The sequence below is a fragment of the Gossypium arboreum genome, chromosome 9 (assembly GCF_025698485.1).
Source record: "Gossypium arboreum isolate Shixiya-1 chromosome 9, ASM2569848v2, whole genome shotgun sequence".
NCBI lineage: Eukaryota > Viridiplantae > Streptophyta > Magnoliopsida > Malvales > Malvaceae > Gossypium > Gossypium arboreum.
The window spans coordinates 33,081,851-33,153,939 of record NC_069078.1 but is presented as its reverse complement, the minus strand read 5'-3'; the positions used below and the strand labels follow the sequence as shown (position 1 = coordinate 33,153,939).

Genomic DNA, 72,089 nt, shown 5'->3' with positions numbered 1-72,089 from the left:
CCTAATGAGTCTATTTTCAAGATAAATCAACAAGAACATTATCCGAGTTTTGTACTGTGAGATAATTAATTTTTAGTGAAGAGAGGTTAGAACTGTCAGAAAGTGAAACAGTGGAAATTTTAATGAATAAACTGTACTAATTGGCTAAACCAAAAATTATGAAAATTTATGGTGGAAAGATATGTGAGTCCAGTTTTAGGGGAAATTTACGGATCTTAATTTGGAGCTCTTTAGATCGAATTATAAATAAGTAAGTGACTATGACTCGTGTGGACAGTTTAATGTGAGCATTTATTAGTAAATTGTGAAATCATACTTACAAGAATGCTATATACATTAAGGATGTGGAATGGAGAGGAGGAGGAGGAAAATAAATATATGTGGAATACATGGAAACTATGGTATATGAAATATTGATATAATGAAATAAATGATATGTGTTTATAAGAAAATAGAAAGAGAATGATATGTATCATGACATATATATATATATATATATATGACTAGTCTCAATGTAATGCTTGTTAGGTATGGAGTTGAATTGATATGTTTCGAGCAAACATGTTATTTTTATATCTGAATTGTGGTATTTTATAAAGATATGATCTAGTTTTAAATATGAATGCTTGATGATTAAGTGAAGATATTTTGTAAGATGATAATCTTGGTATAAATGTATAAGTGGTACTATAATAAACAAGGTAAAATGAGTATGAGAGACACATGTATGATGACATACAAATGCTATGTTTGTGGTTTAATTGAGAATATTTAATCATTAAATGAATACCATGTTATATGTTTTTGATTTTGTATAAGTGTGTAAGAGATTAAGGTTGACCAAAGCTTGGAAAATAGCCTAGGTATATTCCACACAGGTAAAGACACGACCATGTGTCTCAGCCGTGTATGGAACACGACTTTGGGACACGGTCGTGTGAGCCTTAAAGCATGAAATTTCCAAGATTTTTGTAGGTTCTCGGTTTAGTCCCGAACCCTTTCTAAAGTATGTTTTGGGCTTCGTAGACTCAAATAAGGGACTATATGTAAGTGAATGAACGTTTTGAAATATGAATGAAATTTTATCGCCCGTATTTTAGTTTAATGTTTGTATGTTTGTCCAAGAATACCGTACCTTATCCCGGCCTCGTGTACGGGTAAGGGTGTTACTTTTGTAGTCTCGAAACCACTGTTTCGATTTCATTAAAAAACAGGTAGTTACAAAATTTGCCAACGCTAACCAGTCTAAATCTCACGACTTAAGTGGTTTCACTAGTACAACCTTCCAAACGTATCAATTCACCAAAAGAGGGTGTGACTGGGGGTGTTCAATTAGTTCACTGACCCAAACTACCATTAACCGAATTAACCAACCCTTTTAAACCCTTGACCGCTAATTGGACTGAAATGTTTTCAAAAAAAATTAACTGAACCTAACTTTTTCGGTTAAGTCAGTTGGTTAACCGAATTAATCAAAATTTATATGTTCTTTTTTTATTTTTGGTTGAAACAAGTATAAAACATATCAAAAATTAACCAAATTATTTGAATTTAATATATGTAAAATGTCTATAAAAAATATAAATTTTCGGTTAATTCAGTTTATTCGATTAATTAACCGATTTCGAACCGAATTAACTATTAACCAAACTTCCAAAATGTTATTCATCAACCTCGACCGAATTAATTCAGTTAACCAGTCGTTTAACTAAAATCGGTCGGTTAATCGAATAAATTTAGTTTTACCTGAAATTTGTATACCCTTAGGTGTGACATAATTACAACCATTGAAATGAGTTAATCTTCTTCTTGTTATTCTGATTTGGTTGTTTGTGTGTTTTTGTTATTTAATTCAGTTAATTTATTTTATGCCTATTATCTATTTTATTGTTTATCATAATATAATTTTTAATTATTACTGTTTAGACTTATTATTATAGAGGTAGATCTCTGGTTCAATTTGTCCTCCTTCGCGTACGATCCTCAGAATACTTCCCTGTGTTTCGTTGTTCACATCTATATTACAATTTGACTCATATTTATCTAATTTAATATATTTTTGGTATGATATTTTCTAGTCAAATATTCGCACATTTTGTGGCACACATTTGGCGGCAGTCATTGTCACTTTGATTTCTTAGACTTTCTTAACTTTCTCTAACCTTCATCCATGAACTCATGAATTCCAACATGAAAACTAAAATTTTGGTGTTGTTAGGGACTTGATTTCACTTAAAAATTCATTCAAAAATCAAAGGTTTTGGGTGGATTCTTGTCATTTGAATGAAGGACCAAATTGAAAGAAAACTAAAGTTTCTCTCTTTCTCCATTGTATGGACCTGTGAATGCATGGAAATATAAATAAAATTATTCATTTTCTTCCTTTTATAATTATCAAATAAAATAATATAAAATATCTTAACATCATAAATTTAATCCAAAGGTTATGATTTCATCTCACATTTTATCAAGATCCAATAATTAATATGTTGCCAAAATTCCATAATTTAATAAATATAATTATCTATAATCCATCAACCAATATTAATTCCATCTTCATCAAGTAAAACCAATGGCTCAAATTCAATACACATGTATAAGGTCATTTTGATAATGTTGTCAAAAATATTTGTACTTGAAAAATGGTCATTTTTCTCCTAATATTTTTTTATATTTATGTTTGAGCCATCCTCACTTTTGGTACAACTAAAACTTTAGTTTTTCAAATTTTTCAAATTCTCAATTTAACACTTTAACTTTTGAATATTTATGATTTTACCCTTCAATTTTCACACCTTTAAAATTTAGTATATACCTCAAGTTAATATCTCAGAACATACCATTTGTTTCAACTTTCTTTGGTATCCAAAAACCTTCTTTGTTAACACTAATGTATCATGTTTCATTTACCAAGGAAATTTACTATGCATGTTCTTGGATTAATACCACTTATATATCGTAGTGGTTTTAGAGGCATTACAAATATCCATGTGAACTTGATGATTTGAAGAAAAAAAATTACATGTCAAATTTTCATTGGTTGGTTTAGCGATTTGCTAATGGTGTTAACACAACACCAAATACCATAATAAATAAAAAAATCATATTGATAGTTCAAGTACTACATTAGGCATTTTCAAAGTACATGTACCACATTAGGCATTTTATAAAAGTACAGGTACTGTAATAAGACACATATTGATAGTTCAAGTACCATATTGGACATTTTTAATGTATGATACCTCATTGGACATATTATGAAAGTACATGTATTAAATGTGACATTATCCCAAAAATATATAATATATATCGATGAATATTTTTAAATTATAATATTAAAATTCTCTGCACATCAATTTTTATTAAAAATATTTTTAGTAATTTATTTTTATAGTTTTTAAGTATAATTAATTTAAAATCAGTCTAGCCAATCAAATACAAACCTATTTAATTCAACCAACTAAATTAGGTAATACTTATTATTTAATGTTTGGAAAGCCGCCTAGTAATTGGATTTTGGTGTAATTACTTGTAATTACATAGGGGTGGCATGTTTGGGTAACCATTATAGTTGGTGGGTTGCTCGAATTTGGTGTAATTAGAGCATCCCAATTATACTGTAACACCTTATACCCGGTCTAGGCGTCCAAACCAAGTTTGGGGAGTTACATCTCTCGTACTAAAATTTCATAAATTCAAACATAGTCGAATTAAACCATATAATACATAACATTCATCACAACGAAATAACACCTACTCATCATAAATTCCATAACATAATATAACATCAATCCCTATTATTAAAGCTTATTAAAAATATAATAGTTTGATCGAGCTTCCACGACCCTGGCCCCGATCAAGACTGGGGTCTACCTAAAACCAGATCAATGAAAGTGTGAGTTGTGAACTCTGTGTGAAAAAGGAGTCTATTCTATTAGCATTCATTCACGATGAAATTCCAGTTTTAGTTATTCAGTTCATTTCAGAAACATTTGCAACTCAAATTCGAATAAACCAACTACGTATATACAGATATTCCATTCAGTTCATATGCGGTACCAATCAAGTTTAGATGTAATTTTCTATTCCCACCAGCTACACACCATCTCCTGCCATCCCAACACACCATTAAGGACACTCAGTGTCCAACCAACCCTGCACACCATCAAGTGTTCATTGACACTTTTACAGAAACGCAGCTTAGCTACTAAATTAGTACATAACAAGTGCCAAAATCAGATATAATTTTAGTGGTAAAGCCACGATATCATAATAGATTTCTTCTTCCTTCACAGCATCTCACCCCATACCAATGCAGAATGCATTATTGTAAGACATGTTTAGTCATCCCAATACTTTACAGATTTAGCCCAAACAGTTCAATGACAAAGTGATATTATAGTATATATTTAATTGTGCGAACTACATATCAGTCTCAGTGAAACAGACAGTCCTTGTATATACAATTTCAGTCATTCATACATTGGGGAGACCAATATCAAAGTTTAGCATCGTTCTCGGCCTCAGAAACAATTTCTGGGCCCAACATGCTTCCATACAGCCTGGGCACACGCCCATGTACCTTGGTCGTGTGGTTTTCAAGCACAAATAGTAAGTGACACGGCCTGGGCACACGCCCGTGTCCCTGGCCGTATGGTTCTTAAGTACAAATAGTGAGTTATACAGCCTAGGCACACACCTGTGTCCCTAGACGTGTGGTTCTTAAGTAAAAACAGTGAGTTACACGATCTGGGCACATGCACGTGTCCCTTGCCATGTGGTTCTTTCCCAGGCCATGTGAACCCTACACTAGTATTGGCCACACATGTCCTAGCCACACGCCCGTGTGGTCGCCCGTGTGGCCTTAATTCAGTAAACAGTAAGTTACATGGTCATTCGTACGGCCTGCCACACGTCCATGTGGCCCACACGACCTAGTCACACGCTCGTGTGCTTGGCCATGTGGTGTCGACAGCCACCATTTTTGGCGATCCGAATCTTGAAAGTAGAGTTTCCAATACGCACCTAATTTTTTTTTTTGACGAGAAAATAATACGGAGACTACTCGGAACCTAGTTAATCATTCCACAACCAATTACACAATCAATTTCAACATTTAGCAAAAATAACCTATCGCTAAAAACATGTCGAAAGATTTGACGTTATTTTCTTTCAATTCGCACACTTACCTCGTACGAAATAGAAGAAATCAAGCTAATACGATGGATTAACATCTTCTTCCCTCTCTTTGCCTAACAAAGTAACCAAATGAAGGTTTAACAGAATTCAAATAAATGAGTAAAGACCTGTTTAGGCAGAGAATATTAACAAAACAGAAATTTCAAATGAAAGGAAGTCACAGTAAAACTTACGCAAAATCGACCTTTTAGGCAACCAGACTTCATAATTCAGATAACAATCAAATGCCGAAAAAAAAGAAAAATAAAGGAAGAAACAAGGCTACACAAGAACTAAGATTTTAAGAAAAAAATGAAAAGAACGATAGCATTCTTTTAAGTTAACCACCACCCCTTCCGGCATTTGCAAAAAAAAAAAATCCCTAATGTGTACTACAAGATTCGAACCTAGAACCAGACAGATGCTTAACCAGTGAACCAGCAGGCTCATTCTTGTCACCGATTTACCTAGAATTGCACTTAACCACCTAACACATGGATAGGGGTTGTTTTAAAATAACAAAACTTTAGCAGCGCAATTCAAACTTTAGACCTTAAACATACAAGCAAAGCATAGAACCAAAAATACAGAACTTAATTACTACAGATTCCCACAATTAGACTCTTAAACTTTCGGGGCGTTACAACTCTCTACCCCTAAAAGAAATTTTGGCCTCAAAATTTTACCTGAATTGAACAGATACGGATACAATCGTCGAATAGATTCTTCCGGTTCCCACGTGGCTTCCTCAGTACCGTGGTTTCGCCATAGAACTTTCACTAGAGGAATAGTTTTTCTCCTCAGCATCTTAATGTCACGTTCCAAGATCTGGATAGGCTCTTCTTCATATGTCAAGTTCGATCATAACTTGATCTCATCAACAGTAACAACGTGTGATGGATCCGATTGATACCGTCTCAGCATCAATACATGAAACACATCGTGAATCCGATCCAGCTCTGGTGATAACTCTAACTAATAAGCAACAGGCCCAACCAGTTTCAAGATACGGTAAGGTCCGATAAATCTCGGGCTTAACTTGCTCTTGCGTCCAAATCGGAGGACTTTTTTCCACGGTGACACTCTCAAGAAAACTCGATCACCAATAGAAAACTCAATATCTTTCCTTTTTAAATCAACGTAAGATTTTGTCGATCAGACGTGGCTTTCAGTCGGTCTCTAATTACTCTCACTATGTTCTCCATTTTCGAAACCAATTCAGGACCCAGTATCCGGCACTCACCTAATTCTGTCCAACATAGCGGGGTACGACACTTACAACTATATAAAGCCTTGTATGGTGCCTCTGAATACTAGACTAAAAGCTATTGTTATAAGCGAACTCTGCCAATGGTAGGTACTCCTTCCAACTACCCCCGAAGTCTATCACACAACCTCGAAGCATATATTTTAGGATCTGGATGACTCAATCTGACTGTCCGTCAGTCTGAGGGTGGTACGCAGTATTGAAATTAAGTCGGGTGCCTGACGCCTTATAGAGTTTCTTCTAAAATCGAGACGTAAATCGTGAATCTCTATTAGAAATGACCGAGACCAATTCCGTGAAGTCTCACAAATTTAGCGATGTACGATTTAGCTAGTTTCTGTAAAGAATAATCTATTCGGGTAGGAATGAAATGGGCTGACTTGGTCAACCGATAAACGATGACCCAAACTAAATCTTTTTTTATCGGAGTTAAAGGAAAACCCATAACAAAATCCATGGTTATTCGCTCCCACTTCCACTGGGGAATCTTGACCGGTTGAAGTAACTCAGACGGCAGTTGATGTTCTGCCTTAGCATTTTGACAGTCAAACAATGGGACACAAAATTGACTACCTCCCATTTCAGTCCAGGCCACCAGTAGAGTTCTTGGATATCTCAGTACATTTTATTCCCACCAGGATGCATGGCATAGGGACTGTCATGCGCCTCCCGCAGAATCGAAAGCCTTAATTCATTATCGTTGGGTACACAAATCCACCCTTTTAAGCATAACACATTATTGCTATTCAAGCTAAAATCAAAATTCTCGTTTGAACCCACATGTCACAACCGCTATACTAAGGTCTCATCATTCAGCTGTTTCGCTCGAATCTATTCTACCCAACTCAGTCTAAGTTGTAATTCTGCCAACAATCCTCCATCTTCAATCAAATTCAAATAAGCGAACCTCACTCTCAGGTTAATCCTAACTTTATGACTAAGGGCGTCAGCCACTATATTAGCTTTACCGGATGGTATTCTATCGAGCAATCATAATCTTTTAATAACTCAACCCATCATCGCTGCCGGAGGTTTAACTCTTTTTGGGTTAACAAATATTTGAGACTCCTGTGATCGGTATAAATAATACACCTTTCACCATACAAATAATGTATCCAAATCTTCAGAGCAAACATAACTATAGCTAGTTCAAGGTCGTGGGTGGGGTAGTTAAGCGACCACCTTACCGTATTGCATAAGCACACACCCCAACCCAACATGCGAAGCATCACTATATACCATAAAGTCTCGACCCGATTTCGGTTGAACTAAAACTGAAGCTTATGTCAAAACAGACTTAAGCTTATTGAAACTGGACTATTGTGCCTAAGACCACATGAACAGGGCATTCTTATATAACAATTTTGTCAAAGGTAACGCAATAAGAGAAAACCCCTCGACAAACCTCTGGTAGTAACCGGCTAAACCCAGGAAGCTACGAAGCTCAGATACATTTTTTGGCTATTTCCATCCAACAACAGCTTCAATTTTCTTGGGATCGACTCGGATCCCTTCCGCTGTCACCACATGCCCTAGAAAAGTGACTTCCTGCAACTAAAACTCGCACTTACTGAACTGGGCATATAATTGTTTTTCTCGGAGTACCTGAAGTACAATGCGAAGATGACCATCATGTTCCGTCTTAGTTTTAGAGTAAATTAAGATATCGTCAATGAAAGCCACCACAAACTGATCCAAGTATGGTTGAAATACCCGATTCATCAAATCCCTAAATGCTGCCAGGGCATTCGTTAATCGAAAGGCATCACTAAAAACTCGTAGGGTCCATAACGAGTCTTGAATGCAGTTTTGTACACAGTATTCTCTTTGACTTTGAGCTGATGGTAACTAGATCGTAGGTCAATTTTTGAAAAGACGGACGCTCCTCTAAATTGGTTGAACAAATCATCAATCCTTGGTAATGGATACTTGTTCTTGATTGTTAACTTGTTCAACTATCTATAATCAATGCACATTCTCATCGATCCATCTTTTTTCTTAACAAACAATACTGGTGCCCCCATGGAGACACACTCGGTCAAATGAATCCTCTGTCGAGGAGTTCCTAAAGTTGCGCTTTTAGTTCGGTCATCTCTTTCAGTGCCATGCGATAGGGTGCAATAGACACTAGAGTAGTACCTGGTAACAGATCAATTTCAAACTCCACCTTTCTATCAAGAGGTACTCTTGGTAATTCCTCAGGAAAGACGTCTGAAAATTCCCTAATAATACGGATATCTCCCATGGATATCTTTTTAGAAGCAGAATCGGATACATAAGTTAGGTATGTTTCACATCCCTTTTGGGCTAATTTGTTTGCTGTAAGAGCGGAGATTACGTTAGAGAGATAATCTCGACGCTCACCAATCATAACCACCTCATCATTTTCAGTCAGTTTCAGGGTAACCCTCTTAGTTGCACAATCTAGACTAACCCGATACTCACTGAGCCAATCCATTTCCAAAATTAAGTCAAACTCATTAAAGGGTAATTCCATTAGGTCAGCTGGAAATACCAAACCCTGGAGTTCTAGAGGTACTTGTCTGTATACTCTATCAATTTAGATTGATTGACTTAACGGACTAATTATAAAAAACTCTCAGCAGTATGCCTAGCAGTTAAACCCAGATTTACAGAAACTACACTAGGTATGTATGAGTATGTAGAGCCTATATCTATGAGAGCATAATACAAGACAGAATGAATAAAGAAGGTACCTGTAATGACATCATCATCATTGCTCACTTTACAGCGTTTCGCCGCATAAACCAATGCCGACTGACGAGCCTCAGTCTAACAGCACCTCTACCTAATGTTTGCTGCCCTCTCCCAGTTCCATTACCACCACCCCTACTAGCACCATGACCTTTAAAAGGTTGTTGAGTCTCTCTCGGAGGTCGAACAAAATTTGGGGTCAAAGTCTGAACCATACCAGACACTGAATCAGGTCGACAGGGGCAATCCCTAACTTGATGCTCCATCGAACCACAATAGAGGTGCACTCCTAGTTTTGTCCAGCACTCGCCTGGGTGGCACTTCCCACAATCAGTACACTACTAAATCTCAGTTACTACGGCTGGTGCCTCGACCCTCGGGGGCCTATCAAACCTCGCTCGCTTCTTAGGGCGCTAAACAAAACCAGAGGAACCCAAATCTCTCTTAACTTTATTTTGATCCTTCTCACAATCCCGCCGTTCACGCTCAATGCACTTCAGTTTTTCTACTATTTTTGCTTTATCAACCAAAACTGTGAAAACTCACTCCCTTTGAGGAGCTATCAAAACTCGCAGATCATATCTCAAACCTTCTTCGAACCTCACACACTTGTTGTAGTTAGATGCTACCAATGTCCGTGCATATCTGCTCAATAGCAGAAACTCAGCTTCATACTCAACCACAGATCGGTCACCCTAAACTAGACTCATAAACTTACGTCGGCGAGCCTCAACATAACTCACTTCCACATACTTACTCTAGAAGGTGTTCTTGAAATAATCCCAATTCACTTGTTCAGGCCGAGCACCTTACTCAACGGTTAACAACCACTGGTAAACTTCGTCTCAAAGTAGAGACACTGTGCCCTTGAATTTTGAGTAGGAGTGCAATCAAGATCTTTCATAATACATTCGGTAGCCTCTAGCCAATATTCAGCAACAGTAGGAGAGACTCTTATGATACCCCTAAACAGTTCAGCACTATTCGACTGAAGTTGTCCAGTAACTGACCCTCGGCCTCCCGATCCTGAGTGGATCCCAGCGACCCTTTTTAATGCCTGGATCATGGCTTAGGACAACACGTCATCTCTAACCGTCGGAGTCTAAGACTTCGTCTTAACAGTGGGAGTACCAACTGTCTCGCTGGTCTCTAGATTAGGCATGCCACCCATAGAGGATGACTCAACTCGAGCTCTTTCTCCCTGATGTCTTCGACGCCCCCGTATACCACGTCCACGACTACCACGTGAACTCATTTTGGCAATTTAGCTATAATGGCAGAATACACAGATCAGTTCAAACATTCAACAAGAGAATTCCACCAGTTCACGTCCTAAGCACTTGTTACCAGTAACAATTTAAGTATCACAATCTATATAACAAAAAAGAAATACTCACAAGGCCAGCATTGGAGGCTCGGTCGTCGCTAAAGTTTTAGTGCTTCCTTACTAGCTCAAATACCAAACTATCATTAACTACTTTTCTCCTACATTATAAGCCTAAACACAGTCCGAGTGTTGTCAAACCTGGCTCTGATACCATTAAATATAACACCTTATACCCGGTTTAGGGGTCCAGACCAAATTTGGGAAGTTACATCACTCATACTAGAATTTCATAAATTCAAACACAGTCGAATTAAACCATATAATGCATAACATTCATCATAATGAAATAACACCTATTCATCATAAATTCTATAACATAATATAACATCAATCCCTATTATTAAAGCTTATTAAAAAGATAAAAGTTTGGCCAAGCTTCCGCGACCTTGGCCCCGATTAAGACTGGGATCCACTTGAAACTAGATCAATGAAAGTGTGAGTTATGAACTCAGTGCAAAAAAATATTCTATTAGCATTCATTCAAGATAAAATTTCAGTTTCAGTCATTCAGTTCATTTCAGAAATATTTGCAACTCAGATTTGAATAAACCAACTACGTATATACAGATATGCCATTTCAGTTCATATGCAATACCAATCAAGTTCAGATGTAATTTTCTATTCCCACCCGCTACACACCATCTCCTACCGTCCCAACAAACCATTAAAGACACTCAGCGTCCAACCAACCTTATACACCATCAAGTGTTCATTGACACTTTTACAGAAACGTAGCCAAGTTACTAAATTAATACGCAACAAACACCAAAATCAGATATAATTTTAGTGGAAAAGCCATGATTTCAAAACAGATTTCTTCTTCCTTCACAGCATCTCACCCCATACCAATGCAGAATGTATTATTGTAAAACATGTTTAGCCATCCCAATACATTACAAATTTAGCCCAAACAGTTAAATGACAGAGTGATATTACAGTATATATTCAATTGTGCGAACCACAGATCAGTCTCAGTGAAACAAACAGTCCTCGTATATACAATTTCAGTCATTTGTACATGGGGGAGACCAATATCAAAGTTTATTATCGCTCTCAGCCTCAGAAACAATTTTCGGGCCCAACATCCTGCCACACGGCCTGGGCACATGCCCATGTGCCTTGGTCGTGTTTTTTCAAGCACAAATAGTGAGTTACACGGCTTGGGCACACGCCCTTATCCCTAGCTGTGTGGTTCTTAAGTATAAACAGTGAGTTACACGGGTTGGGCACATGCCCGTGTCCCTGGCCGTGTGGTTCTTGCCCAAGCCGTGTGAACCCTGCACTAGCATTGGCCATACATGGCCTAGCCACACGCTTACGTGGCCTTTATTCTGTAAATAGTGAGTTACACGACCATTCGCATGGCCTACCACACGGCCTAGTCAGATGCCCGTGTGCTTAGCCGTGTGGCGTTTACAACCACCACTTTTGGCAATCCAAAACTTGAAAAGTAGAGTTTTCGGTACGCACCTGATTTTGTTTTGATGAGGAAATAATACGGAGACTACCCGGAACCTAATTAATCATTCCACAACCAATTATACAATCAATTTCAACATTTAGCGAAAATAACCTATCGCTAAAAACATGTCGAAAGATTCAACGTTATTCTCTTTCAATTCACACACTCATCTTGTACGAAATAGAAGAAATCAAGCTAATACGGTGGATTAACGTCTTCTGCTCTATCCTTGCCTAACAAAGTAACCAAATGAAGGTTTAACAAAATTCAAATAAACGAGCAAAGACCCGTTTAGATAGAAAATGTTAACAAAATGGAAATCATATGTAAAAGGAAGCCACAGTAAAACTTACGCAAAATCGACCTCTCAGGAAACCAGACTTCATAATTCAGATAACAATCAAATGCTGGGAAAAAAAGAAAAATAAAGGAAGAAAGAAGGAGACATAAGAACTAAGATTTTAGGAAAAAAATGAAAAGAATGATAACATTCTTTTAAGTTAACCACCACCCCTTCCGGCATTTGTAAAAAAAATATTCCCTAATGCATATTATGGGATTTGAACCTGAAACCAGACAGAATATAGATAAATGTTTAACCAGTGAACCAGCAGGCTCATTCTTGTCATCAATTTACTCAGAATTGCACTTAACCACCTAACACATGGATAGGGGTTGTTTTAAACAAACAAAACTTTAGCAACGTAGTTCGAACTTCAGACCTTAAACACAAAAGCAAAACACAGTACCACAAATACAGAACTTAATTACTATAGATTTCCACAATTAGACTCTTAAACTTTTGGGGCGTCACATATACATTCCAATTCTTAGGGTTTGAGAATTAGAGTAATTACACCCAGATTCAATTTTAAAAGTTTATTTTATACATGCTATAAAATTATATTATAAGCATAACATGTATGAGTGTTTGGGTTGGATATAGTAAAAATATATATATTATAAAATCTAAAACTTATATTATAAAAAATTGTGTCTTTTATAAAATTATAACAAAAGATATATTATTTCAATTCTAAAAATTTCTATAGTTATAGCCAAAATTTTATTATAAAAATTAATTTAAATGTTATAAAAGTTTTATTATTTATAAAATTTATGGCTATGGACAAAACTTATTAATGTCCGCGTCCTATATATTATAAAAATAATATATTTATTCATAAAAATGTTATAACTTTTTATTATGATAACTTATTTATAAAATAATTTTTAAAAGTAATCGTAAAAAATATATTATTTATAAGAAGTGTTATGAAAGTTTGAACAATTTATATTTTTTATAAATGTTAAATATCACAAATTTTATATTATTTTGACCTAATTTACGTATTATAATAAAGGGATATAACCTAGCATAAGGCTTTCTCCAATTTAAGTTTATATAAGTTTTATAATTAAAATTGCATACTATTTGAACTATGAACCTATATATTATAAGGTCGATGTTAATTATGAAAATAGAAAAGGTTTTCTTACACCATATCGTGAAGTATGTTACCATTTAAGAGAATAGTACTAAACACAAGCACAATAGACAACTCACAAACTATTTAATTTGATACATTTAAGGCTTCGAAATGTGATTTAGAAGGAATTTGTTGTTCTAAATAAATATTTCTCATATTAACATCACCTTAATATAGCATAAAAAAATGGTGGATCATACTATAGCATGTTACATATTTTATAACTTCAAACATAGGTGAAATTGAGATGATCCATATACTTTGAAGAGTATATGAAAGAAGGAAATATTGATAATCTTAATGCTACATATTCAAATTCAAATGATAATGAACTTGGTCAATGACTAACAGATGACAATGAGAAGCATATGTTAAATATTAAACATGGAATAACCAAACAAATATGCATATGATGTTTATTTTTCTCGCTATTTTTATTAGTAATAGTATTATTATATACTTCTTTATACTAACATAATATAGATGATGGTTTGATTTTAATTTTGTTAGTTGTTTAGAAATTATTTTATCATACTAATATTTTTATAACAATTAATATTTATTTTAAATATAAACTATATAATTATGTAATTATAATTTATACTACTAAATATAATATACGAAATTACGATATAATTATATTCTATGAGTCAAACAAATATAAAAATTATAATTTTTATAAATATAAAAATATATAATTACTATTCTAATAATTACATTATTTTATTTTATTGCTATCAAATACTACTCATTCTCTATAAAAGAGAGGACAAATAAATAGTCATATCACTTATGCGACCTGTAAAAGTCATGCAAAGACGGTAGAGACGTCAAACTTTGACTGGATGAATTAGTCCATACACAAGCCAAGAAAGAGGTCAAGTCCCACAAATCTTGTCTTTACCCTCTTTATACCTCTGGTCAGCTTTCTCAAATTTCTGGTAAAGGATCGATGGCATTTTGAACTTTTGAACCAGATGGGGTCACTTCTTTTGTCCCATTGTGGGCAGACCAGGCAAGGCCATCAGGGCAGGCTCAAGTCCATACAATTCAGAGCTGGAAGGAAGAACTATGTAAGCAGAAAATGCAGCATATATGTCCTTTTATATGCTTCGATAAAAACAACAATCATACCCTGGAATGCCACTGTGATTAATTGTATTATTGCCTATAGATGTTTCATCAAATTCAGCCCAATGGCAATGACTCCAAATTTGAGATGGTTCCAAATGGTGTAAAGTGTACCCCAGATTTGAAACACCACAGGTCTGCTCTCATTCACTATAAAGTTGCCACAAACTCAAGCTAAGAATTTAGGTAATCTTTAACCCGAAGGTCTCATGAATATAACTTTTCTCTAACAAGGTTAAGTCCCTACTGAATAGTAAAGTCTCTTCAAATTTTGTGAACAATAAAAATAGTCGGAGAGAGCTTTCCTCGCTTTGAGGTATTGCATTTCTATAATAAAGTCTTACAAAAACAAATCCTGACAGCTACAGTGTCAATAATGATTCAAAACAAACAAAAGCTCCAGCACAAAGTTAAAGAATGAAGAGCAGTAGGGAGTAGGGCTTCCACCATAGATGTCACTCACAGACAACACTATTACATGTGAAAGAATTCTACTCAGGTTTGCTATTCTAGAGGTTCGAATCCAGTGGCAACTAAGAATCTTTGAATTTCAGGCATCTAGTCTAGGAATGGAAGTTCTGTCATTTGGAATTGGCTTGTATCTGCAGATGTTACTCGGACAGGTTTGTTACTTTGTGTTTTTTGCGGCAACTAAGATTGAGCTGAAGCTGAAGTATTATTTTAATTTTTAGTTGCAATCATCTGCATTTGCTGCTTTTTTTAATGTAATAAATGAATGAAAATATGCTCTTTTTATCTCTTGCCTGTTCAACAAATACTTTGGCCTTGTTTTGGTATTATATGTTGCAAAGACATGTACCTCTCTATCCTTTTTAGAATATTTGCATTCAACACATAAATTAAATATACTCATACAAAATATATATCCTTATTCAGCTATCATACTTAGTAGTTTAGAATCTTCAGAGAATTGAAAAGATACTCTGATTCAGGCTCCTATGTGAAGTTTTATTATTTCATTCAATAAATATTTTAAAAAAATTTTAATCCACCGTTTTTTTTTATAATATTAAGTGATAGATGATATAATATAATTTGAACTCGTGCCAAAATAAATGTCTCAAAATTTTAATCACTACTCCATACAAGCAAGTAAGTCAAGACAGAACATATTAACTTTGTCGAAATCATTTTTTTGAAAACGGAAAATCAACTTTTGAAAACGAAAAGTTGGGAGTCGCCACCAATCGTTTTTAATAGGGTATGATTGGATCACCTCAAAACACGGACGTTTTTAATAAATAAATAAATTTTTCAAAACGACGATTTTGGTCTGCGAAAATAGAAAACTGGTTCAGGAGTCAATTACGTACGAGGAAGGATTAGCACCCTCGACACGCCCAAAATTGGTACTTGATTGATTATTTAGTGTCTTAATGTTGAAAATTAAAGATTTGGACAGAGTTCAAAACACGATCCTCCTTTTATTGGCTTTTAAAACATTTAGGTAAGTCAAATGTGTATTAAAGATCATCTCACCTCAAGGTAAAACATTACATCCAGTACATTAGGACACAACATTTTTGACCCTCAATTGTGAGCTTGCCTTTAAAACTTGCGTTTTAGCCTTGAGAGGATATTCGAATATTCAAAACAAACAAAGAAAGCGAAACCCAGTACGTTAGGGCACAATTCTTCGAATTCTTTAAATACCGAACATTGCCTTTATTTTGAAAATTTTTTAGAGTGAACTGGTAAGAGGATATTCGAGTATTCAAGACAAACAAAGAAAGCAAAACCCAGTACGTTAGGGCACGATTCTTCGAATTCTTTAAATACCGAACATTGCCTTTATTTTGAAAAATTTTGAGAGAAGATCAATGGATAAATGAATTAAGGACATAGATTTTTTTCAAATGATGATAATAGACAACATGAAAATAATAATATGAGAATAATGCTAACCATATATAAATAATAAAAAATAATAATAATAGTAATTAATAGAAATAATTAATAAAAAAATACTAATAATAAATACACTACAAGAAAATAGACTTTTAGCGGCGCTTTTTTTAGCCTTTAGCTGCGCTTTTTAAAACGCCACAAAAAACGCCGCTATAGGTAACGCCACAAAAATTTGTGGCGTTTATTGAAAAAAACGCCGCTAAAAGTGCTGCCTTTTTAGTGGCGTTTGCTAAAAAAGCGCCGCTACAAGTGCTACCTTTTAGCGGCGTTTGCTAAAAATGCGCCGCTAAAAGTGCTGCCTTTTAGCGGCATTTACCAAAAAAGCGCCGCTAAAAGTCATGGCTTTTGGCGATGCTTTTCCCACAAACGCCGCTAATTTTGGCAGATTTGCAATTTTTTTTTCACCAATATCCAGCCCTTCCTGCATTAAAATCGAACCAAATACAATAAATATAGTATAAAATACAGCCAAAAACAACAAATTTAGCATAAAAAATACAACCAAAAACATTAATTCTAAATGATACTTCAAATTTAACTAAAGATATATGATATAATTAATAAATAAAGTATAATTTTAAATATTCTTACAATAATGTTAAACGTAATAAAGTGAAAAACATTCTTACAATGAGAAAACTAATGTCTAAGATGGCGGCTTTTGCGATTGCTGAAACATCTGCATCATCTGCTGAAGCTGTAGCTGGAGGTCATCGTACTTTTTGCTCTGCTCTGCTACCATCGCTCGTGCCTCTGCCTCTCTCGCTGTTGCCGCTGCCTCCCTTTCTGCTGCCTCCGCTCTAAGTTGTTGCTGGAGTTCTTCATATTTTCGTTGAACCTCGGCAATTTGCTCAACCGTGTTCGCTTGCATCTGAGCTATCTGGTCTCTTAACCTCGAACTTGACTTGAGCTTGACTTAGGAAAGCATGTATTGGGAGCCGGATCCAAAATATTGGGTCTGGGTAACACGGATCCTTGAAATCGAACCCGACCGTACCTTTCGGGACCCAAAACTTCGGTGATAATTACATTATCAATGTTCTCAAGATTAACAGAACTATCGACGAAGCAATCGCTTCATATTCCGCCTTCTTCTCCTTTAGTTTCTCCTAAAAATCAATTAAAAAGTTAGAAACGAAATATATAATAAAAGGAATGCAACATAACTTAACATTATTTAAAACTACTAATGATGAATTGAATTAAACAATTATAATTAAAGATTATAAATATTTAGAATAAATCAAATATTATTAAGTAAATATACCATAATTTCTCCAGTTTCGGATGCCGTAGGAGATCCATCTTTCTTCCTATCGTAATCTCAAAAGTCAAGGCGTCCAACTTTTGTCCGGATTTGACTTCCTACAATATAGTAGTAAAAATATTATTTAATAATAGAAAGTTATTAATATTTGAAAGAATTAATAAATTCATAATACCTCGGCCTCAGCTACAAAAGCAAAACTTCTAAACCACGGCGTGTGCGTGAATTTTTTTTTTTGCTGTTGCTGTTCCAACTCGCTCACGGTCCTACATAATAAAATTATTATTAAGTATATAGTAAACACTATATATAAGAGTTTGGAAATCATAATACCTCTCCTTTCTTTGAATTCCAAAATCTAACCGCATCTTCCCATTGATACCTCAGCATTCCCGGTGGGACATTTCTCAATTTTTCCTCGAGGCTTATGTCTTTCTTAAAATATTGTTTCTTTAAAGTGCTTTTATTGTCTCTCCATCTTTTACCTAATGCCTTCTTGATATAATCATCGGAGACTTCTAAAGCAAATCTCTCCTAACAAAACACAAGTTTAGAATGTAAATATAAATGAAACTTAAACCAAAGTATTATAAATTACATTCACATTTTGTTACCTTAATATTAGCGAGAGCCTGATTTTTGTTGCTATCAAGCATGTGATGCCATGATTCGTAGTAGATGGGCAACATATTTGCATTTCGTGCTAAAATGCCCAAATAGCCTGCTAAAAGTCGAGCTTCGGATCCAATAGGCTGACCATGAGTATTTCTACTTACTTTAACACGCTCGACAGGATCTAAGTCGTATAAATCTCTAAGCAGCGTACGTCCTCGAACTCTGCACGTCCCACCACTTTCAGCTGAAAAATGATATACTATTATTATATTAAAATTGACAAATAATTCAATAATAAAAGTCAACATATGTAAAATGAACATAACATTACTTTGAAATTCTTCAGGCTCATCAAGTGTCTCCGACACATTCGAAGATCCAACAACTGTCTGCTGTTCACTATTTCCTTCTTCTGAATTTCGAATATTTTGGACAATACTTAAATCTCGTAATCTTCTTCTACGCATTTTTCCTGCAATACACATAAAATAGTTAAAGTTTTAGTAACAAATTACAACAATAGTAGTACATATAAAATAGTTAAATTATATAACATAACAAAGATTAAAATTATAATATTACATATAATTAAAAAATCGTAAAATCTTACTACATCATTATTCGTAAATATCTTCATCCACATCATGTCGAACCCATTGATGTTGTGTACTAGTACTAGGGATATTTTCATCTAAGTTTTGTTCTGGAAAAGGTAATGTTTCTGATCTTTCGACGATGTCATCTCGACTTTCATTACCCATGTCAAACAAGTCTCTAGGGGTGTTCCGGAGTACAACATACCAACCCTCATCAGTTGGATCTTTCGAATAAAAAACTTGTTTCACTTGAGAGGAAAAGACATATGGCTCGTCCATCAATTGTTGTCCAGTGTGAATCAAGCGAGAGAAATTCAACATTGTAAAACCAAATTGATCTTCTTTAATTCCTCGAGCAATATTAACATCAGCCCAATCACACCGAAATAAGACAACTTTCCATCTGCCATAGTAATCCAACTCAATAATGTCGGTAAGAAGTCCTTAATACTCCACATTACCCTCAACCGGATTACTGTCCCTAGCACTAGCATAACTTGTAATTGAAGAATTAACAACAACTCCACAATTTTGAGTTCTCCTCATTCTCTCACAATACTTTGTATGAAATCTGTATCCATTGATGAGGAAGGCACTATATCTTTTTATTACTCTGTTCGGACCTTGGGAAAGCCATTTAACTTCGTCATTGACGTCCTTTCCACTCCAAACCTATTGAATCGAAAGTAAATTGAATAATTAACTAAATTTTGCAATTATATGTAACTTATTAACTTTAGTTACATACCGTTTGACTTAAACATTCATGAAAAGATTCCGTGAATAACTTATTAATCTCTTGATGTTGCAATCTTCGAGAGCGTGCATGAGATCTCAAAACTTGTTTGTACTCACTATGTTAAAACCAAGTGTAATTGGTTAGAAGATAAACAAATCAAAACGACGAATAAGTGAGGAAATTTTAGAACTTACTTGCGTAACGATTCAACTAAATCATGGTGAAAAAGTACATATCGATGTGCTTGTATCCACGATATATCATCTAATTCTGCAATTTCAACTTTGCCGATTGGTTCTCCATAACTTTGGAATAAATAAGTTTCGGCCAAGTTATGATCATTGAGCCCAGCATTTTTATTTGGTCTATTCAATCATGTTTCAACATCTTCTAAATATCTAGAACAGAATGTCACGCACTCCTCTGCCAAGTAGCCTTCAGCAATTGATCCTTCTTGATAATGCTTATTGCGACAATAAGATTTCAATTTGCTTAGGAACCTAAACACGATATACAATATTTATCAAAAGTTGTAACTAAATGTATATAGACGCGAATAAATAAATACTTGACAAATAAATTAGCACCTTTCTATAGGATACATCCATCGATAAAAAACCGGTCCACCAAGTATTGCTTCGTGAGGGAGATGGATTACCAAGTGCACCATAACAGTGAAGAAGGAAGGTGGAAAGATCTTCTCCAAATTGCATAAAGTCAAAGCAGCTCGATCCTGTACTTTCTTAAGTTCTTCAACATCCAAAATTTTGCCACAAATAGCTTTCATTATATTGGATAGTTCAATTATACAAGACGTCACATTTTTTGACATGTAGCACCGTAAAGCAACTGGGAGTAAATCTTGCATCAAGATGTGGTAATCATGTGATTAAGTCATAAGGACAATTTCGAATATTTTGATCCCTCGTAAAGTTCTTCGTTCATTTTATTAAGTAAATTGTAGAACTTCGCCTCTTCTTTATTTGGCTCCTCATAAGGTGCACTTGTTCCCGTTTCGCCAAAAACATTTCCACCAATATTACAATCATCAGATGCAATAAAGTCAGGTGGAAATGATTGCTCACCATGACTGTGCATATTAAATGCATCCCGCAACATACCTTCCATGTCATCTTGTCTAACATACTGATGGTAATCAGTATCAGGATAAGTCGGATTAATCATTGAAGAAATTCCACTAGATGTACACTCTCCATGGAAAATCCATTTTTTATACCCCCGAATAAAGCCATCAACAATTAGATGTTCGTAGACAACTTCACGAGTATGCCAATTGATGTTGCCTCACTTCTTACACGGGCAAAGAATCATATTCTCTTGGCTTGCTTTTTGAAATGCAAAATTCAGAAAAGTTTGTACTCCATTTCGATAGGCGTTGCTTACCTTTGACAATTTCATCCAACTCCTATCCATTTCGTAGTTCTTGAATTCTAAAGTTGACAATAAATTACACAGGTAAGTTGTTTATTATGTAAGTCTTGATATGATATATTTTTATGTTTTATGTAAGTTATGTAGATTATATAAGTTATGAAATTTGAACTTTAAACTATATGCTTTTAAGGAAATTATTAGATTACACTACATGTATTAGTTAAGTTCCGTAAGTTGTTATATACGTTATGTGAGTTATGTAAATTATGTAAGTTATGTGAGTTATGTAAGTTATTTTTTAAGATTCATCATACGTGGCGTTGTTACACCTAGGGAGGAACCATTATATCTTACAGCTCGATATAAGGCAACCCGTCAGGTTTCCAAGTTATATACTTTGAATCTTTAAAATATTTAAAAAAAGGTTGGAGAGAAGGTCAGCTATTGTTGTAATTTTAATGGACAAGCAAGCTACATGGTAATAAATATTCAATAGTAAATAAGCTCGATAGAACTTTTTTCAAGTCTTTTTGAATTTTTTAAGATTCATCATACGTGGCATTGTTACACCTAGGGAGGATCCATTATATCTTACAGCTCGATATAAGGCAACCCGTCAGGTTTCCAGCCTATATACTTTGAATCTTTAAAACATTTAAAAAAAGGCTGGAGAGAAGGTCATCTATTGTTGTAATTTTAATGGACAAGCAAGCTACTTGGTAATAAATATTCAATAGTAAATGAGCTCGATAGAACTTTTTTCAAGTCTTTTTGAATTTTTTAAGATTCATCATACGTGGCGTTGTTACACCTAGGGAGGATCCTTTATATCTTACAGCTCGATATAAGGCAACCCGTCAGGTTTTCAGCCTATATACTTTAAATCTTTAAAATATTTAAAAAAAGGTTGGAGAGAAGGTCAGCTATTGTTGTAATTTTAATGGACAAGCAAGCTACATGGTAATAAAATTAATTCATACTTATTCATACTTAAGAACATATGCATTGGAACCAGTAGCAATGAGAAGAACATACGCATTAGAACTTGTAGCAAAGAGATCCAAAGGATAAGCAGAATAAGCAAATTAAAAAAATTAAAGACAGCATAACAAGTCTCTAAGGATAAACAGCATAAGCAAATTAAAAAAAAATAATCAAAGGACAGACTTGAAATAAGTTAAAAACATGATCCATTAATGATCCATTAAAAAATAAGTTAAAAGCAGATTTAACAAATTAAATATACATACCTATTTGAAATTGTAATTACCTTGTAATTAGCTCATGGAATACATACCAAATATAATCTCCTCTAAATAAAGATTTAGCAAATTAAATATACATACCTCTTAGAAATTATAAATTGGATATTCTAGCAAATTAAATTACACACGCAAACAATAAATGACCATGAAATAAAAAATAATCTAAGGATAAACAAGAATTAAATAAGAATTAAAAACATGATCCATTAACGAATTTTCCAAAGCAAAAAGCTATAAATTATTTAATTTAAGGATAAAACCAAATTTATATTATTGTTTATGTATTATGAAATACATAAATAAATTAATGAATCCTTTGGATAATTTCTTTGTTTCTGCTTGTTTGGTTACTGTAATATTACTAAGTTGCTGCCAATTTCAAACTCATAAATTGAATTTGCACTAATTATTTAATGTGGATCATAAAGTATGTACAAAATGTACAAAATTCAACATGGAGAAAAAAGAGAAGCACTTTGTCATAGGCAAGTGAATTAATACCACTCCCATTCTTATTCTATATACAATATGTCACTGAATAGTATGACTATATCCTAGCATTATCAAATGGAAAAAGAAAAAGGTTATACAAACCCAAAGAAACTCACACATACCATAATATACATGACATCAACATCATATACAGTTATCGAATCCTGGTCCAACTTAATATATGAACTTCAAATTTTGACGTGCCCATCCACAGTTTTAAATAGTTAAACTCAAGCCTATTTAAGTTTGTTCATATTATTTTTTTAATATTTACATTATAATATATTATGTTTAATATTCATATGATATAAATTTCTTAGTGTATAAAAATAAAATAAACATAATATATTATAAAATTAAAAAATGAGGTAAACCAAACCAAATTTGAACCTTAAATATTAAATATTAAAACATCACCTAATTGGTGAGAGACATCACACCACTTTCGATTGAGGTAATGACATTTATAAAAAGGATATATTTTACTCTTTTCCCATAAGGATCAATCAGAGGATGCCACCATCCAGATAGGCATTTTATTGAATGAGCAAATGGCACACAATTATATGTTGTACTTCAATATTACAACAAAAGATATCAAATTGGTGTCGTATTGGGATGAATTAGTTGGCCGATAAATATGTAGAACACAGATGCACTTCAACAAAGTAAATGAGCTTCTAATAGTAATATTTCATTTAAAAGATATAGGGGTATCATCACTTTCTAATATTTACCAAGTTAAATCTTATACAAACCTATTATCCACTACGCTACTTCACTCCATTGTTGGGGGATCCCTAAATCAAAATGTAAAGAATTTAGCAGCAGGGAGATCTGTTTCTGTATCTGGAGTAATATTGTAAATTTAACAAATGTATTTTTAAAACTTCTGGCATTTAACTTAGTGTAAGTAATCCCCCCTCTGATAATACCCTCTGCATCTGACTCAAATATGCCTTGCAATAACATTATAGCATCAACCTAAGCTACGGTAACACCCTCAGCTTCTTAACAACACTTTTGCCAGTTCACTCTAGTTCAAAATTTATTAAAAAAAGGTAAATATTTAAAGGATCCTCACTACAGGAATGGCATCCTCCAGTCTAATTATCATCGAGATTCAAATTTAAGAAGAGCTACTAAATCACTAACATAGATCAACAATATCAGCTAGCTACAACGAAGACACAGAAGGGTCCAAGAGAATGGTGTTGGACTTTCAAGGATACGGTGCTAGTGTCGAGTACAGTGAACCAAGCACTGAATACGGTTCTAACCCTTTCGGCTCTACCAATGAAAGTTGCTCGAATCAACCAGGAAACAAAACCCTTTCTAGCTCGAGCAATGAGAGATCAGACCAGCCAAGAAACGGAAACGGTAAGGATGAAGAAGAACAGCTAAAGGTGTAGCTCAAATTTCAATCTCTTTTATAATGCCTCATTTTTTTTTTGTGAAGTTCCCATTGGCATGCTTTTGAATGAGACAACACAAATTTTCATTTAATTTGATTTTGTATTTATTAAGGAGAAACAAGAAAACAATGCAAATATTAATCAAATACAAGGCCAAAAATGCAAAGAAGATTTACATCAACATCTATATGTGTGTCTATAAAAGATGTTCACCAACTTTGTAATTGCGATAGCTGCAGTACAAGCCAACGACTAGCAACTACTTGAGGCACATCGAAATTTGCGAAAACAAGAGGTAAGTTTTATCGATCTTTGGGTTCAATATATAAAAAGAATGAATCTGTTTAGACAAAGTTTTATGCTTCTTACCTAACCCAAGTATTGAAACAAGCATTGCTAGAAGAGGCAAGCATTGGAGGAAGTGCATGTATTCTGCTGCAGTATCTAAGAAGAAAGGAGAAAGTTATGGTCATCGCAATTACCACAATGGAAGGCCCAAAGCCTTACCTAAGTCAATGTGGATTGAAGCTAAGCAAATTGGATGGCAGAAAACTAGAGAAGCAGTAGAGGGATGCCGACGGAGATGTAGAAGAGGGATGCCAATGGAGATGTAGCAGAGGGCTGCCGACGACGATGCAGAGGACTACCGAAGGCAATGCAGCAAATGTAAACCCAGAATTCTTGACCAATTGTCAACATTAACAAATATATATGAGTTCCAGATCAATTTATATATTATCATTTTAAAGAATATTATTAATATACTATACTTGTTAACTCGAAATTTAAAAATATATATCTAAAAATCAAATGTTATTATAAGTGTAACAGCAAAAATCTTGGTAAATAAATGAAACTATAAATATATTTACTGAATACAACTTTAGAGAAAATTTGTTCTTTTTAGGAAATAAAAAGTTCGAGTATTTTTTAAATTATAAATATATTTCTGAATACAAATACAATTACACTTATAAATAATACACATCTAAGTATTAATAGCTAAAATTGATTATTAACTCATAATCAAAATACATTCCAACCAAAATAAAAAATTTAAATTAACATCAAACATTACATAGAATTAAGCAATCAAGCATTAGAAGACTTTGCTCATCAATCAAGAGATAATTAATTATTATATAACACAACACTCTTTGAAAATAGTTTGTTATGGTTGTTCATTCTTTCAAGCAAAGAGGAAAGCTAGCTTATATTAACAATAAACCATATAGTAATCTTTTATTCAATTTGAATGGGAAATGGTTGAAGCTATTATTTATTTCTTTTATCCAAATAAACACTAATGGTTTAAACTCTTCTATTTTAGTGTTAGTAAAAAAGTAAAAATACCACAAGCATTAATGATTAAACCCGTACATATTCTATAAATGCATCACAAAATTATGGACTCAATAAATAATACAAACTCAAAATGCTTTCACTATTAATGACAATAATATCATGGCTCGTGAATCATTGGAGGTCGTGGTTGACCATTATATCCCCAGATGTGCCCTTAGATCTTTTACGTTAAATGGTTACATAAAACGTACATATATATTTTGATTTTTTATGTTTATTTTGCTTATCCTATATATAATACTTGAATGCTTATGTTTTTTTCCGATATTGGAATACTAATGTTTACAGAAAGAAAAATATATTTGTATGTGAATACCATATATATTATCGAGAAATTGAAAATAACCTATATACATGAAAATTTGGGGGAAAAAATTCAAATTGATAATGCAAAAACATATTATTAGCATCATATAACAATACCAAGACAAAATTAACATAACTACCGATATACTATTAATTATCCTAAAGCAATGGTTTTTGTGCATTCATTTATCAAGGATTAAATAATGAAAATGGCTGACTCTATACATATTCTTCTGAAACTGCTTGATTTTAGCAGGCTAACTGCTTTCTTTGATAATGAAAACGCTAAGAACTTATCCCCCCCCCAAAAAAAATACTGAATAAAAATTGCAGAGCAATGAAAATCAAGGGGAAAAAACGTGTTTAAAGGAAAGAAAAAGGAATCATGATGAACCAAACTATATTAATTGCCCTTGAATGCTTGATTTCTTGAAACAAGGCGTCTTGCAGTGAGCGTATCATTGATTTTAACAGAGCATTGTTAACAGCCCCAAACAGCCCTAAAACCCCGAAAAGAGAGAAAAGCACAACAATCTAAGATTACCAATGTCAGCATGCTAAAGTCTAGGGTTCAAAAGAACAAGTAAATGAGAGTACCTTGATTTGATGGACTCGCCAAAGGTAGCCTTCAATCGGGTTTGATTTCAAAATGAAATCCCTTAATCTTTTTGCTTGCTGCAAAAATAAAACAGAAGTGAAATCGAAGTCGAAATGAAATAAAAAATAAACGGCTTGCTTGCTGCAATGAAATCAAAATGAAAGAAGGAGCTTTGGGTTTGATTAGAAAATTATAAAACCTGTTGATCGAAAAGAGAGAGGGAGACGACAAATGGGTTTGATTTGGGGAAATTTTAGGGTTTAGGGGAAACTATGGTTTGGGGGAAAATGAGGGTTTTGGGTTTGCAATCGGGTGAAATGGCTTAGGCTGAGAAAGCTGAGAAAGAAAAGGGAATTGGGAAAGAAAAGGGAATCGGGGGAGAGAAATAGAAGTACAGGCTGAGAATGGCTGAGAAAGAAAGTGGAATCGGGAAAGAAGGGAATTGGGGGGGGGGGGGGAAATAAAACAGCGTCGTTTCAATCAAAACTAAAATTTAGCCGCGTATTATATCAAAACGGCACCGTTTTATTTAAAATAAATTACTTTTTTGCGACGTTTTTATCATAAACGCCGCTAATGTTTGACTTTTTTATAATTTTTATATTGAATTATTATATCTTTTATATTAATTTTAAATAATTTTTTTAAAAATTTAAGTAATATTTAAAATAATTAGATAAAATTTGAATTTTTTATATATTTTATATATCAAATTGTTTAGATTAAATATTTTTAAATATAAAAGCATTAATTGATTACATAAAATTTCATCATTTAACAAATGTCAAGTTAAATCCTAAATATATATAAAGTTTATCTATTATCTCTTAAATAAATTAAACTATAATCATAATTTTAATATCTTAAATTTAATATTATCTCTTTTACGAATATATAAGAAATTATTTAATATATAAATTAAAAATACTAATTAACTAATCTAAACCTAAACCCATAACTTTTATCCCCTAAACCCTAAATCATATAACATAACCCTTAAACCCATAACCCATAACCCCTAACCCCTAACCCCTAACACCTAACACCTAAACCTTAAACCCCAACCCTTAAACCATAAACTATAAACCATAATCCATAAACCCATAATCCATAAACCTTAAAATAGTAACTCTTAAATTTTAAACCCTAAATCATATACCCTAAGCCATAAATCTTAAACTATAATGATAATTAATTCAATATTTTAAAATTAATTAAGACTATCTCTTTTACTATTATATAAGAATTTATTTAATATATAAATTAAAAACAATAAGTCATATACCCAAAAACTTTAAAATTATTTTAAATAATAGTATTTTAATTTTTTCATTTTTAACAAATATTTTCTATAATAAAATTGAAACACAATTAACTTTATGATTATAACCAAAATAACAATTAAATTTTATATAGACTTTTAAATTAATTTTTATATAAACTTTTAATTAATATCGAGTTAAATAATATCTTCTCGCATAGGAGTGTTAAATCTTAAAAAGAAAAAGTAATTCTCTTAACATACTTTAACAAATTGAATACTAAACCACTTAATCTGTAAAAGCTAAAATATGAGATAAGTATTTGTACTTTTCAGTAAAATTAAAATTTAGTCATTATATTTCTATTCTTAAGAATTTAATTCCTCTATGTTTCAAATTTCTGAATTTAAGTTTAATTGTTAAAATTACTTTTTATTATTATTAAATTCGTTAGGGATTGATGTCGAATTTGGGAATAGGTGATAATACTTTAGGGATTTAGGATGAAGAAGAAGGGGGAAATAGAACTGGGGAAAAATGGAGAAAATGTTAAGTGTATCAGGTGTGGGTAAAAAAAAAAGACAGCTGAACGACGAAGTTTTGAACAAAATAATTTAACATTAGCGGCGTTTATAACCTAGCGCCGCTAAAAATGCACCTATTGCGGCGTTTAGGGTTTTAGGGGTTATAGTTTAGTGTTTAGGGTTTGTTAGGATTTAGGGATTTACTATTTTAGGGGTTATAAAGTAGTGCTTATGATTTTTTTGGGTTTAAGATTTTAAGAGTTATATGACTTTTAGCGGCGCTTTACCAAAAGCGCCGCTAATGCTCTGTCTTTTAGCGGCGTTTTACCAAAAGCGCCGCTAATGCTCTATCTTTTAGCGGCGTTTTACCAAAAGCGCCGCTATTTCTCTGTTTTTAGCGGTGTTTTAACAAAAAAACGTCGCTATTGCTCAGTTTTTAGCGGCGTTTCCGCTATTGCTTTGTGTTTTACAATTTTTGCGGCGTTTTCTGATAAAACGCCGCTAAAGCCCTATTTTCTGTAGTGATACAATAATGTAATAAACATTGTGCTAATAGTATTAATAATAATATTAAAAACATGATGATAATAAAAAAATATGTTGTGATAACATTAAATATGGGGATAATAGTAAAAAAAATGGAATAACAATGTTAAATTAGTAATAGTGAGAAATAGTAAATAATAATAATTTGATATAAAAATGGTAACCGATAATAAACAATGGTATAAAAAATAATATAATAAGTCTATGTATAATAGAAATTTATATTTAAAATAATTAACTTCGCTTAAAAATATATATATTTACATAATAAATATATAATAATAAATAAATAATATAATAATATGAAACATAACTCAAATTAATTAAATTAATAGAAAATAATAAAAACAAATATAAAAATAATGAGAATAAAGCTCAAATAAATTAATTTAACAGTAAAATAACAAAAATAAAAAAGAGGTTAAATTGAATTAAAAGTGAAACTTTGAGGCCAAATCAGAAAGGAAATAAAATTAGAGGTAAACTCCTTCTCTTTTCCCTTATTTCATTTGTGTAAAGAAAAAATGTGAACGCCAAAGTAAACAAAATTGAATAATATAAAAAGTTACCTTAAAAATCTAATTTGTATTCTCTTTGATTTCGTATGTGTATTCTCTAAAAAATTCCCCCTCTTACAATAGTTTTTCCATGGCTTTTATAGCCAAATTTTACAACTTATAACAAGTAGGGTGATAGAGTTAGTGGGGGTGATGGAGGTAGTGGATGGTTTAGTAGGGTGTGGGGGTGATGGAGGTAGTGGATGGTTTAGTAGGGTGATGGAGTTAATGGTTGGTTTAGTGGAGTGTTTAATTTGGGTTGGTTTGATTGAGCCCGGGCAGAAATTAGGCTTAACAAACTTCTAATCCTATAATCTATGATTTGATATAATTAATAATTTATATTATATATTATCGTATATTCATATTTAAAAAGGTAAAAAAAATTAAAATGCATATCTAAAATAAACCTGGACATATGCAAGTCTAGGTTCATCCCATCAAAATTCAAAATTCAAAAATATAAAAACTGAAAACTTTTTTAGACTTACTTTAGAATACACGTGTAGTTGCTAAAATACGTTTAGAATAAATTTCCAAATTTAGATAAATTTTGGCCCCAATTTATTCAAGTTCATTTTGTACATCTATCTTTAGTAAAAAATTATATAAAATTTATTTTTATAAAATTTTAATAAAATTTTATATCTTTATATTTATTTAATAATTTTAAAAAAATCACAACATTATTTATAAGTCATTCACTCTTTTTTTTATTTAATAATGAGGTATAATATTATTATTTATTGATGATACATAAAACTTGTAGGCATCGGTGTATCAAATATTATTTGTAAGATTAATATGAAAAAGAAAAAGAAAGTATAAGAATCGGATTGAAAATATTACCAATTAATTCAGGGTAAAGGTTATTGAAGAAAAAAACCTGAACGCAACTCATTTTTATCAAACATTGTGGGGAAGCCCTAAAAAATTGGGCTATCTTAAACATGATGTGCCAGCATTTGACTACCCAAATCAAGCCCAGAACTTGGTGATGGCTGATCATGAGAGTCAGGTGTCGACCCACATTGAAATGGCCATTTCAGCCTACAATAAGATCTCCAGAATCCGGATCAAGTGAGCTCCAAAAGTAAGCTTCTCTGTAATGTTGGTATCGTAATCTCCTCGACCATCATTTTCCACATATTGCATTTTTAGACATCTTCCCATTTCAAGATAACCTTTGGTTTGGTGTCCCCTCCCAATTCCATGTCTATGCTCGGAAAAATCTAAGCTCTCCTTAAACTCACTAAAATTATCTATCTCTTCAAATGACCACAATTATGGCCGTCTCAACTTCCGCATTCTTATTCACACCTTCCGTTAGCTCCAAGTCCACTACTTTCTCCTTCTCTCCTTTAGTTTCACATCGCAAATCCTTTCCTTTCCGTTTCTCCACGTGGTTTCCTCAGTTGGGTCCATCCTTTTTTTCTCAATGGAGTGGTCTAAAGCATCTGGGCATTTCAATCTCACCAAAATCTCTTAAATTAGGTATCTTTTTTATTTTATTTTTTATTTTGGTCTGGGTTCCTCTTTTTAAGCTGTCTATGCAATTCATTTATTTTGATTATTGAATTTCAGAAAAAAAAGGAAAATGTAAAGGAAGGGTGGTGCATGCATCTTTGTTTGGCGTTGGAGCTCCTGAGGCTCTGGTTATTGGGGTAGTTGCTTTGTTGGTGTTTGGTCCCAAGGGTCTGGCTGAGGTATGTTCTGCCTTTATATGCTAAGGGACAAGTCATTCTCATTTGCATGTTGTTTCAATTATAAGCACCAACCTGTCACTTGCTCCTTTTATGGTTTGTAACATTTGATGATTTTCCAGGCTGTTTGTGTCTATCATATGTTTGTAATGTATGTCTTTGTACAGTTCAAGTTTCTAATTTTATGCGGGTATTGGATTTAGATAGGTCCTAAGCTTTGGAAACGTAGGCTTTGTGGCAACTATTTTAAAATATTAATCTCTATTCAACGCTTCAAATATGAATTAAGCAACAAGAAGCAAAAAAAATTGGTAGAATTTCTAAGGAGTGCCTGGGAAGTTGGTATGATAAATTGTTGAAACTGAAAAATTATTGCTGGTTTAGTGTTGGATTTTATAGACAATACTTAGCTTTGCTTGAAACTGAAATTGATATGGTTTCTTGTCTTATATAAGAATTGAAATGTTGGTTTAAATTATAATCTTAGATGATAGAAAGAATCCTTTTATTGAGATGAAATATAGAAAGAATCCTTTTATTGAGATGAAATCTTATTTTATTCGTTTTTAAGCTTCTTTTAGTATATGAGTGAACAATAACTTAATTCAATTGGTAATATTTAGCCATTCCCATGACTTAATTTTGGTAAAGAGAAGGAAAATTTTTCGCTTATTTTGAAGAAATCTTATTTTTTATCAGTTTTTACTCACCTTTCTAATTTCAAGTTTAAAATTGCACTAACTATTCTTTAGTTTATATCTAACTATTGTACTACATCTGTAATAAATAAGCATTTTCCTCATATATAAGACTAGTAACCAAGCGAGGCATTAATGTAGTGTTGTTTGACAAGATAATGATTTTTTTTCCCTTGATGCAGAAACATTGTTGTCATTTAAGTCCAATTCATTCCATTGTATTACCCTATTTTAAACTCTTAAGCTCCCCTATCCTTTCAGGGCTCATTCTAATGATGCCTTGATGTATTTAGTGATCCAGATCTTTAAGAATAAGTGTTGTGTCTTTTACCTCAGATCCCTCTTGACATTTTACTAAATGGCTCGATATGACAAGAAGAATCTAACTTGTGAGGACTGGAGAGTTAAAAGAATATTTCCTTAGGTATTGTGATAAGGTCTGATAATCAATTATTAAATATGCTGTATCCATGATGTCTGATGTACCATAAAGGCATTAAAATAAAACATATAAGTGCTTGGATGCTTTGATTCTTTACAAAGTAGCTGCATTGTGATACTTATGAACTTATCAAGAATTTATTTACAAGTGCATGGCAGACATTTTGATGCCTTCCATAAATGACTATTCTCACTGTTTAGCAAAATGTGGTCGCTAATGTTTAGGCTGCATTATATTGTTACTTTTGCTACTTATTTTAAATAATAAAAAATTATAGAAAAGTCTTTCACGTACAAAATATGTCACTGTCCTTTTATGTAAGATAATTATGTTTAAATTTTGTCACAATTGATCTGCTTATTCGTTTTTTAGTTGAATACAATTATGCTTTTTACCATTCATATATTATTCTGTAGAAATTTTTGAGGAAGCGAAAACCAAGTTTTAAATATGTTGATCAAATGATCAAACAGAACCTTTATAGTTAGGATCATATTCTGTTTAAGTTAAATCCTCTCAGCCTCTCAAATGGCATATTAAAGTGCAGGTTGCTAGGAATCTGGGGAAAACATTGCGTGCGTTTCAACCCACCATTAGAGAACTTCAGGTAGGGCCTGAACCCTTTGGTTTTACTCATATCTTTACCATGTAATAACTCTGTCCTTCTGAACTCTTCGCCTTTATATCGTCTGTGAAGGAAGTTTCGAGGGAATTCAAGAGCACCCTTGAAAGGGAGATTGGTCTTGATGAAATGCCGAGTTCAACACAAAATACACTGAATAGGAACAGTCCCTATCTAAGTAATGCTCCCCTAACACCTTCACCAGTTACCAGTGCTGAGGAAACTGGTAGTGATGCTGACCCGGGTAAGCGCTTAATATTCTTATATTTTCGGCTAATTAGTGGCATGAAATTGTCTTATAAGATTTTTCCTTTGAATCTCACTTACGTTATTATGATCTCTTACCCTGAAACATGCACTAAATGCTACTGCATAGCGTTTGATCCTGCTTTTTATGGCTTAGTGGTAGGAACTTTCCTTATTCCTTATCCCATTCCCCTTGTGTATTCCAATGAAATTTAAGAAGCATGCAAATTCTGTCGCTTTACTGCAGATGGTGCTCAATCCATAAAAGCAGCATATACTAGTGAAGAATACTTAAAGATCACAGAAGAACAGCTAAAAGCTTCAGCATCCAAACAGCAGGACCAGACCGCCTCTCCCAGCGAGACCGAGTTAGGATCCCAAAATCAACATGAAGGTTGGTTCTTCTTCTTCTTTCTCTTTGTATTTCTCTGTCTATTGCCTTTCTCTTTCTCACTTTGATGTTATTTGTGCAAAATCAATAACAGCTACTCCCAAAGAAACTACCACTGCTGCTGCTGCTGCGATGCCTCCGTCTCAGAAACCAGAAAGCGAGACGAAACCAGAAAGCGAGACGGGAAATCCGTGAATGGAGATAGAATGTTTATAGTAGAGAAGCCTCTAATTAGGGTACTAGAAACTTCCTCAGAAAGGTATAAAGCAAGGAAAGAAACACCACGTTTTGCCCCTTTGTTATTCATCTAAATTTTGGTTCAAGTCATTGTATATTAGATCTTTGCAAATGTGCTACCTGTACGTAGTCACCAAGAGTAATTGTACAACTTAATTTGATCTCAAGACAATGTTTTCATTGGAGGAGTGCCATGTTTTGGATTAGTGATTGTCAAATCCTCATTTTGTTCCTCTTCACTCTGGAGATGTTTGTCTGCATTTTAACTAAAACCTTTCTGATGAAATCCCAAAATCTCAATTGACAAATATATGAACACTTTTTGGATTGCAATATTGATGATTTCTTTTAATTTCCCAAAATAAAGTTGCGGGGAAATTAATTTTTTAAAAGCACACTTTTTAATATTAAACGGACCTTCACCGTTAGGTGGTGAGGTAGAATTAAAAAGAGCAAAATTTCATCGGTTAGCAGCTTGAATTTGGCATGAACTGATCATATGCTTGTTTTTATACTTTGCTACTTGAATATTTTTGTTTCACTTAAAAAAAAAAAAATAGGAGATGCATCATATGGTGTATCCTTATGCATGTCAATCGGTAACATGACATACATAAAAATCTAAATTAAAATATTATATAAAAACATTATTAAAAATTATGTAAAATATAAATAATTCAAAAAACTAAAAGGAAAACAACAAAAATTTAAAAATATATATATATAAAAGCTATAAATATAAAAATTCTAAAGTTTCTAATAATTATATAAATGCGAAAAATATATATAATTTTTTTTAAAATATGTTTAAAATTTTAGAATATTACAAAAATGGTACATAAACATTTTTGTTGCTCAATTTGGTACTTACGTGTTTTGGGATCAATTTGGTACCGACTTGACATTTTTTCTAATTTAGTACCTAAATTTTTCTTAGGTTCAATTTGAGTAGGCTCAAATATACATTTGGCCCTTAATTTTTTCATTTTTCTCTACTTTAATGATTTTTTTTTATTACCTAAATTTTCTTTAAGTTAAGGTTTTTTTTTTTTTTTTTAATGGTGTTAAGTTTGGGATTCGTAGCACTTTCAAATAGGTACACATGAAAATGCTGATGTCATTATGACATCATAATTCAATATTTTTAAAAAAATTAGAACTATATATAAAAACATAGTGAATATTTGGAACACTAACAGTGTATTTTTATTTTACAAGAAGCCTTAAAAGATTGACACTAGATCTATCAAAATAAATGTCAATGGTGCCCGCAATCTGTCGTCTTCAGGCTTCGCAACTTTGATAGCAGTGGCAAGAGATGAATATGGTAGGTGACTTTGGAGAATTGGGAGAAATATTGGAAAATGCAGTGTTGAACAAGCTAAACTTTGGGCTATTTATAATGGTTTTCACCTTGAATAGGACTTTAACAGGAAGGAAATTATTATTGAGACTAATTGCGCTGAGACCATTAAAGATATTCATTGGGCTTTTAAAGGAAAGGCGAATAAAGATTTGATATTATGGATCCAAGAATTATGTAGATGTAATTGGCATGTAGCCATTAAGCAAATTCCAAGAGAAGCAAACTTTGCCCCCCATATCCTAACTAGTCAAATGAAAGAGTTTCTGTTTGGGCCATGTGCTTGATATTGCTCCTACTAGAGTTGTTAATCAAATTCGATTAGATAATTCTTCTCTGCTATCTATTTCTAATGTTGTTTTTGGTTGACTGTAATTGGCTCTATTTATTTTTTTTCTACAGAAAAAATTGACCTATCTTTTTTTAAATATTTTATTATACCCTTATAAGATACTTACCAATCTCCTAACATTGCTTGTGGAATCTTTGATGGTTGTATGCCAAACATTTTAAATCATAAAAATTTATAAATAAAAAATAAAAATAGAGTTAGCATTTAGTATACTGACAATATATTTTCTTTTTTTTTTCACAATCATTAACTTTGTGGAATTTAAAAACTCCACGGGCTGTATAACAATTAAAAAAAATACACTTGACATTATCTTAAATTCATTTGTAAAGTTTTTTCACGACATTGGAAAAAATAATTACTCATTAAAATATAGTAAAAGTTGTTAAAAATTACAAAGTTTAAATTAAATTAACTAGTTTTTTTTAATTCAATGAAACATCGAAGGTGCCACTTCCAGGTCGAAAATCAAGACGTTCTTCTTATCGGACCTCGATGCCTTGTCCAAGCCATACACAATCACGGCGGCCGTTGGTTCATTGATAATCGTCAAAACATTAAGCCTTGAAATGGATCCGGCATCTTTCGTACCCTGCCTATGCGAGTCGTTGAAATAAGCAGGCACGGTGATAACAACGTTTTTCATGGTTTCACCCATATAAGCCTCGGCAACCTTCTTCATCTTGACCAGTGTTAGGAATAACACTTCTTTATCATGATCTTGATAACCAGCACCATGGAAGAAATTTCTTCAGCAGCGAACTGCTTCTCTTTACCCTTGTAAGTAACGACGACCATCGGTGATAGCTTATCACCGGGGGCGGCAACGGCCATGAAAGGCTAATGCTTCATATCGCTTTGCACTGATGGGTTGGAGAATCGATGACCGATGAGGCGTTTAGCGTCCAAAATAGTATTCTGGGGATTCTTAGCGATTTGGTTTTTGGCAGCATCACCAATAAGGCGCTCGGTGTCGGTTAAAGCAACGTAAGATCGGCTGCTCAACTGTTACCATAGAAAATGAAGACTTAGAAGTCACTTTACCATGGAACCCCAAATCAAGCTCTCCAAGTACTTTTCTCTTGCTTCTCTTCCTTTTCTTTGGCTTCTGTGTTTGCTTTTCAAATTCAACACTATAATTGGTTGCATTATATGCGGTTCAAGCCCAGCAGCGATTTCTCCACACTTGGGACATCTTGCAACCAAATTCTCAGTACTTGGAGCCTCCTAAATCTTGGGTTTCGATGGATCTTCTTCTTCCTCAACTGTGTCTTCGTTAAGGGCAACGCCATGATTAATGTGGTGTTTAAGGAGTTGATAAAGTGAGCACATTGTTGAAAAGCCATTGCGAGTCTAACCTCTGCATGACTTTCTTTTAACCACCGTAAGGAGCCCAAAGGCATAAACCAAGATGTTATAAACATGAATCGAACAGAAAATTACACACGAGAAAGCTTTTTTCTTTTTTAACTACGGTTAACGTTTGGCGTGACACTCTTTTTAAGGGAAATTATAATTTTTTTAAAAGTAAATTGATTAACTCATTCATTTATTAACGAAATTATATAATTTAGGGAAAAAAAATAACAAAAACTCGTCGTAGATGGGAAATGACAAACTTCATTAACACAGTAAAAACTTTAGCCTCAACATCAATAAAATATTCTAACACGTTGACAATTGACTTTGTTACTTCTCAAATACGACATATCTGGAGTGGTTACAAGCACTTAACATAATAAAAAAATCAGCCTCAAATGGTCCAAAGCGGAGAGAAAAAATCAACAAAAGAATCGAGTAATAAAACCATCCTTAAAATCACTTGTAAAACTAAAATCACATACATAAACAAGACTGAAAATAGTGCTACAAAAGCAGATAAAAATTTTTAAAACTGAAGACTTATTAAATAATAGAAAAAAAATACAAAACTTAAGACAACACGAGTCCAAATCGACTTGTGAAATCATTTATTATTCTAAAATATTCTCAAAACAGAAAAAAATTAAGAAACTGATGAAGAGCCACTCACTTTCCAAAACAACTACTAGTAGTCAATGAAGTTTTAACGAACGACAAGCATCGTCATCTATCCATCATAACTTCTGAAGATAACAAATACACCCACAAAATAGATTTGCAAACTAAAAAAGAGAGAAAACATGTGGATTGAATGAAAAGAAGAAAGAAAGAAAGAGTTGGTGGGAGGGGAAAAAAAGCGGGCGATAGCTAGCCCGGAGGCTGGCACTGCCTCTGAATAAAACAAAAGATAATAAACAAACGGCTTGGAGAAAAAAAAGAAAAATTTTTAGGGTTTTAAGAGAAATTAAAATTAAAAATTAAACAAAAGTTAATTTATTTTAATTTTTATAAGTTTTAAAAATGGTAAATTGCACTAACAGTCACTCAATTTTGGGGTGGCTAACAAAATAATCACTCAAGTTTCAATTTAATCACTCAATTTTTGAAAAATAACAAAATAGTCACCACTAATCCTTTTCCATTACAGACGTAATGGAGCTACACTTTTCTGTTACAAACTTAATGGAACTGTCATTTTCCATCCCCTATCACTGCTCTCTCATCCCTCTCCCTTTTCCCCACCATTGTTAAATCTTTCCTTCATATTCTTATCTTTTACTTTCAAAGCCCTTAACAGAGTTACTTTGAAGATGTTGATATTCAAATTCAATGCCATTAAGAGCAACACTCTCTCTCAACTTCATAAGGTAATTATTAACATCTCTTCTCAATCCTTTTTGTTTAAGGCCTGGGTTATCCCTATCTTTGTTTTTTGAGGCTGTGAGAGGTTTACTGTTCCATTAGCATTCGTTAGGTTTAATCAGCGCATTAGTTGAATGAGTCAATGGCTGAAGCCCTTGTTTTGGGGTTTAATTTTCTTTGTTTTTGTATGATGGAGCTTCTTTTACCTTTTCACTTGCTGTTTTAGGGCCTTCCTTCCTTCCTTTGGGTATGGCCTTGCCTGAATAGAAAAAAAAATCTATTATCACTCTGCTTCAGATCTAAGAACCCTTTTTTTTTCCTTCATTTGTTTTCCCATAAACATGTTGAGAGATCTGACATTGATGACAAGACTTAGCTTAAAGAAGTTTGAAATCACCCTCGTTATCACTTGTGCCTTCCCAGATTTCGTCTAACTTTGGTGTTTACTTTATTTATTTCTCGATTTTTGCAGTCTAGACTTGCTTTGCCCAAAAAATTGAAGGGTGACAAGTTCACCAAAGCAATACTGGCTTTTGCCTTGCCCTGCTTACTGCTGATGATTCAAACAGTATAAGGGGCTGCCAAAGCCCCAACATTACAGTATGGAACATTTGAGAGGAGCTATAATGCTCATTCGACACACCCTCCACCTGTTAATGACCCGACAAGGGGTTGCAATGTCGAAAACGGTTGTCGACAGTTTACTCTGAGTCTTGAAAACCGCCAGTGGGTGAAATGAAATCCATGTTAATGCTCATTCATTTTCATTTCAATATTGTTCCCCTGATGTTGAAAGTGTTGATACAGAGGAACTCCAGTTGAAGTTGTTGCCAATGTTACGATGGCGGAAGGAACTTTGAACCATAGAGAGCCAGGTATCGAGGCCATAGCTGCTAGGATTGCCACTTGGTTCTCGAACAAGACTTATTCTAATAGCAATACATATGGTAGGGAAGAGGGAGAGGAGAGGGATGAGAAAGTAGTGATAGGAGGATGGAAAATGGTAGCTCCGTTAAGTTTGTAACAGAAAACAGTAGCTCCGTTACGTCTGTAATGGAAAGGGGTTAGTGGCGACTATTTTGTTATTTTTTGAAAGTTGAGTGACTGAATTAAAACCTGAGTGACTATTTTGTCAGCTACTCCAAAATTGAGTGACTATTGGTGTAATTTACCATTTTAAAAACTTTTACTATTTTTTATTTTTTATTTATAAAATTTTATTATTTTAAAATTTTTGTATATATTTTTAAGTTTTTTAAAAAAATTGAACTTCATGTTAGTTTTTGCCACATGTCACTATTTGAAAGTGCCACGTGTCTCAACTTAATAACATTACAAAAAAAAAATAATAATCAGACCCTAAGAAAAGAAATTTCAAGTGCTAACTTGAGAAAGTAACAAATTGAGAGGCCAAATATATATTCAAGCCATTTGAGTATTCAAATTTCTTAAATGATGTACAAATTATCCAAAATAGTAACTATGTTAAAAATTCGTGTTATGCTACAAAAGTATTATTAATATTATAAAAATTCGTGTTAAAATTTATGCATTGAGCTATACTTAACAAATTAACATTGAATAAAAATATTTTAAAACCCCAAAATAAAAGAAATTCATTATATTAAATTAATAAAATAAAATATATAAATTAAGGGTAAATTACATTACATGCTTTAAATTTTTTATCAATTTAATTACTCTAATTAAAATAATTATTTAAATTTATCATGAAAAATTCATTAATCTACTAACGAATTATTGACGTGATATTTTTTGAATTTCAATTAAAATTAAAAATCTTTCTATAAATAGATAAAAAAAATTTTTTGCTCGGATTTTTTTTTATTTGGGTCTCTGTGAAAATATTACTTCTTCAAATTAAACTATAACAAATGGCAAAAAGAAAATGAAAGTAGAGTGAGTTCAGCAATGTGAGTTTGCAAAATAGATTTGGAAGTGGTGTAAATAAGCTCCCATTTTCCATTTAGTAAATCAAATTTCAGAGTCTGCTTTGTGGGATTATAGGCACAAAAGCAATGAAAAAACCAGGTTTAATTAAGAATTCCACTTTCTCAAATTTCGTAATTAAATGAAAAAAACCCCACCTGATCAACTCTCTGCTGGTCCTCGGGGGTGGCATCGGACCCTCGGTAAAGTGGTGCAATGCAATCAAAAAGTCTTGCTCGAGAAGCTTTGTGAGAAGGAAAAACTGATAAAGATCATATTCAAATTGTTGGATTTTAGATTTGAACTATTAAAAAAATAAGTTTAAAAAAAAAAATAAAAACACTAAAAGAAAATTTTTTGAAAAAAATAAATAAAAATAAAAATAAACAAAAATAAAAATAAAAATTTAAAGTGAAAGATGGGACGTGTAAAGTGATCGATATGATGGATAGATGGACAAGTGTCCAATTGAATCATTTGTTATATAAACTCCAATAAACTCAATTAATAGCTTTGATTAACCCTTCAAGAAATAATTCTTTAGTAAGTTTAAAAATGAAGACTGATTAAAAAATCTAGAAGCAAATTATTTTTAAAAATCATAGGAAAAAAATTTGTACAAAAAATTAACTTACTAACTAGGTACATTCAAATAAAACTTTAAAGTATACTTAAAATACAATAAATAATAAAATAATAAAACCTAATAAATACAATATTAAAAATTAAGCCTAAAAATTGAACCCAATGTGATTTAAATTCGAATTAAAATATCAAAACTCGTAATTTACCATAAAATGGTCATAACATGAGTTATCAAACTCAAAATTGAGTGATTCAAAATGTATTTCAAAGCTAAAAGATAAATCTTCGAAAGCTATGAAGACATCTTAACCCAGAAATGTTTGATTTGCATCCAAAAACTTGATTTTTCAAACTTTAAAATTGACACCTTCAAGGAATGAAATCTAATAAATTTTACCCAATCCGTGTATATATCAATCCCCCTTTCCTTGAAACTATGTCTCTTAATATTGTCTTTGGCTGAATAAGAAATAATATTTATTATAGGTAAAATTGTTTAATAGAGCTAGACAAATTAAAGTAAAAATTAGTGAAAACATAATTATTCCTCCCTTTTAGATAGGTTCTCTCTTTCTTTCCATTCTCTTTTTTAATGTGAATTGAATTCTCTAATTTTACCTTAAAGGAATTTTCACTCACCAAAGTTGGACCATCAAATTGACTTTTATCACTCAATGTCTCTTTTCTCTTAGTCTTTTTCCATGAATCATCCTCATTTCCCTTTATCCCTCACAAAAATTGTGAAAATTTTATTCATTAGAATACAACTTTGTAGAAGGAGAATAGATGTCTAACTCGTTCAAATTCACAGACTCTAGAAAACAATTCTCACTATCAACTTTTTCTAACCTGCAAAGTTCACTATCACTATCATCATAGTTTACACTATTACTATCATCATAGCTCACATTATTACTATCAACTTCTTTGAAACAAGGTGCAATGTTAGATCTAGGCTCAATAATAGGCGCAAAATCACACTCACTATCTTCAAAAACGACGTCACTCAAAGTTTCTTGCTCATTCATATCATCAATGTCAATGGTAACACTAAAAGGAGACTCCTCAATAGGCTCGGTGTCATACGTACGTTCTTCTTCGTAACTTTCATCATTGGATGGATAGTGAATCGAACATTGGGAATCATAATGATCTTTTGAACCACACTAATGACATTTCACAACAGGTAAGAGATAAATCATACTCTCCTTTCCTTGTTGGCATTTAGAGTTTTGGTGATCCTTCTTATCACCAAATACTTTTTAAAAATAAAATTAAATCAAACTTAGATAAATTAGTTAGTTGATTTAAATTTATTATAAAATAAGTGATTGACATAAATAAATTAGAAATAAAATATAATAATTTATTATAAATTTCAATTAATTAATTAATAATTTATAAACCATAAAAAGTAAAACTTTTAATAGAAGGAAATAGTTGTTGTTAATTACATTATTTTTAGATATTTATTATAAATATTCTATTGTTATTAACATTTTAATCTAAATTTTTATTTTTTAATAACATTATTTTAATTAAAATCTGTGGGATTAGTAGAAATTAATTAGTTTTTAGAATTTAAAACATATGTAAAAATTAAAAGAAAAATTGGTAAAAGATCTTTTAGGATTTTTAAATAAATTAGAATAAAATCAAATTAAAAATCAATTTTTTAAAAGTCAAATAAAATCAAAATAAAATGTTTTTGAGATTTTGAAATATGGGAAAAGATTATATGAAACGGGATACTATGTCAACTTGTATCACTTTTCAATAATTTAATGTCATTTCAGTAATTTTTTCTATATCATTAAAACATAACTTTGATAAATTTTTTTACATAAAATTAAAATTATTAACTTAAAATTTCTCCCACATCTCATCCATAATTAAAATTTTTGTATCCAGTTCAACACTAATCACCAAGATTGCTATGCACTCCTCTAAACCTTTTTTTTTCTTTCTAAATTTCTATTGGATAATTCAGAGCTGCTACTATTCAATTGTTGTTTTGACGTAAGTTTAATTTTGAAAGTTTTTATTTCACATTTAACAAGATATGATGACGACGATGATTGAATCGAGAAAATAAACAAAATTCATTTTATTGATTGAAATTTTTGTTTTTTATTTTATTTTATATCAGACATGTTATTAAAGTAAATATACATTACACCATTATAAATCATGGAGTTTTTCTTGTTAGTGATCGTGTAGATATTTTAGAGATTTTCTTTTTAAAGTTTAGTGTGGAACTATGTTTGTTTGGGATGTTAAACATTTTCACTTGATTTTGATTTGTTTGAAATATAGTTGTATATGAAATCTTTGAATATATTATGATTTTTAATAATAATGATTTAGTTTAATGAAAAAAAAGATGTATATGATTTTCAAGCTATTTTTATTAGATTTTTAATTTATTTTTAAAAATATTTTTAGAGATTTCTTGTGTGATCAAGGTTTTAATAATATAATTTATAGAAAATTTCTTTCCAAGTTTCATTAATTTATAATTTTCATTTATGGAGACAAATAATGAAGAAATAGTTCATCTTGTCTAGAACGAAGATAATTTCGTTTAAGAAATAAAAGTGGAAGTAAGAGTGCATTTTGAAGAAGATGCATATAATTTTTATAATCAGATTGCTTTGAGTGAGGGGTTCAATGTTTAAAAAGGAAATAAGAGATGAATTATGATTGAACCTATATTGTAACAGCCTGTTTTTAGTGAAATCGGAATAGTGGTTTTAGGACTACAAATCCGATGTGAAAATATTTATTTTATTATTATTTTAGTGTCTACAACATGTTAATAGAGTCATATGAGTCATATGAAAATTTCGCTAAGAAATTTAATCGTTTGCATACTCAATTTGATAAAAGGACTAACTCGCGTAAAGTATAAAACTAGAGTTCTATAAGCTGAAGGGATTTAATAGCTATGAAATTAAATGATTGGAGGGTTTATGTGGTAGTTAGACTATTTTTATAGTGAGTGGACATAGACTATTTTTATAGTGAGTGGACATTTATGGACACTAAATGGATGTTTTCAAAGGTTAATTAATAAGGTTAATTTAGTAATTTAATAATTACATAATAGTAAAATGATTAAAACAAAGCCATCATCTTGTTTCTTCCTATCTACCACCAACATTTAGACTAAGAAAACTCCATGAATGAAGCTTGAAAGTTCGGCCAACATTCCTTGTGCATGTAAGTGCAATTTTGCTCGATTTTTAATGATTTCTATGTTTTTGGAGTCATTGTAGCTTAACCTAGCTAGCCCAGGAACTAATTTGTGAAACTGTTAAAATATTAGGATTTTACCATTGATGAATGTGTATGTGGTTTGATGTTTGATGGTAGAAAATGAATGGTTGTTGTTAGATAAACAAGTTTTGTAAAGTGATTTTGGTTGAAAATGTCAAATAGGGATTAAATTGAGAAATGTGAAAATTATGTGATGAAACATGTGAATTAATGAAATGTGTGGGCTGCTATAAGCTTGTATGAAATTCGGCTAGCTTAGTATGTGGATGGAATTGCATGAATTTCAATTTACGGGCTTAAAGACTAAATTGTAAAGAAGTTAAAATATTAGGGGTAAAGTGTAAATTTTCAAAAAATATGTATTTTGGGCTGAACTGAATAGAATGAATACTAAATGGATTGAATTTGATTATTTAAATCAAGTTAAGCCTCGTACGGATCAAGAACAAGGGAAAGATAAAGTTTTGAACTAGTCGATCCTATTTCGTCGTTTTTGTGATCGAGGTAAGTTCATATGTTAATAAGCATTAAATTAATTGTGTTTTAAATGCTTTATCATTTCATTATTGATGATTATGACTTCATAGAAATACTCGATGAAGATTTGGCAATATATGAGATCCCGATTGAACTTTAGGAATAGATAGGATACAAATGACATGTCATTAAGGGTTACCATGTTTTGGGTGCTGGTCCGTACGTTCTACTGGTGGCTGAGTTTTTCGGCATGTGTTGCGGTTACTCGTCAGCTTGCGTGAGTAGCACCATGTAGTTACGTCTTAATCGTCAGCTTGTGTGAGCAGACCCAATGATAGCTCGAGAGTGAGCATTTATACGAGATATGAGATAGAGATGGTTTTGACCATGTATTGGTACTTATTGTGCGAGATTCTCGAGTATTCCAAATGGTTCAATCGGTATATTGATGATATGAAAGAGTAAGAGATTGATATGTATCATTACAAGTATGTTCATGAATTGTATAAGCATTGAATCTATAAGATTTTTGAATTCATGTCTAACCTTTTGATGGATTCAAATTGAGTTGCATTATGCTATGTTTATTTACTTAAATTGTGAATGAATGGTAAGATATACTTTTTAGCCATACGAGCTTACTAAGCTTAATAGCTTACTTTGTACTTTTCCATGTTTTATAGTGATTTCGAAGCTTGCTCATATTGGAAGTTGTCGGAGATCTCGTCACACTATCCAATAATTATTTTGGTACTTTTAGATTTAATGTATTTTGGTTATATGGCATGTGTAGGTCATTTGGTTTTTGAAAGCCTATATGTTTTGGTTATGTAATTAAGTCATTTAATATGACTTGATTTGGTATATGATGGTATGTAAACATGTGTGTTTAGCCATGTGATTTGGCTTATTTTGATATACTTGGTTATATAAACATGTATATATGGTCTTGTGAAATATGGTGTTTAGTTACTATATGATTGCCTTTCTTGTGAGATTGTGTTTAGGTACCAAATAGTTAAAATTGAGAATGTATTAATATGCTAAGTGTAAGGTAAGATAATGCATATATGAAAGTGACCATTTAGGTGAATTCTTGAAGGTGATATTGGTATGTTTTGAAATGGTAATGATGTTTATGAGCATTATGGTTGTTAGTATTGGTATAGCATGATTTGGACTTGGTTGAGATTGGTTTGAATGCCTATTGATGATATGGTCATATTCTATTTGGTATGTGTAGGTTGATGTCACTTTGGGTAAAAATTAAGGCTTGGAAAATGGTCTATTTTTGTCCATACGGGCAGAGACACGAACGTGTGTCTCAGCCGTGTGTGACACATGGCCAGGTGACACGGCTGTGTGTCCCCTGGTACTTATTTAGAAATCAAATCAGTAGCTTCACATGGACTAGCCCACGAGTGTGTGGCCTGGCTATTTGGCACAAGTCAGTATACCCTCTAATTTTCATACAGCCTGGTACACGGGCGTGTGAGGCCATTTCGAAGGGTACACGGGCTAGTCACACGGTGTGTGGTTGGCCGTTTGACCCAAATCAGAGAGTTACACGGGGTCTGACATGGGCTGAGACACGGCCATGTGATCCCATTTTGAATGTCCACATGGCCTGTGCGTGTCTTTCGCCATGTGAGACACACGGTGTGACAGCCCTAAAGTGACCCTAGTCGGAAAGCGGTTTCGGGACCGCTAAACCAAGTCACCGAATTATTTGAATACAATATTTATTGTCTAAAATATGTGATTATGAATGTGTGAAAGTTTTAAGTTTCGATTTAGTAAATTTCATGTGAATTTAGTCAATAGGACTTGTGTGACACTTTTGAAATGTGATAGGCTAATCTATAAGGATCTAATAGTGCATGTAATCAAAAGGGAGGACTTGCATGTCAATTTCCCCCTTTTTAATTGCTAGTGGCGGCCATGACAAAGGATTATGGGCAAAACATGTCATAGACATGTTATGTTGGTGCATCATGGGAGGAAAAATAAATTAATGAGTATGGGTAATAAAGAAATGGAAAAGAAAAAAGAAAGAATGTGTGAGTGTTACCCCCATTGCCGTGAGTTGAAGAAAAAGAAAAAAAATTTTGTTCATCCTTTTCATTTCTTTGGGCGAAAATTCTAAGGAAGAAGGAAGGAGTTCTTGCTTCATGTTTGGTTTGGAAGAGGATTAGGAGGAGGTTTGGCCATACTTGTATCTAGATTGAGGTATGTTTGAGGTTGTGCCATGAGATTCATGCATGTTTTTAGTTGCTAGCTTGAGTTCTAATTAGCCCATGGTTCAAAACTTTGCTATGTCATGGGGATGATATTCGGCCAAGGTGGATTTTGTGTTAATGCCATTGCATGCTAAATATGAAGCTGGTAAATGATACATGTGATGGTGGATTGATGACTTTTGGCTTTTCTTTTTAGCATTTTTGAGTGAGACATTAAGTTCTTTGTGTAACCATGACCAAAATTGAAATGGTATGGTGTTGTGATGTATTCGGCCATGGTATATCCATAAGCATGATTTATGCTTATTGGATGATAGGTAAGATTTGTGTTTTGGATATATGTTTATATTTGGTTATAATCAACTTGTGATTCGGCTCTTGCATATATATATATATGTTTGCACATGATGTGTTGGTATGACATATATACTATCTCAAGGTATATATTTACATATGATTGATGCGTATTGAGTTACAATATGGAATGCGTTAGTTAGTAAAATGTATGCCATTTATGTGTGGTATTAAGTGTATAATTGGCCTCAACATGGACATGCATATTCGGCCACATGAGGTGGATTGGTGTGCATGCATTCGGTTAGAGGCAAGCATATTGATGCCTATTCTTGGCTTAGATAATCGGCTAAAAGAGAGTGTGGACTATTGTGTTGAGTTAGATTCATGATTTTGTACATATGTGACTTTAATGTCTAATGAATATATATGGGCTAAGTACCTTGAGTTCCTCTTTTTGATACTCAAATGATTAAATCAATTTAATTGTCAATTTAAGCTCAAGAGCAAAGGGGAATTAAATCCGATAAAGGGAAGGAAAAAGTGGTCGAATAGCCATCGAAATCGTTCGACAACATCTGAGGTAAGTTTTCGAGTAATGGAACTTAAATTATGATTCGATTGAATTATGTCTTAAGTAAATCAAAATCATGCTCTTTGTATGTGGCTATTGAGCCGAAATTGTAAATATGATAAGTGTCTTGTGTTGAGCTTTGGTAATGAAAATGAAATATGGATGTGTCATGATTTATTGATATATGTGTACATGGTTCTTGAATGATGTCGGGCTAAGTCCAGAAGGCTCGTGCTAAGTTACTAAATCCGGACTAAGATCCAAGGCAATTGTGCGAGTTACTAAATCCGGACTAAGATCCGAAGGCATTTGTGCGAGTTACTAAATCCGGACTAAGATCCGAAGGCATTTGTGCGAGTTACTAAATCCGGGATAAGTCCCGAAGGCATTTGTGCGAGCTACTATAACCGGGCTATGTCCCGAGGGTATTTGAACGAGTAGCTATATCCGGTTAAACTCCGAAGGTACGTGATTCGGGAATGAATGAACTTGCTGTAAAAATTTTAGTTAATACGCCTATGAAATCCCAACAATGAGGTATGTTTCGTATGTGCTTTGAATTAGTTGAGCCCTTACAAATAAGTATTTGCTCAGTTGATAAACGAGCTACCAGCCTTCGGCTAAGTTGATCTTTTGTGTATGAACGTAAGGGTTGGTAATGTGAAGTAAGTATGATATTGAGAATTTGTGCATATGAAATTATCCGTTTAGCTATATGAATGCCATGCTTTTGTTGTCTTTGAATCCTTGCTCAAAACTTACTAAGCATAAATTGCTTACTCCGTTTCTTTGTTTCTCTGTTTTATAGATTTTGGCTCGTCACCATCGACTGGATTTTTGGAAGTCGAAGTCTCCCACACTATCAAAGCCCCTTTGGTACAATTTTGGTTGAACTTTGAAATGGCATGTATAGGACTACCCTTTTGTTGTTGGTCATGTACCCATGGATTTTGTGTAAATTTGGATAGCCATGCGAAAATGGCTTATATACGCTTTTAGCATAGTACTATAATCGTTTTGTATGTTGATCATTAAGAGGTATGGAAATGTTTGGAAACGATTAGCCATTGGAATGGTTAATCATGATCATACTTTGTGCTATGTATGCAAAAAGGGCTAATTGAATCATGGAAATAATGAAATCGGTAAAGTCTACCTCAAAAGCAGATGCTGACAGCAGCAGTGATGTGGATGTGAAAAATCACTAAAAATAGCAGGAATGGAATTAAATAGTGAATAAATTATGTAAATTAACCTTGATGAATCTACTTTCATATGGAAGAAACGAAACGGTCATATGAGTTGTATGTTAAGAGATATTTAGGTTTTCGTGAAACAGGGCCAGAACGGTTTATGGATTCCCTATTCCGACTTTGGAAATTCATTATAAATTAACCAGAGATAATTAGGAGTCATTCCATATATGTATAGATTCCTATTTGAGTCTAGTTTCTATAGAAACAAAAGGAATCAGTATTGAAGCCCTGTACAGGGAGATATCCAAGTCGTAATACATGAAGGTCAGTGTAGTCGAACCCTGGAACAGGGGAGACTTTAACTAATAAAATATACTAATTGGCTTGACCAAAAATTCTGAAAAAAATCTGTAGATGGACATATGAGTCTAGTTTCAGGGAAAAATTACGAAACTGATTTTCAAGTTTTGAAACTCAAGATATGATTTTTAAGGCGATAGTGATGCAAGAACCGATTTGTCCGGAAATTTTTAAATGGACTGTGAAAATAATTAAGTTAAGTCTGTGTGCACCTCGTGTTCGACTCCGGTAACGGACTCGGGTACGGGGTGTTACAATTTTATTGGTATCAGAGCTACGGTTTAGTCAATTCTAGGACTACCGTAATGCGTTGGGTCTAGCTATACATGCCATTTTATGTGATTATTTGATAGTGTGGTGATTTCTGACATTTGCAAATGTGTTTATTTATAGTAATGGATCCCGATCCCGACCGAGCGGTAGCTGATGATCTTGAGAGTGTAGCGCCTGCTCCCGCACAAGGGACAGCGCCGGTGGACTCTCAACCTAATGCTAGTAATCCGAATGATGAAGCTTGACAAGCTTTCTATAGCGTGATGAATGATTGGTTCAACCAATACATTCGAACTAATACGACTGTTCCACAACCTCCATTCCCAACAAACACAACCCCCGCACCTACAATGCCTCCGGTAATTGACCAAATAAGGTCAAATAAGCCCCCAGTTAATAGAATCTGAAAACACGGGGCTACTGAATTTAAGGCTACAGATAGTGATGATGCTAAGCAAGTTGAATTTTGGTTGGACAACACTATTCGGGTACTCGATGAGCTATCTTACACACCCGATGAGTGCCTAAAGTGTACTATCTCCTTGCTACATGATTCTGCCTACTATTGGTGGAATACGTTGACTTCTGTTATGCCCAGAGAGCAAGTAACTTGGGAGTTTTTCCAAACCGAGTTTCGGAAAAAGTATATCAGTCAGAGATTCATTGACCAAAAACGGAAGGAATTTCTTGAACTCAAACAAGGTTCCATGTCGGTTATTGTCTATGAACGAAAATTTGTGAGGCTTAGCCGGTATGTTCGAGAATGCATTTCTTCAGAAGCTGTGATGTGTAAACATTTCGAGGATGGACTAAATGATGATATAAAGCTGTATGTTGGCATCTTGGAAATCTGAGAATTTGTGGTACTTGTTGAGCGAGCTTGTAAAGCCGAGGAGCTAAGTATGGAGAAAAGAAAAGCTGATATGGGAGCAAAGGAGTTTCAGAAGAGGTCTTGGGAAGCCCTTCCCACGATCATCAAAGAAATTTAGAGATGACTTAGGCGGTCTAGGGACACTTGGGTTTCTCTAGACGAGATCGCGATCGACCCCCTGTGAGCACACGAGTCACTTCGGTCGCCAGTGTTGGAAATGATCGTCGGGACAGAACGGAATGTCGATATTACGGTAAATGGAACTCGGGGAGTTGTAGATTCCATGACCGCTCCTGTTACAAGTGCAGGTCAGCCGACCACTTTATCAAAGATTGCCCGAGACTGTCTGAACAGAACGAAAATCAGAGTGGGAAACCTGGTGTTACCACTGCTCGGGGTAGACCATCTAGGAATACGGGCAATGCTAGTGGCGGTCAGAGAGGATCTAGAGATGCTACGACTAGATCCGAGGCTCGCGCTCCTGCTAGGGCTTATGCCATATGCGCACGCGACGATGCTTCCTCGCCAGATGTTATTACCGGTACTTTCACTCTCTTTGATACTAATGTGATTGCTTTGATTGACCCTGGTTCCACTCATTCTTATATATGCGAAACCTTAGCATCCAGTAAGACTTTACCTATTGAGTCTACTGAGTTCGTAATTCGGGTGTCAAATCCCTTGGGTTGTTACGTGCTTGTTGACAAAGTGTGTAAGAAATGCCCCCTAGTAATTCGAGGTTCCTGTTTTCCGGCGGACTTGATGCTTTTACCGTTCGATGAATTTGATGTTATTCTTGATTTGGATTGGTTGACCATGCACGATGCGATTGTGAATTGCAAAAGCAAGACTATTGATTTGAGGTGCGCAAATAACGAAATAATCCGAGTTGAGTCTACGGACTTAAAGGGGTTGCCACCGTAATATCGCAATGTTGGCCCGTAAATATGTAAGGAAGGGTGCAAAGCATACCTTGCGTATGTACTTGATGACAAGGAATTGGAAAAGAAACCCGAATCTGCTGCGGTGGTTTGTGAATACCGGATGTTTTTCCGAAGAATTACCGGGTTTACCACTGTTCGGGAAGTAGAGTTTGGTATTGAGCTTGTACAGGACTACACCAATTTCGATAGCCAGATCGTATGGCACCAACCGAGTTAAAAGAATTGAAAGCTCGATTGCAAGAGTTGACGGATAGAGGTTTCGCTCGACCAAGTTTCTCACCTTGGGTGCACCAAGATTGTTAGTGAAAAGAAGGACGGAACCATGACGTTGTGCATTGACTATCGTCACCGAATAAAGTGACGATAAAGAATAAATATCCGTTACAGCGTATTGATGATTTGTTTGATCAACTAAAGGGAGCCTCGGTGTTTTCAAAGATAGATTTGAGATCGGGTTATTATCGATTCTTGGATTTGAGATTGAACGCACCCAAAACCGCTTTCGAGCGAGGTACGGTCACTACGAGTTCTTAGTGATGCCGCTCGGGCTCACTAATGCCCCCGTGGTATTTATGGATTTGATGAATCAGATCTTGACGATTTGGACCGGTTCGTAGTTGTGTTCATTGATGACATCTTGGTCTATTCAAGAGATGAGACCGAACATCTTGAACACCGAGATTAGTGTTGCAAATTTTACGGATAAGCAGTTATATGCTAAGTTCAGCAAGTGTGAGTTCGGTTAGAGAGGTTAACTTCTTGGGTCATGTGGTATCTCAGACGGTATTCGAGTCGACCGAGCAAAATTTCAGCCATACTTAACTGGAAGCCTCGAGAAATATTACTTGAGGTTCGAGCTTTTTGGGACTTGCGGTTACATTACCGACGATTTGTAAAAGGATTCTCGATGATAGCCACACCCATGACGGCTACTTCAAAAGATGTTAGGTTCGAATGGACGGAAAAATGTCGAAAAGTTTTGATCAATCGAAAACTTATTTGACTAAGCTCAATTTTAGTGCAAATTAATCGTGCAAAGAGTTTGTCATCTATAGTGACGCCTCCCTACTTGGGTTAGGTTGCGTATTGATGCAAGAAGGTCAAGTTGTGGCCTATGCGTCGAGACAATTAAAGCCACATGAGAAAAATTATCCGACCCATGATCTCGAATTAGCTGCCATCGTATTCGCCTTGAAAATATGGCGACATTACTTATTTGGTGAGAAGTGCCATGTATTTTCGAATCACAAAAGTCTCAAATATTTGATGACTCAAAGAGACTTGAATCTACGACAAAGGCGATGGCTTGAGTTGTTGAAAGATTATGAGCTGGTCATTGATTATCACCCGGGAAAGGCTAATGTGGTTTCGGACGCCTTAAGCTGAAAATCACTGTTTGCTTTACGAGCAATGAATGTACACTTGTCTATTCTACCCGACAATGTGTTAATAGCCGAATTAAAGGCCAAACCATTATTGATTCATCAAATTCGTAAAGCTCAGAAAGTCGACGATGAGTTGGTTGCAAAACGGGCTGAATGTGTTCCGAATGTGGAATCGGAGTTTCAAATTGATGATGACGATTGTTTGAGGTATAGAAATCGGTTGTGTGTTCCAAGAAATTCAGAACTCATTTCGATGATTCTGAACGAAGCTCATTGTAGCCAAATGTCAATTCACCCGGGGAGTACGAAAATGTACAACGATCTAAGACGCCAGTTTTGGTGGCATGGTATGAAACGAAACATTTCCGATTTTGTTTCGAAGTGCTTAGTATGTCAGCAAGTGAAGGCGGAACATCAAGTGCCTATGGGTTTGCTTCAGCCGATCATGATACCTGAATGGAAATGGGAACGAGTCACGATGGATTTTGTATCTGGGTTGCCAGTGTCGGCAAGTAAGAAAGATGCGATTTGGGTCGTTGTTGATAGATTGACTAAGTCGGCTCACTTTATCCCCGTACGCACGGATTTTTCAATGGATAAATTAGCTGAATTGTATGTTTCTCAGATTGTGAGATTACACGGGGTACCTATTTCTATCGTGTCGGATAGAGATCCGAGATTCACCTCACGATTTTGGAAGAAATTGCAAGAAGCTTTGGGTACCAAGCTGCATTTTAGCACCGCTTTTCATCCACAAACCGATGGTCAATCTGAGCGGATAATTCAAATACTCGAGGATATGTTGAGATGCTGCATCCTCGAGTTTAGTGGTTCGTGGGAGAGGTATTTACCTTTGATTGAATTCGCTACAACAATAGTTTTCAATCAAGTATTAAGATGGCACCTTACGAGGCTCAGATGGGCGTAAATGCCGACGCCATTGTTTTGGACCGAGCTCGGTGAGAGCAAAATTTTCGAGTGGATTTGATTAAAGATGCTGAAATGTAAAGTAAGAATAATACGTGAAAGTCCAAGGCGAGATCGATCGTCAAAAGTCGTATGCGGATTTGAAACGAAGGGATATTGAGTATCAGGTGGGAGACAAAGTGTTTCTTAAGGTCTCACCTTGGAAAAAGATACTCAGATTTGGTCGCAAGGGCAAACTGAGTTCGAGGTTCATCGGGTTATATGAGATATCCGAGCGAGTCGGTCCAGTTGCGTATCGTTTGATTTTGCCCCCTGAACTTGAAAAGATTCACGACGTCTTTCATGTTTCGATGCTTCGACGCTATAGATCTGATCCGTCACACGTAATTAGTCCATCAGAGGTTGAAATTCAAGCCAATATGAGTTATGAAGAAGAACCGATTCATATCATAGCACGTGAAGTGAAAGAGTTGCGAAACAAAAGGGTTCCGCTAGTGAAAGTGTTATGGCTCAAACACGGGATAGAAGAAGCTACTTGGGAACCCGAGAACTCTATGAAAGAGCGATACCCAAACCTATTTACCGGTAAGATTTTCGGGGACAAAAATTTCTTAAGTGGGGAAGAGTTGTGACAGCCCTAAAGTGACCCTAGTCAGAAAGCTGTTTCGAGACCGCTAAACCGAGTCACCGAATTTTTTGAATACAATATTTATTGTCTAAAATATGTGATTATGAATGTGTGAAAGTTTTAAGTTTTGATTTAGTAAATTTCATGTGAATTTAGTCAATAGGACTTGTGTGACACTTTTGAAATGTGATAGGCTAATCTATAAGGATCTAATAGTGCATGTAATCAAAAGGAGGACTTGCATGTCAATTTCCCCTTTTAATTGCTAGTGGCCGCCATGACAAAGGATTATGGGCAAAACATGTCATAGACATGTTATGTTGGTGTATCATGGGAGGAAAAATAAATTAATGAGTATGGGTAATAAAGAAATGGAAAAAAAAAGAAAGAATGTGTGAGTGTTACCCCCATTGCCGTGAGTTGAAGAAAAAGAAAAAAATTTGTTCATCCTTTTTCATTTCTTTGGGCGAAAATTCTAAGGAAGAAGGAAGGAGTTCTTGCTTCATGTTTGGTTTGGAAGAGGATTAGGAGGAGGTTTGGCCATACTTGTATCTAGATTAAGGTATGTTTGAGGTTGTGCCATGAGATTCATGCATGTTTTTAGTTGCCACTTGAGTTCTAATTAGCCCATGGTTCAAAACTTTGCTATGTCATGGGGATGATATTCGCCAAGGTGGATTTTGTGTTAATGCCATTGCATGCTAAATATGAAGCTTGTTAATGATACATGTGATGGTGGATTGATGACTCTTGGATTTTCTTTTTAGCATTTTGAGTGAGACATTAAGTTCTTTGTGTAACCATGACCAAAATTGAAATGGTATGGTGTTGTGATGTATTCGGCCATGGTATATCCATAAGCATGATTTATGCTTATTGCATGATAGGTAAGATTTGTGTTTTGGATATATGTTTATATTTGGTTATAATCAACTTGTGATTCGGCTCTTGCATATATATATATATGTTTGCACATGATGTATTGGTATGACATATATACTATCTCAAGGTATATATTTACATATGATTGATGCGTATTGAGTTACAATATGGAATGCGTTAGTTAGTAAAATGTATGCCATTTATATGTGGTATTAAGTGTATAATTGGCCTCAACATGGACATGCATATTCGGCCACATGAGGTGGATTGGTGTGCAAGCATTCGGTTAGAGGCAAGCATATTGATGCCTATTCTTGGCTTAGATAATCGGCTAAAAGAGAGTGTGGACTATTGTGTTGAGTTAGATTCATGATTTTGTACATATGTGACTTTAATGTCTAATGAATATATATGGGCTAAGTACCTTGAGTTCCTCTTTTTGATACTCAAATGATTAAATCAATTTAATTGTCAATTTAAGCTCAAGAGCAAAGGGGAACTAAATCCGATAAAGGGAAGGAAAAAGTGGTCGAATAGCCATCGAAATCGTTCGACAACATCCGAGGTAAGTTTTCGAGTAATGGAACTTAAATTATGATTCGATTGAATTATGTCTTAAGTAAATCAAAATCATGCTCTTTGTATGTGGCTATTGAGCCGAAATTGTAAATATGATAAGTGTCTTGTGTTGAGCTTTGGTAATGAAAATGAAATATGGATGTGTCATGATTTATTGATATATGTGTACATGGTTCTTTGAATGATGTCCGGGCTAAGTCCCGAAGGCTCTGTGCTAAGTTACTAAATCCGGACTAAGATCCGAAGGCAATTGTGCGAGTTACTAAATCCGGACTAAGATCCGAAGGCATTTGTGCGAGTTACTAAATCCGGACTAAGATCCGAAGGCATTTGTGCGAGTTACTAAATCCGGGATAAGTCCCGAAAGCATTTGTGCGAGCTACTATAACCGGGCTATGTCCTGAGGGTATTTGAACGAGTAGCTATATCCGGTTAAACTCCGAAGGTACGTGATTCGGGAATGAATGAACTTGCTGTAAAAATTTCAGTTAATACTTTGTGAAATCCCAACAATGAGGTATGTTTCAGTATGTGCTTTGAATTAGTTGAGCCCTTACAAATAAGTATTCGCCGGTTGATAAACGAGCTACCGCCTTCGCTAAGTTGATCTTTTGTGTATGAACATAAGGGTTGGTAATGTGAAGTAAGTATGATATTGAGAATTTGTGCATATGAAATTATCCGCTTAGCTATATGAATGCCATGCTTTTGTTGTGCTTGGAATCCCTTGCTCAAAACTTACTAAGCATAAATTGCTTACTCCGTTTCTTTGTTTCTCTGTTTTATAGATTTTGGCTCGTCACCATCGGACTCGGGATTTTGGAAGTCGAAGTCTCCCACACTATCAAAGCCCCTTTTGGTCCAATTTTGGTTGAACTTTGAAATGGCATGTATAGGACTACCCTTTTGTTGTTGGTCATGTACCCATGGATTTTGTGTAAATTTGGATAGCCATGCGAAAATGGCTTATATACGTTTTAGCATAGTACTATAATCGTTTTGTATGTTGATCATTAAGAGGTATGGAAATGTTTGGAAATGATTAGCCATTGGAATGGTTAATCATGATTATACTTTGTGCTATGTATGCAAAAAGGGCTAATTGAATCATGGAAATAATGAAATCGGTAAAGTCTACCTCAAAAGCAGATGCTGACAGCAGCAGTGATGTGGATGTAAAAAATCACTAAAAATAGAAGGAATGGAATTAAATAGTGAATAGATTATGTAAATGAACCTTGATGAATCTACTTTCATATGAAAGAAACAAAACGGTCATATGAGTTGTATGTTAAGAGATATTTAGGTTTTCGTGAAATAGGGCCAGAACGGTTTCTGGATTCCCTGTTCCGACTTTGGAAATTCATTATAAATTAACCAGAGATAATTAGGAGTCATGCCACATATGTATAGATTCCTATTTGAGTCTAGTTTCTATAGAAACAAAAGGAATCAGTATTTAAGCCCTGTACAGGGAGATATCCAAGTCGTAATGCATGAAGGTCAGTGTAGTCGAACCCTGGAACAGGGGAGACTTTAACTAGTAAACAGTACTAATTGGCTTGACCAAAAATTCTAGAAAAAAATCTGTAGATGGACATATGAGTCTAGTTTCAGGGAAAAATTATGAAACTGATTTTCGAGTTTTGAAACTCAAGATATGATTTTTAAGGCGACAGTGACGCAGTAACCAGCTTGTCTGGAAATTTTTAAATGGACTGTGAAAATAATTAAGTTAAGTCTGTGTGCACCTCGTGTTCGACTCCGGTAACGGACTCGGGTACGGGGTGTTACACAAGGCCTGGCCACACGGGCATGTGTCCCCTGCACTTTGAAAATTTTCTATGTTTTTCTACAAAATTATTAAGTATTCGATTTAGTCCAAAAACACTTATAATGCTTGTTTTAAGCCTCGAGGGCTCGTGTTAAGGACTATATGAATGTATTTGAATGACTTTTGTTTGGATTTGATATGATTGTTTAAGAAATAAGTCTGGTAATGCTCCGTAACCCTATTCCGGCGACGGATATGGATTAGGGGTGTTACATATAAAGCAACCAGAATTTTTATGCTTGGAATCTAAGTATCATGAATAAAATGTTGGCAAAGTGAAAAAATTTAATCGTCTAGAGAGAAGGACATGTTGTCAAGCTAAAATTTGATTTATGATAGAAAAATTTGTTTGGGTTGTTTCTTACTTCAATGATTATCATAATCATGAGTTAACAACTTCAGAAGAAAGAATTAATTTAAAATCAGGAAGAAAATTTTTGAAAGGACATGCAAATGTTATTCGTTTAATGGTTGCTGTAGGAATCAAACAAATAAGTTCATATTTGTTTCTTAGGAAGAAGATCGGGTTTGAAAATATTACCTTTACTAAACAAGATTGTCATAATTTCTTGTGAATTGAAAGAGAGAAAATGATTGAAGTAGGGATGTACAAAGCATTATCAATTTTTTTCAAACATAAGCAAGCTAAAGACCTTATGTTTTTCTATTCAATGTAAGTGGACCAAAATAATCGACTAGCTATTTTTTTTGGAAAGATGGAATATTAAAATTGGATTACGATTGTTTTGGAGATGTCCTTGTGTTTGATACCACATATAGAACCAATAAGAATAATTTGGTTTGTGCTCCATTTTTCAAAATCAATAATCACTAGAATATTATTTTGTCCGATTGTGCTTTTTTATCACATGAAACCACTGAGTCATTTGCTTGGCTATTTGAAACATTTTTAGAAGTCATTGGGCACCAAAAATTGAAGAGTATTTTTACTAATGAAAATCAAACAATAATGAAAGTAACAGAGACTGAGTTCCCAGAATCTTCTCATAGATTATGCATGTGGCACATTTCAAATAATGTTAAACAACATCTTGCTAGTTGTTTTGTCAATGCTGAGTTCAAAGCACAATTTAATAAATGCTTTTATGGATGTGAAAGTGAAACAAAGTTTGAATCAAGTTAGGCTACCATGATTGAAAATTTTGAACTTCAAGATTATGGTTAGCGTAAGAGACTATATGAGCTTCGAGTGAAATGGTGCATTTCCTTTAGCATAGACATTTTTTTCTGCTCAGATTAGATCCACTTAAAGAAGCGAGAGTATGAACAACATATTGCATTAGATTATGAATTGCTCTTTGTCTCTTATTCAAGTTATACGACATTACGAGAAAAAGGAAATCAAATTATGAATTTTTCTAATAGAGTTAAATCAATATTTTCAATGTAAAAATGGAGCACCAAGCAAAGTTAATGGACATGGATTTTTAAGCATGTGTCTGATGTTTACACTCTTGCTATGTTTAAAGGGGACTTGATGGATTGCATGTAACAACCCGTTTTCAGTGAAATCGGAACAGTGGTTTTGGGACCACAAATTCGAGTCAGAAAGAAAATTTATTTTAATATTATTGCATGGTCTATATTATGATAGGAAAGATGTTTGTTTCGATAAGAAAAATTTACCGAATTCATGTTTAATTATAGAAAGGACCAAATTGCATAAAATGAAAAAGTTGAGCTCTAGTAGCTATAAGTATCAAATAGCTATGGAATTCAAAACTTGAGGTCCTTATATGGCAATTAAACCATTAAGAGAAGTTAGTAGATTTTTTTGATGATTCATCCATGGAAAATTAGAAAAAGAAAAGGACTACATTGGAAATTGAAATAAATAAAAGATGATAAATAAAATAAATATCTAATATCATCATTTCATATCATCTTCTTCCCCAAATTCTACGAAAACCCTAGGAAAGAGAAAGAAAATCAAGCAAGCCTAATTTGGTAAGTAATCTTGTCCCGTTTTTAGTAATTTTTATATTTTTGAGATCAGAATAACCTAATCTAGCTATTTTGGGGATCAATTTGTAAAGTTATCAAAGTATTAAAATTTTTATATGGATGAATATGCTGAAATTTTGAAATTTACGGTAGAAATGGAAATGTTGTCGATAGATAAACAACTTCTGTAAAGTGAATTTTCATGAAATTGTGATTTAGGACTAAATTGTAAAAATCTAAAATTCATGGAAAATTTTTGATTTTATGAAATATATGTGATGTAAATGTTATATGTAAAAATCGGTTAGGCTTGGAATAAGGATTAAATTGCACAAATTTCATTTTCCGAGCCTAAGGACGAAATCGTCATTTATGAAAAGTATAGGGGCAAAATGGTAATTTTTCCTAGGATGTGAATTGAATTAAATTGAGTATGAAATGGATTAAATTAATTTTAAATTCATTTATATAGATTCAGAAAGACCTAGTACTGAGTTGGATAGAGGAAAACTAAAAGTATCGGATTAGTAGATCCTTGTATACGAACGCTTATCGAGGTAAGTTTGTGTAATTAGATTATGTATATTAATATGTTTGGAATTGAATGTTGAATATGTGTGAATTGTGTAAATGTTTAATATATAAAATTAATTACATGCCTGATATTGCTTAATAAGTAGAAGTCCCGTTTGAATAGATGGACTTTGATGGATATATGATTTCCTGATTTGATTGTGGTCTTGCATATGTTGCAAACACACCATAACTTGAAAGAGCATCCTGTTATAAGTCTCTCGAGCTTCTTGTTATATGGTTCTTGTGAGCATCCTGATCGGTAGTGATCCTGCCTGTGTTGCGGACTACCGCAGCTCTTTGTGAGCATCCGGTTATATGATCGGTTGTGATCCTGCATATATTGCGGACACAAATGTAGCTCTTTATGAGAGTCCTGATATAGGCCCTTTTTGAGCTTCCTGATATGGCTCGCTTGAACTTCCTATTATATGGCTATCTTGTAACACCCCTAACCTGTAACCATCATCGAAACAGGGTTACGGAGAATTACCAAAGTTTACAGAACAAATACAGATAATTCATATAATTTACTATTCATATCCAAAACTGATCACATCATCCCTTGAATGGAACTTTGAGGCCAAATTTAAGCATTAGAAATAAGTAGGGACCAAATAGAAATCTCAGAGAATTTTTCGCAAAATTTCAAAATTTTTCTTATATACAGGGGTCACACGTCTGTGCGAGTAAGTCGTGTGGCTCACACGGTCACGGGACATGCCCATGTCTCAAGTCGTGTGGGCATTCAATGTGAGACACATGGCCGTATCCCAGCCTGTGTCCTTACCCGTGTAACTCTTTGACTTGAATCACACGGCCAGCCACAGACCCATGTACTAAGTCGTGTGGTCAATTTAATTTACAAAAATTAGGTGCAAGATTCACATGGCCAAGACACACGCCCGTGTTCTAGGCCATGTGTCACACACGGCCGAGGCACAAGCCCGTGTCTCTGCCAGTGTGCCTAATTTTGAGTATTCTGTTTCTAAATTTTAAGATGCGGAGACACACGGCCAAACCACATGCCCATGTGCCAGGCCGTGTGTCATACACGGTTAAGACGCACGCTCGTGTGTCTACCTGTATGGACAAAATAAAGCCATTTTTTAGCTTTATTTCTCACCTAAAATTTGCCAAGAACCTACACTAATACTTGAAAACATATACCAACCAATTCAAGCATTATAACCAAGCCAACACTAACATCTAACATGATATATCTTCACATGCATTCATGTTTATAATTTTACCTTTTATAGGTGTATTTGTTTAAGATAACTCAATTAAACCATAATAAACACATATGTAATTACCATGATGTAACCTTATAAATATACCAAATCAAACCATATCTACAAACATCCATTTACAAGCCAACAATTGGCTATGTTAACCTATACTTGCCATTATACCAAAATATGTTTACTACCAAAATGAGCTGGTGGATAGTGTGATGATGCTCCGACCAATCTCCAACCTTTGTGAGCTTCCGAACACTATAAAACGGAGAAAAGAAAACCTAGTAAGCATTTAATGCTTAGTAAGTTCGTATAATAGGAATTAAACTTACCAATCATATTCATTTAAATAACCATAATAATAACTTGCTTCCCAACAAATTGACAAGTTTGCCTAATCACATATACTCACTTAAGCAAGTTAGTCACATATTTCACATGTACATCAAATAAACATGGATGAGCTCATAATGCTACAAACTTTCAGGTATTTCAGAAGCATTCGAGACATAATACTTCTAATCTCTTAATTTCTCATGTTAGGAGTTTTATCCTTTGAATTGTTGAAATTTCGATGGATACTCAAGTAGTATACTTGAGGTATACAAATCAGTGATCTGTCAATTCATGTTCAGGGGTGCCCGATAGGGCACATAATCAGGGAGCACATTCTCGAGCCATATATACAGGTTGCTCAGATGAGCCAAGTAATAGGACGCTTGTCCGGGCTAAACAGGAAACTCATAAAGAGTTTTAATGTGACATCCCTAATTTGACCCTAGTCGGGAAGTGGTGTCGGGACCATTAAACCGAGTCTTATAAGTAATTAAAAGTTATATTCTATGTTTATGATGTTAGCAAATGCATGTGTGAAAGTTGCATGCATTAATTTGATCATTTCTATGTGAATTTATTAAGATGGACTTATATGAAACATTGTTGAAAGGTGATAGGCCAATCTTCAATGGTCTAATAGTATATGCATGCAAAAGAATGGTTTTGCATGTCAATTTACCCAAAGAGAAGGAAGTGGCCGGCCATGGTGATGAAGATGGGCAAAAGAAAACATGTCTTAAACATGTTTTGCTAGTGGTGGATGTTAGAAATAATAAAATAAGAGCATGGGTAAAGAAATGAAAAAAAAAATGAGTGTGGATGCTTTCCCCCCTTGTGCCGTACATGAGAGAAACAAAAACAAAGAAAAAAATTTTTTTTGTTCATCTATTTTCACTCTCCTTTTGGCCGAAAATACTAAGGATAAGGAAGGAGTTTTGCTTCATACTTGGTTTGGAAGAGGATTAGGAAGAGGTTGGCTATACTTGCATCAAGAGTAAGGTATGTTTGAGGTTGTGCCATGAGATTCATGCATGTTTTTGGTTGCTAGATTGATGTTCTTGTTAGCCCATGGTTCAAATCTTTGTTATGTCATGGGAATGAAATTCGGCCCAAGTGAATATGGTGATAAAGCCATTGCATGCTAAGTGTGAAGCTTGATGATGATGCATGCAAAGATGGATTGTCTACTCTTGAAATTTCTTTGTAGCCATCTTGAGTAAGACTTTGAGTTTTACCATGATTGAAGTTGAAAGGGGCATGATTGTGATGTATTCGGCCATGATGCATTCATGAGCATGGTTCATGCTTCTTGCATGATAGTTAAAATTTGTGTTTTGGATGGCTATGGACACCTTGAAATTCGGCCATGCACATATATGTATATATATGTTTGCACATGATGTTTTTGTTATGAAGTAAGTGATGAATATGTTTGTTTAAAGAAGAAAATGTTGAAGGATGTTTGTGAAATTGCAAGTATAATCGGCCATATGAGTGCTTGATGCTATATTATAAGTATTGAGCCACAATATGTAAAACATTAACTAGTAAAATGCATGCTGTTTTTTTGTGTGGTATTAAGTGGATAATTGGCCTCAAATTGGACATGTATATTCGGCCTTAGGTAGCCTATTGATGGCCTTAGCTTTTCCTTGATGCTTGAATGAATTGTATTGAATTGCTTGATGTAGTATAAAATGTGCATGACCATTGTGTATTCAAGCTAAAGGGTGGCCATATGACCATTTAAACTCCTTGTCATATTCGCCATAAGCTAGCATAATGAGGTTTTAATAAATTAAATTTGTTTGAATTAGCTCAAGAGCTTAGAGGGCCACAATTGGACAAGGGAAGGAAAACTGATCGAATAGCCGTAAAAGCCGCTCGACAACATCCGAGGTAAGTCCTCAAGAAGTGACCCTACTTGAATTATGTGAAATGAAATATGGATGTGTAATGATTATTGATTTATGTGTGTATGAGTATTTGAATGATACCCGCTAAGTCCCAAGGCGATTATGCTAGTGATTACCTTTGTGTTTGAGCCTTAGTAACGAAAATGAAACATGAATGTCTAATGATTATTGATGTATGTGTGCATGAGCAATTGAATGATATCCGGCTAAGTTTCAAGACATTTATGCTGAAATTATATCCGGTTAAGACCAAGGCAATTGTGCTAGCACTACATCCTGCTAAGACCAAGGCATTCGTGCAAGTCGTTCTATCCTGCTAAGACCAAGGCATTCGTGCACGTGGTTATATCCGGTTGTATTCCGAAGAAGCTTGGGCTGGAGGTGAGTGTTGGTTGCTGTAATAAATTCAATTAGTACGCTCGAAAAGCCCAAAGAATAAGGTATGTTTATATGTGCATTGAAAAGTCGACATGTTTGAGCAACATTCGCTCAATCGACTAACGAATATCAACTATTGAAGTGGTTGATACCTTGTGAAAGTATATAATGATGAAGTGTGAAGTAAGAATGATTATGTGAATGTGTATTAATGAAATGATGCATTTGGCTATGTGAATGTATTGCTTTAATTAAAGCTGATTTTATTCCTTGAGACTTACTAAGCATAAAAATGCTTACCCCGTTGCTTTGGCTCTCTGTTTTATAGATTTTGCTCGATAGCAATCGGATTCGGGATCATTAAAGTCAAGTCATCTACACTATCAAAGCCTCCATTTTGGTATAATTTTTGGTTGAACTTTGAAATGGCATGTATAGGACTACCCTTGTCGGTTCAATTGTGTTGTGATGTATATGTGTACGGCCATGCGAAAATGGCTCGTAGAAGTCAAGTACTGAACTTAGACCATTTGTGATTTGTATATATATATATATGGTTTCATGATGTAATTATGGATTGGAAATGGGAGTGTTGGTCACATGATCAGCCATTGAATGGCTAAAATGGTCATAGGTGAACCTATGTATGGCAAGACTAGTTGGATCATGGAGACTACAAATAGATAAGACCTACCTTGAAAACAGATGCTGGCAGCAGCAGTGGAGTGGTTTTGAAAAATCACCAAAATTTGTAGGAATGGTATTAAATAGTGAATAAGTTATGTAAATGAACCTTGATGAGTCTACTTTCATATGGAAGAAACGAAACGGTCATAGGAGTTACATGTTAAGAGATTTTAATGCTATTGTGAGACAGGGACAGAACGGTTTCTGGGTCCCCTGTCGCAACTTTAAAAATTTACTATAAATTATCCAGAAAGAATAAGGAGTCATGCCTTATATGTAAAGATTCCATTTTGAGTCTAGTTTCATTAGAAATAAACGGAACCAGTATTAAAGCCCTGTACAGAGAGATATTCAAGTTGTAACGCGCAAAGGTCAGAGCAGTCGATCTCTGTAACATGGGTGACTTTAACTAATAAAATGTACCAATTGGCCCGACCAAAAATTCTAGAAATAAATCCATGGATGGATATATGAGTCTAAATTCAGGGAAAATTTACGAAAACAGTTTCCGAGTTTTGAAACTCGAGATATGATTTTTAAGGCGACAGTGACGCAGTTTTCTAGCCTGACTGGAAATGTCAAATTGATGGGCGAAACATGTGGATTTGGCTTGTTAACCCCTCGTGTCCGACACCGGCGATGGTCTCGGGTTCGGGGTGTTACATTTAATTAGGGAGCTCATAGAGCTTAACAGGTAACTCCGAAGAGTTATTATCAGGGAGCACCGGATAGCCATTTAACAAGGAGTTCAAGCGAGCCATATGAGGAAGCTTATAAGAGGCTATATCAGGACGCTCACGTAGAGTTGCGTTTGTGTCTGCATTATATGCTAATCACAACCGATCAAATCATGTAACAGGACGCTCACAAAGAGCTGCGGTAGTGTGCAACACATGCAGAATCACTACCGATCAGGATGCTCACAGGAACTATATAACAGGATGCTCGAGAAGGCTTTTAATAGGATTGCTCGTCCGAGTTATCTTATGTCCGCAACATATGCAGGACCACATTTAATACGAAAAATCATGTATCCATCACTTTTCATTATTCAAATGGAACTTATCATTTTCTGAACATTAGCGAACGTGTTAATCCTCATAAAAATAAACACAATTTAGTTACACGGACTTACCTCAACACTTGTTTGTGTATAGAAGTCTACTAATTCGTTACTTTTTGTTTTCATCAATCCAATTCTGTATTTGGTCTTTTCGAATCTATATAAATGAATTTAATCATCAATTCATTATATTTCATATTCAATTGGATTCAATTTACATCCTAGGCAAAATTACCATTTTGCCCCTATACTTTTCATAAATGAAAATTTCATCCCTAGACTTGGAAAATAAAATTCATGCAATTTAATCCTCATTCCAAGCCTAACTGAAATTTTCATATAACATTTACAACATTGTATTTCAAAAAATTCAAAATTTTTTCATAACTTTTACATCTTTACGATTTAGTTCCTAAATCATAATTTCATCAAAATTCACTTTACAAAAATTGTTTATCTATCAACAACTTTTCATTTTCTACCATAAATTTTAAAATTTCAGCATATTCATCCATGGAAAAACTTTGATACTTTGATAACTTTTCAAATTAATCCCCGAAATATGGAAAAACTTTGATACTTTGATAACTTTTCAAATTAATCCCCGAAATAGATAGATTAAGCTATTTAGATCTCAATAAAAACATGACAATGATACTTACCTATTTAAGCCAAGAAAGCTTGTTTTCTCTTTCCTAGGGTTTCCATAGAAATTTTGGGGAAGAAGATGATATAAAATGATATTATTTGATATTTATTTATTTATCATCTTTTATTTATTTCAATTTTTAATTTAGTCCTTGTCCTTTTCTAATTTTTCCATGGATGGTTCATCAAAAATATATACTAACTTTTCTTTAATGGTCTAATTACCATATAAGGACCTCTTATTTTGAATTCCATAGCTATTTGATCATTCTAGCTACTAGAATTCAACTTTTGCATTTTATGCAATTTGGTCTTTTCCATAATTAAACACATAATCGATAAAAAATTCTTATTAGAAATTTCATATAACATTCCTATCATAATGCAGACCATGCAATAATATTAAAATAAATTTTCTTTCTAACTCAGATTTGTGGTCCCAAAACCATTGTTCTGACTTCACTAAAAATGGGCTGTTATATATCTGGAGCTCTCTGATAATAGCTCTTCGGAGTTGCCTGTTAAGCTCAATGAGCTTCCTGCTCTAAAATTTTATGAGTTTCCTGTTAAAGCCCGGATAAGCTTCCTGTTACATGGCTCACATGAGCATCCTGTGATATGGCTCGAGAGGGTGCTTCTTGATTATGTTCCCTAATTGGGTAACCTTAGGTATGAGTTTACGATTTACAGTGTTGTAGATTTCAAGTGTACTACATGTGTATCCATCAATATTTCAAATAAATTCAACAGACAAAGTTCTGTTATGGCTAATCTAAACTTGAGATGATTTATTATAGAAATGTAAATGTTATATGGAAATATGATAAGAAAGGTATATGTGTATGAAAGTTATTACATGATGAGCTCATCTTTATTACTTGAAAAGTATTTAGAAATTCATGATTAACTTGCTTGATTGAGTGTATGTGATTAGGAAATTGGTCAATTTGTTAGGATGCATGATATTTACATGATTACTTAAATTGAATATAAATGGTAAGTTCAATTCCTGTTATGCGAACTTACTAAGCATTAAATGCTTACATTATCTTATTTTCCTCTTTTTTCTAGTGCTCGAAAGCTCATAAAGGTTGGAATCATTTGGAGCACCATCACACTATCCTTCAGCTTGTTTTGGTATAAATAGGAAACTTATTTTGGTATAATGGCATGTATAGGCTAATTTGGCCAGTGTTGCCATTTAAATGGATAATTGTAATATAGCCATTGGAATGGCTAGTGATGGTATGTTTAGTAAATATATATATGTTGTTATAATATGGTTGATATATGTGTGCTTGATATAGTTAGATTGAATTATGGTAAACATATATGTTTTATAAAAGGTAAGTTTGAATACATGTGATGATATATCATGTATAATGTTAATGTTGTCTCGGCTTTAATGTCTTGAATTGGTTGGTATATGTATGAAAGTATTAATGTAGATACAAGGAAAAATTTGGGTGAGAAATAAGGTTTGAAATGGCCTTATTTTTTCCGCACAGGTAGATGAGCGTGTGTCTCAACTATGTGTGATACACAGCCATGCGCATGGGCGTGTGGTTTGGCCGTGTGTCCACTACATCTTAAAAATTGGGAAACAGAATGATCAGAACTGGTTACACAGGCAAAGACATGGGCGTGTGTCTCAGCCGTGTGAAATACACAGCGCAACACACAGGCGTGTGTCTTGGCCGTGTGAATTCTGCACCTAATGTTTGAAAATTAAATTGTCCACAAGGTCTACCACACGAGCGTGTGGCTGGCCGTGTGACCCAAGTCAGTAGCTACCATAATTTGAACATGGGCTGGGACACGGCCGTGTACCTCACATCGAATGACCACACGGCCTAAGACACAAGTGTGTCTCTTGGCCGTGTGAGCCACACGGCCTAAACACACGGCATGTGTCCCCTGCACCTAAGAAAAATTTTAAAATTTCACGAAAAATTTTCTGAGTTTCTGATTTAGTCCCAATTTGATTCTAACCTGTATTTTGGGCCTCGAGGACCCATTTAAGGAATGATAAGATTGATTTCGGATATGAATAGTAAATGACATAAATTTTCTATAATTGATTTGTAAACTCAGGTAATGCTCTATGACCCTGTTCCGGCGATGGATAGGGGTTAAGGGTGTTACATTGCATAGGCTTGAAATGCGTTGAAGTTACTAGCATAAAAAATCTTCCTTTATATCATGTGACTGAAGATGGATGTAAAAGAATTTACAGTGTGGAGTTTGACGTTTCAAATAACATTGTCTCACGTAGTTGTAATATGTTTGAAAGTCTTGGGTTTCTTTTTTGTCATGATTTACTGGTTCTTCTTATGAAAAACGTTAAAGAGATGCCCGAAAAATATATACTTAAGAGATGGACAAAAAAAAAGAAGCAAAGTTGTTGTTGGCAAGTGATTTTAGAGCCTCATTAGCACATGAAGAAAAATCTAGCGGTTTATTGCGCCTTAATGAGTTGAATCACATCATTTACAAACTTTTTATAAAGGATCATTAACTCCTAAGTGTACTCAAATCGTTAAAGAAAAACTAATTAAGGGATTGCTGTTAGTTGAAAAGGAGATGACACTATGCAAGAAGCTACAAATTCGAGAATTTCAAAGCATTCATCTTTTCAAGATGCTATCAATTGTGCCAATGGGAGATCAAGTGAAAAATTAGTGTTTGATCCTTTATATGTCAACATAAAGGGTTCAAAGCCAATTTAAGAAAAATCAAATGAAGAAAACAAAGAAGGCAATGAACTCCCAAGTTTCAAAAAATAAGGAGAAAATATCGAGCATGCTTTCCTTTATTATTATATTTGCATTTAGTTGTTATGTTATTAAATTAATTTATTTCTTTATTTTAAATAAAAAGATAAAGAAATAGTTAATTTTTGCTTTGTTATACTTTAATTTGCATATTGTCATATTTAATTTTGTAACAACCCAATTTTTAGTGGTGTTGGAAAAATGCAATTTCGAGACCTAGTTTTTGTAAACCGGGTTTGTAAATATTAAATAGAGATATTTACAGATTTATTATATTGATATATTGAAATTTAGGTAAGTAATTTAGCGAAATTATGATTAATTAAGCCTAGGAACTAAATTGTAAAAGTTTAATCGTTATAGAATTTTTATTAAGAAAATGCTTGGGGACTTAGATAGAAATTATCCAAAGGATCAAAGATAAATAAACTAAAGGTTAAACAAACATTAGTGGATGATAATGATGGTGGGAATTAACTTGTATTAATAGTAAATTAATTAACATAAAATCTAATTAAATTTTTAACTAAAACTAATTAAAAGTTAAACAATAGTATTGATAAAAAAAAGGAAGTGGGAAGAGAGATGAAACGTTAACATCTTCTTCCCCAAAACTGTAGCTACTAAAGAAGAAAAAGAAAAAAAAATATTAAGTTTTTGCAAGTGTTTGACCATACAATTAGTTATGGAAATTTAGTTATTTTCTTCTAATTTTTTTTTATAGATTTAAGGTCATTGGAACTTGATTTAACTAGCCCATGTATGAATTTGTAAAACTGTTAAAGTTATTAAAAGTTGTCATTGTTGAAAATTGAATAAAATTGGTGTGGAATTGTTTGAAATTAAGCATAGTATGTAAAAAGAACTAAATTGTAAAGCTTAATTGTTAGTTTTATATATTAGGGACCAAATTGAATAAAATTGAATATTCTTAGGAATTTTTGGTAGGGATAAAAAATAGAAGGCCCCTAATGAGTCATGGTGAAATCAGATTCTAATTTGAGGCCTTATATTGAAAGTTATACTTGTCCCAGTTTTAGGGACCAAATTGAATAAATTGAAAAATCTGTGTAATTTGGTATTTGATTCTGATTTGGCTGGGAATTGGTTGTATGATATGTTTTATGATTATTTGTAATTAACAAAAACACTGAGTTGTAGAAAGGGAAAGGAAAAGCGAAAATCGTCAATTAGTGACATGCAAAATCTTGATTTATACTTTTATGATTCGAGATAGAAATATTTCATTTTATATGCATGTTTATTTATTGTTAAATCATTGAGGTGAGTCTATTATGGTAATATGAAATGTTTTGATTGAATTTGATATGGAACATTAAGATAGATGACTAAAATGAATAAAATGGGAAATGATTTGAAATACTTAAATTATGATATGTGATATGAATATTATATTGAAATATATCTTATAATATGAAATATGCGTGTTTGATGATGAAATGGGGTTGTGATTGTGAATTTGACTAAGAAACGATATATGTACTAAATTGCAAAATAATTGTTATGCAATAGAACAATGTACAAGGTACGCAAATGCATATGTGATTTAATAAAGGGTATGAATATGTGAGTAAGACAGTTTACAAGTATGTTTATGCATTTGATAGGATCTGTAACATCTTGTCTTTTAGTAGTGCCAGAAATAGTGATTTTGGGCCCATAAATTTGATGAGTGAGTCCGTAAATATTACTATTTAATATTTACGAGTCAAATATAAAATTACATTGAAATTTGATTTAATGATTTTTGTTAATTGAAGGAATAATTAGGTTCAAGTGGGGATGTCCCTAAAGTCAAGTGATTTTAGAAAATGAGGTATTGAGACCTTATTTCTATAAATCAAGCCCTTAAATATTTTATTAGATATTTATGGAGTGTTATTAGGGTAATATTAAATTTTGGTTAAGAAATTTTAGTGTTTAGTTGGTTAATTAATTGAAAAGGACTAAATTGTAAAGTTTACAAAAGTTGGTTTCTATTAGTTAAATGAGTTAAATGGTTAAAGAAATATAAGTAAATGGACTAGGTGGTAATTAAACCATATAAATGTATAGTTGGACATTTATGGACAAAGACTTATTGTTTATTAACTAAATAATTAAGGTTAAAAAGGTAATTTAATAATAAATAACATAAACAAATAAAAAAAGATGACTATCATCTTCTCAAAGTGGTTTTGTTCTAGCCGAAACACCATGGAATTAAGCTTGGAAAATTCATTTCTTAATCTTGCTTGCATATCAAGAAACGACGTAATTGGATTTAAATCAAGGAAAAACTAAAGTTTCGGACTAGTTGTCGACTCCGTTTTAGTAACCGTTTCAGTCAAGGTAAGTTCGTCACTTGGTTAATTGAATTAATTACTATTTCAATAAATTATTTTCTATTTGTGTATATTTGTGAATCAAATTTGTTTGCTTGAAGGAAACAAATAAGACCATAGTTGAAAGACACTATGGCACTATACCAGAACTAAATAAGACCATAGTTGAAAGAAACTATGGCATCATACCGGAAACGAGTAAGACCATAGCTGAAAAAATGTTATGACATCATGAACCAAATGAATAAGACCATGATTGAAAGACAATATGGCAACATGTAATACCCCCAACCCCGGCCTAGACACTATGGCCGAATTTGGCGGCGTCACATGTGAGTGCTTTTTAGAAAAACCTTAGCAAGTTAAAAAGTCGACCAATTTGTTATCTTTACTTAAGTCATGAAATCTCTATTCCAACTATTAAGTGAAAACATTTCATTAATGCGGAAGCTAAAACATCATTAATTCATAAATCAATAATTTAACAAATTAAAATCCCCAAAATAAACCCAAAATAAATATTTAAATAAAGCAGACAAAATAAAGTGTTACTAAAAAATCCGTAAATGTCTACCAGTGGTCACCATTGAGCCCTCTATCGCATCG

At 33.6% G+C, this 72,089-nt stretch overlaps 1 protein-coding gene and 1 pseudogene across 2 annotated transcripts; one reads left to right on the top strand and one right to left on the bottom strand.

The window, feature by feature from the left end:
• Positions 1–30,499: 30,499 nt before the first annotated feature.
• Positions 30,500–34,126, top strand: LOC108467926 (sec-independent protein translocase protein TATB, chloroplastic). 2 transcript variants are annotated; one of them, XM_017768756.2, is made up of 6 exons: positions 30,500–30,995; positions 31,086–31,207; positions 32,892–32,951; positions 33,042–33,210; positions 33,460–33,606; positions 33,698–34,126. In XM_017768756.2, the coding sequence occupies exons 1-6, from the start codon at positions 30,776–30,778 to the stop codon at positions 33,796–33,798; spliced, it is 819 nt and encodes a 272-aa protein (XP_017624245.1). In that variant the 5' UTR covers positions 30,500–30,775; the 3' UTR covers positions 33,799–34,126. The 2 variants fall into 2 exon arrangements, with proteins under 2 accessions (XP_017624245.1, XP_052874688.1); XM_053018728.1 differs by having other exon boundaries at positions 30,558–30,995; positions 32,865–32,951.
• A 1,859-nt stretch (positions 34,127–35,985) lies between these two features.
• On the bottom strand, positions 35,986–36,847 carry LOC108476396 (heat shock cognate 70 kDa protein-like; annotated as a pseudogene).
• Between the last annotated feature and the right edge of the window lie 35,242 nt (positions 36,848–72,089).

Bases quoted from the DNA above. Each gene is read 5' to 3' on its own strand.
- LOC108467926 (XM_053018728.1), top strand. From the start codon at position 30,776: ATGACCACAATTATGGCCGTCTCAACTTCCGCATTCTTATTCACACCT. The intron at 30,996-31,085 runs GTATCTTTTTTA...ATTGAATTTCAG, and splicing joins ACCAAAATCTCTTAAATTAG to AAAAAAAAGGAAAATGTAAA. The intron at 33,607-33,697 runs GTTGGTTCTTCT...AATCAATAACAG, and splicing joins ATCCCAAAATCAACATGAAG to CTACTCCCAAAGAAACTACC.